Source organism: Nuphar pumila, chromosome 11 (assembly GCF_984573655.1).
Source record: "Nuphar pumila chromosome 11, dmNupPumi1.hap1.1, whole genome shotgun sequence".
Classification (NCBI taxonomy): Eukaryota; Viridiplantae; Streptophyta; class Magnoliopsida; order Nymphaeales; family Nymphaeaceae; genus Nuphar; species Nuphar pumila.
In genome coordinates this window covers 113,202,616-113,263,563 of record NC_143259.1, presented here as the reverse complement: position 1 = coordinate 113,263,563, position 60,948 = coordinate 113,202,616, and the positions used below count along the sequence as shown (strand labels likewise).

General features: G+C 38.7%; 1 protein-coding gene across 1 annotated transcript; it reads right to left on the bottom strand.

The window, feature by feature from the left end:
• Window positions 1-18,713: 18,713 nt before the first annotated feature.
• LOC149822900 (NAC transcription factor 56-like) lies at window positions 18,714-20,308 on the bottom strand. The gene is made up of 3 exons (XM_089981310.1): window positions 20,066-20,308; window positions 19,657-19,958; window positions 18,714-19,423 (listed from the first exon to the last, which is right to left on the bottom strand). The coding sequence occupies exons 1-3, from the start codon at window positions 20,277-20,279 to the stop codon at window positions 18,845-18,847; spliced, it is 1,095 nt and encodes a 364-aa protein (XP_089837436.1). The 5' UTR covers window positions 20,280-20,308; the 3' UTR covers window positions 18,714-18,844.
• Window positions 20,309-60,948: the final 40,640 nt, after the last annotated feature.

Below are 60,948 nucleotides of genomic sequence, written 5' to 3'. Positions count from 1 at the left end.
TTTGTCATTATATCTCTTTCAATAGATAGCATAGCTAATCCACTTAATCTTTCTTGTGACATAATTGTTCTTAGATATGACTTAATTAATTTTAATTTTAAAAAATATTTTGCTTCTTTAATTTTTAAAATAATAATATTTTTAACATTATTAGCTAACAATAATATCAATTCATTTTTTATGTTATGTCCAAGATAATGATTTTATATTTCATTATTTTTAATATGCCTCGTATGTTTTTTATTGTTGGATCAAATTTTTCTATCATTTCAATTAAACTTAAATTTTTTTATTGTTTTCTTGATATATCTTCTTATTACGTTCACAAAATGTTAGGTTATTTTTTTAACAACGGCAATAAACCTTATCAAAACTTTTTTTCAATGTTCTTTTTTCTATTAATTTTTTTTAAATACTTTTGTCAATTGTCTTTTTTTATAATAATCTTTTATCTAATTTAACCCAAGCATTCATGTTAGTAATGTGTTCACTTGTTGTTTCATAACTTTTTAATATTACTAAAGGTTCTTCCAATATTTACTTTCTTTATTAGCTAATTAAATTTTATTAGGTTTCAATGTGAATAACTGAGGTCCTGTGACAAGTCAACTAATAAATTTTGTAATTTTATATGTATTGTTGCCAATGTCCTGGGTCTTAAACATTGATAGAATCATCAGCTATTATTTGTGGTACCCCTTCTAAATATTTTTTTAAGTTTCTTATTTACTTTTTAATGTTCTTCCTTTATATTTTCATGAATTCACTTTTAAATTATTAACAATTTATTCACTTTTTTCATTTCAATATCTTCAAAAAAATTCTCGTTATGGGTAATAGTATCATCATTCAAGTAATTTTATATATTTTTTATTAATAATAAACTTATCAAGAGCACCCCTTTGATAAGTAACTAAATTTATTATTATGTTTAGATAATTATCTTGTTAAAATTGCCTAAATTATAACTTTTAAATTATAATTTAATAATTACTTAAATATCCTTATTCACACTATTTGGACTTCAAATTTTAGAGGCCCTCAGCATGTGCCATATACCCATCCTACATGGAGTACTCCAAAATTTGAAAAATAGGAAGCCCTAAGGGATGGCCTCAAATCTCAAAGAAGCCCGCCAACCTTGAGCAAACCCCTACCAGTTATACAATGATACCATTGGGTTTTAAACCTGCAACATCCCAACACGAGGTGAAGTGTGCTAGCTACTCCTACCAGACATGCAGAGCAATCACAAGTATGGCGGGCCAAATTGGAGGTGGCCTCTAACATTGGCTACAATAAACATTTTTTTTTTCTCCGTTGTTGCAGCCAATAACATTGGGTTGGCTAACACAAAAAAAAGGGAAGTGCATCCTCACCAACCATAGTTGACATCACCAAAATTTGTGAGCGGATGATCTGTGAAATCACTTTAAGAATGTGAACTGACATCTTCACCGTCCATTGCTTTCAACCCTCGATCCTTGTACGTTGATGGACAGTGAGGATGCCAAATCACTTTCCCAAAGTGATTTGGTGGGGACACAGAGCCACACATTTTGCTCACTCCTCTTGACCGAATTGCCTCCTTCAATTCAGGTAGGGACCACAATAGAGAACACGCAATGTGGTGCATATTCAATATCACCAATTTTTAGTGATATTCAATACTAACTTGGTCCCTTCCCCAGCTCTGAATGCGATCCCAAGAAGCATAGGTTTTGAGAAGCTCTCTTTATAAAATATTGATGCCTCACTTGTAGGGGTGTCAACGGGTCGGGTTTGGTTCAAACCCACGTAATATCAGACTTGGACCCAATTTTTGGGTATGATATTAGGTATGGATCTGGGTCTAATCAGGTCCACTATAAGAAAAACCATACCCAGACCTGGACTATACCCGGTAAAACAATATTTTGTATCATTTTTACATTGAAAATTTGTGGTTCTTAATGGAAACTCGGGTGAGGTCCTGGTCTGCTATAAAATTTTACAAACTATACCTGGGTCCATGTATTAATCGGACCTTTGCATCCAGACTCAGGTCTTATTATTTATCAACATTAGGGATGGCATTGGACCGGGGGAAAGCGGGGCCCCGCCCCGCCTTACCCCGTTTGGACCGGGGATGAAGGGTATGAAACGGGGATGGAGGCGGGGAGGAAGGTTAAAATCCATCCCCGTCCGGGGGTGGAGGCGGGGATGGACGTGCACTTTTCCCTGTCCCCGCCACGATCCCCGCCCCGACCACTTTTCCCCGCAATATCCCCATCCCGCCTCGCCTCATCCCCGTTTGAACTGGGGATGGAGGACATGAAACGAGGATGAAGGCGGGGATGGAGGATAAAATCCATTCCCCCGCCGGGGATAGAGGCGGGGGTCGAGGATAAAATCTTGAGGCGGAGCGGGGGTGAAAACCTTGTCCCCCGCCCCAGTGCCATCCCTAATCAACATACTCGGACCCTATAGAGTTTGGTTCGGGTCGGGTATGGGTAAACCCGACCAATTGACACCCCTTCTCACTTGTAAATATGTATATGCATCATGCCATTTTTTTTGGTTTTTTAACGAAATCAGTCAGCATGATATGACATTTAACAAAAAAAAATCATTTGATCATCGGAAGACATGCCACTTATTTAAGAAAAAAGAAAATTGAAAAATTTACAGAAAAATACTTCACTTTTGGTTTATTTATAAACACATGCCTGACTTTTGAAATATTACAAACACACGCCTAACTTTGGAGAATTTTTTTGTTAACAAGCTATGTATTATTAACATCTCAAACGTTAGGTGTGTAATTGTAAATAGACTAAAAGTTGGGCTTGTTTTTTAAATTTTTCAAAGAAAATTCATGTATGCGACAATATCATTGAGGGCATGTTTGGCACTTAGAGAAATGCAGCCAAGTTCATGAACTTGAACTAGTATTCTTAGAAATTGCAACTAAAGTTAAGAACTTGAACTAATAGTAGTGCAAACATTTGAAGCTCATGATCAACAGAAGAAATGGCAGGGTGCACGAGGATGATCATATTTGTTCTGAAACCAACATAGCTTCAAAAACAGTTTTCAGGTTTTAGTGTTAAGCCAAAACCTCTCTCTCACCAAAGGAGGGCTCCGCTTGCTTGATAGGAGCAGCTAGTGCACGTCACCTTGTATTGGGATGTTGAAAGTTCAAATCCCAAAGGTACCGTTGTATAACTGGTAGGGATTTGCCCAACCTCAGCTTGCCTTTCAAATCTCCATCTCTTTTTCTTGATTTATTACACAAAGATATTGCACTCAAGATCTATGCATAGGAGCAGGGATTGACTATTTAGCGACGAAAATTTGTGATGGATTATTTTTGTCGCAAAGTTACAACGGATTAACAAGAGAAAACTATTCGTTCCTAAAATTGAAATTATTGTCGTTAATCCGACGTTAAATTTCTCGTAAAACCCTAATGTGAGCCTTCTTTCTTTTCCCTTTCTCTTTCATTCATTCATTTCTCTCGCCACGTTGCTCGCCCTTCCTTCTTCCCCTTCCGGCTATCGCCTCCCTCTCCGACGACCTCCTCCCCCCTTTCGACAACCGCCTCCCTCTCCGACCATACTGACCGACACTCATCCTCTCCGAGGTACACTCTTTCCCCTCTTCTCTTCTTCTTCTTCTGTTGCCGAAAGGCCGACAGGATACCGTTCGCCCCCTGTCGCGGCTCTCCCTTCTCCTCATCTCCCCCATATTTTGGTTCTTCTTCCCCTCTTCCCTCTCTCTGTTGTCTCGACGAGAGGCCGGTAGGAGGTCGATGGCCCCTATCGTGCCCCGCCCCCCTCCCTCTTTTTTTTTGTTGGCTCGCCAGGAGGCTCACGACCCCTGTCGCACCATCCCTCATTCCCCTATCTTTTTGGGCTCATCGGGAGGCCGACAGTTCCCTGTCGTGTCCTGCCTCTCCCTCTGTTTTTTCGCTGAGAGGTCAGCAGGAGGCCGACGACCCCCTGTCACACCCTTCTGCTCCCTCTGTTATGTTGCTTGGAAGACGGTAGGAGGCCGACAGCCCCTGTCGCACCCTCCTCTTCCTCTGTGTCGGCCGGAGGGCCGACAAGTGGCCGAACCTCCCCGTCGTCTCCCTCTCTCTATTATGGTTTTTCGAATAGCCGGCAAGGGGCCGGTGGCCCTTGCGACACCCTCTCCCTTTTGTTGGTTATCGAAGGGCCGGTGGAAGGTCGACAGTCCCCCTGTCGTGTCTTCCTCCCTCTCTTTGTATGCGGGAAGGGTCTAGCAGGTGGCCCCATGCCGCTCCTCCCCGTCTCCTTTGGGCCCTCCCTGCTCTCTCTCTCTCTCTCTCTCTCTCTCTCTCTCTCTCTCTCTCTCTCTCTCTCTCTGTTCCGATGGAGTCAGGCTCAACCAGGTAGCCGAGCCCACCTCCCTCTCAGTCAAGGTTGGGGTTGAACTCGGCCTGACAACTGACCCATGCCGCTGACCTTGTTGTCCTCCTGTTCCAGTAGCCTCGCTCTGTAGTCGACTCACAATCGTATATAAATGTGCTTTACAGGTACGTAGTTGAGCTAATTGTGCGATGCTTAGTGCTAAGCATCACATGCAGCTAAAAATGCAATGAAAAAAAAATGCAAAGGCAATAACATGCAAATCGGGTAAATACTCGTGATGAGTAAGTGATACAAACGCATTACAGGTTATTTATTTTCTTGGATGCAACATTTTTCTGTTCACACACTCACTTAGTTGTGGATATCTAGAACTACTTTGATGGATTTCAGAGATCATGCTGAGCATGATTTTAATGTATGAAAATAGAAGTGCTCTTATTTTTTGAGTTCGGATTTCATGCTAGTCATGGTAGTAGTTAGCGGGATATTGGAGTGTGTTTGCTGCAAGTACATGTCTGACATTGTTTTAATATGAATAATTTGAATGTATTGCAATGTTTGATGTGACTGTATCTATGCTTGCATGAAGTTATTTTCAATTTGATTATGCCTTCCATGCAAAATTGTATCATAAAAATATACTTTAAATGAATATATCATGTCATAAATGGGTTTGCACATGAAAATGAATGATAAGTTATCAATGCTTCAAATGAATAGTTTTGCACATGAAAATATTAAGTTATCAATGCATGCATCATAATTCTTGTAATTAAATGACATTATATATATATATATCAAATCATTATATTCACCATGAATGCATGATAAATTAGATATTTTTTTCATCATAGCATTCTTATGATTCTCTTTTAACTGGTTAGGATAGTATTTGTAACATCTATGGCCCCAAATAACTGTAAACTGTGAATGGATGTACGATAGGATAGTTGACAATGAAGTATCCTTGAATATATAGATGATGTTGATAGTTTTATTGAATTTGCACTGGCAAGTGTTAGTATAGTGGATCCCACAGGTCAGATCAGGTTCCCCTACACGATGTGTAAGAATAATTGATTTGTAGAACCTCATGGTATTATACATCACCTATACATGAAGGATTTGTGAGTGATTATCAGAATTGGACGCTTCATGGTGAAGATTTTTAGAATAATTTTAATGCACGGGTGGATGTGGTGCACGATAATTCATATGTAGATTTGATATTTGATGCCATAGGACCAAAACTGAGTTCTGCTATGGGTCCTAGTGATGTATGAACTCGGGTAGAGGAAGCAGCAGCTAGTAAATTTTATGATTTACTTAGAGATGCTGATGAACCACTTTGGAATGGTTGCGAGAGTCACACTATCTTGTATGTAATTATTCAACTAATGAATTTGAAGTCCAAGTATAATTTGAGTCAATCATATTTTGACTGTCTATGCTCTATTATGAAGAGTATGTTGCCCAAAGATGAGAAATTGCCATAAAATTTCTATCGTGCAAAGGTTGTGGTCAACACTTTAGGTATGGGGTATCAAAAGATAGATGATTATCCAAATCACTGTATGTTGTATTTCAAAGATCAAGAAAATAACCGATCATATTCGTCTTGTTGGCATCCTCGATTCAAGCCAAAGACAAGAGGCAATGGTAGCACGAGGTCAAAAGAAATGTCATACAAGTCGCTCTGCTACTTCCCTCTCACCCTTAGATTGCAATTATTGTATATGTCTTCGAGGACAGTTAAACACATGAGATGACATGCAAATAAAGTTCGACATGATGAAGACAAAATCACGCATCCTGTTAACGTGGAAGCTTGAAAGCACTTTAATCGTACTTATCAGACCTTTGCAATGGAAGTGAGAAATGTTAGGCTAGGTTTATGTAGAGATGAATTTAATCTATTTGGGGGTAGATCAATTTTATACTCGTGTTGGCCAGTATTTGTCACCCTATACAACCTTCCTCCAAGCTTGTGTATGAAGCGTCAAAATCTTTTCTTGTCTCTATTGATCCCTGGTCCGACCTCTCCAAACTAAAATCTTGATGTATATTTAAGGTCATTGATTGATGAACTGAAAATATTGTGGGATGACGGTGTTCTCACGTACGATGCTCACAAAAAACAAAACTTTAATATGAAGGTTGTTGTTCTATGAACAATCAGTGACATTCCTACATATAGTATGTTATCTGGTTAGAGCACGCATGAGAGGTTGGCATGTTCGTACTGCATTGATGATACAAAATCTTTTAGATTGATGCATGGAATGAAGTCGTGCTGGTTTGATTATCACCATAGATTTCTACCCAGCGACCATCCATTCCGACGACAAAGGAATGTGTTCCGAGCATGCACAACTGAAATGAAAGGTTCACCTACAAGGTTGTCTGGCATAGAGATTTTAAGCTAATTGTGATACTTTCCATATGGACTAACATATGCCCGTAGTCCAACACCCTTTCTTAGATTTAGGAAGGATCATAATTGGACAACGAAATCTATATTTTGAAAACTACCATATTGGCTAACTTTATTAATACAACATAATTTGGATGTGATACATGTGGAGAAAAATATGTTTGATAACATGTTCAATACGACAATGAATGTCAAAAGGAAAATAAAGGATAATTCGAAAGCCCGTACGGATTTAAAAGTAATATGAAAAACATCAAAATTGAAAGTCAAAGAGTACAATGGCAAAGTAATGAAACCAAAGGCAATATGTGTGCTTGAACCAGATCAAGTAAAGCAGGTATGTCAATGGTTGAGACAATTGAGATTTTCAGATGGATACGTCTCTAACATTGCTCGGGCTGTAAAGACAGACGATAAACAATTATATGGGTTGAAGAGTCATGTCATTATGCAATGGTTGATTCTCCTAGCATTTCATGATATATTAGACAAACCTATATGGGGGGTATTATCCGAGTTAAGTAGATTTTTTAGAACATTATGCACGTCGGAAGTTGTAGTAACTGAGGTAAAGAACCTCAAGGATTCTGTCGTCACTACTATTTGTCAGCTAGAGAATATATTTCTGCCAACATTTTTCGATGTTATGAAACATGTGATCATACATTTTTTATATGAACTTAGGGTTGGTGGTCCTGTGCAATATTGGTAGATGTACCCATTTGAAAGGTATATATTTTTTTATATTTTTCTCTTCAATACTATTGGAAAATTATTGTATTATGAGATGTATATTGTTGACAGATGCATGTTTGACCTAAAAAAAAAGGTTCAGAATAAAGCAAGAATGGAGGGTTCTATTTGTGAGGCGTATACTTTAAAAGAGATTTCAAATTTCTCATCTATGTACTTTGAACCTCATATTCCAACACATTGCACTTATCCACCTCATAATGATGATGGAGAATAATTTATTGTAGCTGACAAACTGTCGATATTTCAACCACTTGGGTATGCCTTTGGTAGTTGTCAGTCAAGACTCTTGAAAGATCAAGAGCAAGACACAACATAAATCTATATCCTTTTTAATTGCTCAACGATCGACCCCTAAATCGAGTAAGTATACTTAAAATGTAACACTAAGTTCTATACATGCCTACATGGTTCGGTAATATAAATATTTGTTAAGTGCACACGATTTGATAAAGAGTTGCGAAGAAAACTTTCATACCTCAGTGATTCAGAAGTAAAGAAAGAACGTGAAAATAAGTTTATGGCATGATTGAAAGAGTTGGTAAGGAGGATGACATACATTCTTTTCGTGTAAACAATAATAAGTTACTTAATTGGTCGTGATCACAATCATTGTTTATGCTTGTAGGTTCGCCATGGTGATGTTAATGATCAAGAAATATGTGATTTATAAAAAGGTTTGACCAAAGTTGTGCAATGTTACAATGGGTACATCGTAAATGGTTATCAATTTCATACAAAAGACCGGTGTAAACAAGTCAATGATGAATAGTGGCGTGTGTGTCAAGGATATCAGTTGCGGTAAAAATAAACATGACTACTACGGTGTTATAGAACAAATAATGAAGTTGACTTACATAGGCATAAATAATAGAGTAACTTTATTCAAGTGTCATTGGTTTGGTCTCACAGCAACAAGAGTGGACAAAGCCTCATGCATTGTAGAGGTGAATCATAAATCAAAGTTTGAAACATATGAACCATTCATATTAGCCTCGCAAGCTCAACAAGTTTATTATACTTTATATCCGAATACAAGGAAGTCAAATAAAAATGAATGGTGGGCAGTTTGTAAGGTGAAGTCTAAACTATACCTCGAGTATAATCAGTTACAGGAAGACAAGATTGTTGAAGAGGGTGATTACTATCAATCAGATGATATGTATGACTTTTCTTATGGTCACGATGTCGCACATGGTATGAATGTCATATCTTTATTGTTTGATTGCACGCGTATGGAAGAATGTGATCCAAATGATATATCAAGTGGATGGACGCCCAATGAAGAAGAAGAAGAGAACGAAGAGGAGGAGAAAGAAGAAGAATATGAAAGTCAAATAAGTGATGAAGAATCATACTCAAGCTAGTAAAACACATCTTGTAATACATACCTTATGTTTGAATGTATTGCAATCTTTTAGAGTTGTGTAACTGATCCAATTGTATTGCAAGTTAAGGATAAATTATCCATGATTAGCAAGTGATGTCATATCTTATATTTTAATGTATTGCAATGTTTGTTATGAATGATTTGAATATATTATAATGATTTGAATGTATTACAATGTTTGAATGTATTGCATGGAGTTATTTTTTATTTGATTATGTATCCATAAAGATATAGAGTTGTGTAACTAATCCAAATAAAATTTTTATTTGTTAGAATATGGTTCATGGAGGTTACAGTGGTCGAGTACTCAGTGGTAGCCAGCATCAGCCTTCATATTCACGGGCTGCTTTGATAGGTATATCATTTAACTAATTGTATACTTGATTAGTTTAAATGCGCATTGTGTGAATTTTTAACTCATTTTTCTTTAGATGATGTTTTGCCTGCACATGACCCACCTATACTGGCTATTCATACATGTCACGAGACAACGTTGGATGCAGAGTCTTCTCACTCTGACACACGATGACTTATTCAAATAATGTATATCGATAATCGACCATAAGTATTTCATTTTCACTTATCCAATACTTATCTTATAAATAATATATATCGATAGTTAATGTGTACCAATTTATGTGTAGCACAAGGTTCGAGCCATAAAAAGTAATATAAGAGATTAGGCAGTCACTAGTTCAACATCTATTAGGACTGGTTGCTTAATGAAAAGAGTACTCGAATGAGGTGTTGGACGGATTATGGTTCTCATTCATGGTATACAATCGTTTATCATAGCTAATGTGTTTCATATTTAATTTTTTGTTATAGTCATGTCTACTAACTTTCTGAAATTATTTGTAGGCTTTGAAATTATTTATAGGCTTCGAATCATTTCGCGTTAGTCGATTTGTAGACATGCTGCACAATATGAAGACTGCAGTAATAAAAGCATCTGGTGGGATAGATGATCCACTATAGTGGAAGGGCCATGACCCTCCTACTATCAGATCAGCTTTTTGAGATGCAATGTGAGACAAGTGGGCGATGCATGAATTTCAAAATCGCTCCACAAAGGCTGCACAAAATCGAGCGAAGATGTTTGATGCCCATCTATACACAGATGGATCTAGGACTTTTGGGAGACACCTGAAGAAAATGGTAACTCATCAATATATATTATCAAATTTATAAGTATTATTGTATACTTTTTAAATGATTTTTTTTATCATTTAACCTCACAAAAAGCAGGAAAAAGGAGGCATTGTGCCTTACAAGGATGTGTTTGTTGAAACACATAAACATAAGAGCACGAGAGAGTTTGTATCAGAGAAGGCAAGAACGACAACGGTATGCATTTATTGTATTAATAAACATTGTAATATACAAGTCACCATAAACATTGTAATTCTTAATTATTAATCCATACTGTAATCATTACTTTGTAGAAGTCATACGAGCAACAGATGGTAGAGCAATATGATGATGACTCCACTCAGCATTCGCCTTTTGATCCTACAACATGGGTGACTACAACCGGTGAACCCAAAAAGGGTCGTGTGTTCGGGTTTGAGAGTAATATGAACACCACGCCAGTCATTGCCTCCTCCAGTCAGGGCTCTCAGAGTTCTCCCACCAGCATCAACTCCAGGTGTCGGATTGACACGACTAATTCTTGGGATGGTGTTCGCTAGCTTGTTAAGGATACAATGCATGATTATTTACATGAAACAATTTTCGACATTGTCCGTAATGAGTTGTACAACTTTTTTTGGAACAGAGAAACTTTGTCTGCAGCTATCTGTCAGGTATAAAAGTTTCATGTCATTTGTTTCATGTTGTTAGATTTCAAGCTAGTATATGCATGATTTCATCACTATGAAAGTTTTTGACTGCCTTATAACACATATATGCATGATTGAATCACTATGAAAGTTTTTTGACAATATTAGAACGCATATATGCATGATTGAAACACTATGAAAGTTTTTTGACAACCTTTGAACACATATATGCATGATTGAATCACTATATGAGTTTTTTGACAACATTAGAACACATATAAGCATGATTTCATCACTATGAAAGTTTTTGACAACCATTGAACACATATATGCATGCTTGAAGCACTATGAGAGTTTTTTGACAACATTAGAACACATATATGAGCATGATTTCATCACTATGAAATTGTTTGTCTACCTTAGAACACATATATGCATGCTTAAATCACTATGAAAGTTTTTTGACAACCTTAAAAAAAATATATGCATAATTGGATCACTATGAGAGTTTTTTTACAACATTAGAACACATATAAGCATGATTGTGATACATAAGAAATTTATTTGTCAACCTTATAACATATATATGCATGCTTGAATCACTATGATATTTTTTTGACAACCTTAGAATACATATCTGCATGATTGAATCACTACAATTTTTTTTCTGTCAGCCTTACAACACATATCTAAATTTTGTTAATGTCCTTCACTTTATTGCTAGCTAGTCTATGTGTAATTCATTCATGTTACTTTGATTGCTTTAGATTAGGTGCATTGCATATAATTTATTTTATTATATTTTGTTTATCAATACTAACATTTCTTTTCTCTTGTAGGATGCTGAAGATAATCAGCGTAGAGAAGCTGATGGAGGCATGAATGAAGGGGCAGATCGAGACAATGAAGAAGATAATGCTCAGAATCTTGGCGATGATTAGATTCATGTGTTGAATTTGTTGTACCTTTTTATTATTTCAAAAGAAACTCTTTATAAATATTCACTTGTAAATAACTAAAACTTGACGAGGATTATAGTGGATCGATAAATTGTTTCATTTGCTTTGTATATTTAATTTTTATGTGTACTTTATTTTTTATACACAGGATATAAATTGTATAACGAAAAAAAAATTCTTGATAATTATATTTCAAACAATTATTTTTTTTGCGATGGATATTATCCATCGCTAATTAGTATCGGCCTCCAATTTAGCAACGGATTAGGGACAAATATTTATCCGTCGAAAAATTGAATCGGCCAATGTTTTGCGATGAATTGTAATCCGTCACAATTCTATTGTTACATTAGCGATAGAATTACCGACAGATGTGTATCTGTCGCAAAACCAAATCTCTGCGGATTAACGATGGTCTTGTGATGAATCATGGCATTTGCTAATTCATATCACAAATTAACGATGAAAGTAGCGACATATATTTTCCATCACTAATTAGCGACTAGGAAATTGCGATGAAAGTTATCCGTCGCTAAACTGTTCAACAACAGATTTACAACGGATTAGCGACGGATTACAACCGTCGCTAATCCACAGATTTCTTGTAGTGTTTGTCATGGATAAATGTCATAGTCTGCCCACATTTCATGAGGGGCCTGCACTCTGTAACTGGGAAGCATATCAGGTCATGCTGAACATGAGCATTTTGCTCATGCCGATATCGTGGCCATCTGTTTGCATTTTGGATGAATGACATGTGGTTTTGTTGACTTTTGAGCTTTTTAAAATGCAAATCGGATGGCCACGATGTTGGCATGAGCAAAAACGCTCTTGTTCAGCATGACCTGATCTGCTCCCTGTAACTGTGGGACCCATACAATGCTATCATGTGATTGGCTATGACACTTAGTCATGTCACTTAACCGCTCTTTTGATCTCAGATGCGGTGCCTAGGTCTTAGACTGTGATACACCCCGATCGCTGTCCTGACAGTGTAAAACTCCATGAGCACCCCGCCTCTACCCTTACTTGCTTCACCTTGCAGAAGTGGGACCCACCATGGAGACTCAAACTAGAAACAGATGGAGACCTTCCTATCCGCAAACTCGAGCACATGTGAGCGACCCGTTGGGTTCTAAGCCAAAAATCTGGATTTTCTAACACAAATTTTGATGGCACCAGTTTATTGCACTTGCACACACATCTACTTATCCAAATAAATGCAAGTTTTAAAAGGCTACGCTGGCTCTATGCAATATAAGGAAACTAAGAAGATAGCCGAGCATTTAAGTTCTGTGGATCCCAACTCGAAGGGAAAGGGGATCCAGTGAGCGCTAAAGTGCTCGGCTATGAGACAGCCCATCACATGACTGCATTTCATGCAAGGCTTGCAATATATTGCTGTAGGTCCCATGCAATGCTGTCATGTAATTGGCCAGTGTCACACTGATCTGGCATGCATGTGACATGCCAACGTCCTAGGAGGGCATCGTAATGGTGAATCATTATGACCGTCTGGTCCATTAAGGTCTTCATCAGTGACAGCTAAACACATCCTCAAAAAAGACAACTAAATACACCTTTCACTTATGCACTATCACACGTTTAGTCTCCATTCACATACCTAGCACATGCATCCTAGCATGTGCATGTTCTAGAATGAAAGAAATTAATGCTATATAAAAAGTTAATAATAAGAACATGGTGAACACTAGGGGTGTCAACAGGTCGGGTTCGGTTGGGACTCAGGTAGAACCAGACTTGAACCCGATTTTCAGGTATGGTATCGGGTCCGAATCCGGGTCTAATCAAGTCCATTATAAGAAAAATCATACCCAGACCTTATAAGAATTACATGAACCAGACCCGGTAATTAAAACCATATTTTTTTATCATTTTTACATTAAAAATTTGTGGGTCTTAATCGGAACTCGGGTTGGGTCTGGGTCTGGTATAAAATTTCACAAATTATACCAGGGTCCATGTATTAATCAGACCTTTGGATCCGGACCCGGGTTTTATTATTATCAGCATACCCAGACCCTATAGGGTTTGGTTCAGGTCAGGTCCGGGTAAACCAGGTCCATTGACACCCCTAGCGAACACAGAGCAAGAGGTGAATGTTCAAACGCCATTGAGAAAAGAAACTATGAAGTACAAGCCTAAAACATGGGTGATCGGTCATCGAACCCCTTATACCCAGTCTAAGGTATGTCTTGACCAGGCCAAGTAGTCCTTGTGTTCACATGTTATGTCATAGGGACACACCATTTTGGCTGCATGTCCTTAGTGACACGACTGGACACGCAGGCACGAACATTGTACACGTACTGATATTACTTTAACATCCTTTAACAATTGTTTAATAACTTTTAGTAACAATTTAATAAATATGTAGTTTGTTGATATTTTAATTTTAAAAAATAGTTTCTTATTAATTAAAAATGTTCATGTCCTTCTATCCTATTTTTTTTTCAAAATTTTAGGTCGAACCCCCATCATACACGTATCTTTGTGACATAGCTCACATGCCTAGCATTGAAGCAACTAATTGCTTGGGACTGATGATAAACACCTCGTAAAGAGTTTGTTAAAATTCGTGAAATAGGTTCGGCAAGCCCGAACATGAACAACCAATGTTCAGCTCGGTTTGACTCGTATAGATTTGTTAAGTTAATAGTAAATTTATTTTACATATATTTTATGTCATGTAGTGACGATGGAGAATAGTTCAAATCCTATGTTTACAAGTTGAAAACAATTATTGATTGTAATATGAGCTAGTCGAGGTTTAGTAGCATTAGGGTTCAAAGTTTATTATTTATAACTCTAAAAAATATATATATTTTATAAATGAGCTAACCTCACACTCAGCTCCATTTAGCTCAGGCTTTTCATGCGCTCAAGCTCTGCTTAGATCGACACAAGAAATGAGCTGAGCGTGAACACCCTCTGTTCGGTTCATTGAGCTTGTTTATGAAACCTAATCTTATTATCCAAAACCCATTTCTACATATCTATAAGGTCAGATCCACTACGAAAAATATGTCATATATATATATGTAGAGAGAGAGAGAGAGAGATGGGTAGGTGCGAAAATGATACGTGCTAAATGGGTTTTTCTGTCAGTATTTTTTTTGCAGTTGTGACCCCATAAATGTGTTGGGCATGGTCAATTTATGAGAAATCCACGCCTGGATCATGTGTTTTCTATGAAAAAAATGATATTTTGAGCCTTGGAATTTTACAGAGATTTTAGACTGTTAATTTTTTTAACCTTATAAAAACCCACCCATGATTTGGAATCGAAACTTCAAAAGCTGATCCCTATAAAATCAAGTACATATATCACATCTGTACCATTAGAATTTAAAAATTAAACAAAAAAACCCTGAAAATTCATTTAGCACATATCATTTCACACCTACCCATTACTCTCTCTCTCTCTCTCTCTCTCTCTCTATATATATATATATATATATATATATATATATATATATATATATATATATATATATATATATATATATATATATATATAAAGTAGCTTCCTATGCTGACCCATGCCTATCGTTGCCTACATGGTTTTTTAAGGGTTATTTCTCATGTTTTTCTTGAATCTGACTATACATGTGTTCAACGTATTTGATTTTGTAAGAATGAACTCTTGCATCATTTGATTCGGATACACAAGTAGGTTTTTTTGTAAAGTTTGAAATTTGACAGTGTAATTTTTTTAAAATAAATATTTAAAGCTTAAAAAATCATATATATATATATATATATTTAAAAGCATGATCCAAGTGTCATTTTTTAGCAAATTGACCGTACCAAACACATCTTTGTGGTCAATCCCTCCTTGGCTCGCATTAGGTTGCCTTAAGCGCTCTCTCTCTCTCTCTTGGTCTGGGAATGCGTCTCACAAAAAGTACCCGCTTGTTTCTTGGCAGCAGATCGTTCTCCCGAAGCAGCGAGGCGGCTTGGAGATTCCGGCTATATGAGAAAGAGGAGCATCGTTTTAGTCTTGAAGTGGGCTTGGGTTGCTTCCACATCTCCATCTTCTTGGGCTACATTTGTTAGGGAAAAATATGGTAGTTTACCTAACTCCCTTCTTTCAACGCCCAGTTCAGTGTGTCATTCGTCCCTCTGGTTGGAGTGGCGGAAAACACTTCGCTCCTTCAGTGACAGGGATCTTAGGCCTGGCCATGGCTGCCCGTGGCTTCACTGGGCCATGGCAAGCAGAGATAGGTTCTCCATTAAGCAAGTTTACTATTTCTTATTGCCATCCGGGATGGATTGGTTTTCCATTGATTGTATATGGGGTAATGGGCCCTCTCTAAGGGCAAAGGTGTTGGCGTGGTTAGTGGCGCTGAATCGTGTTCAAACCCAGATTAATGTCAATAAACGGGGGCTTCAGTTTCCAAGCATGTGTTCTTTGCGAGAAGGCGGTAGAGGACACAACTCACCTATTTTGGTTTTGTCCGGTAGTTTTAGACCTATTCTTTCAAACTTGAGGTGCACCGCCGGTTCAAACGCGTTCGAGTTCTGTTATTCGGGACCTCTTGTTTGGTCTCATGAGTTTACGAAACAAAAAAAAAAGGGAGATTATTGTGGCGGGTATGGTTGTTTTCAGCATGGTGGGTGATATGGACTGAAAGAAACGATATCTTTTTCAGGGGCATCAAATTCAATTTTGGAAGGCTACGTCAGCGGGTTATGTTTGATGTGTATTTGACTCTTAAATTACATAGTAGAGACGGGGGTTTGGATCTACTTGTACTCTGAACTGTGCAGTCACCATCTAGATGGTGGCTGTCTTACTCTTATGTTCCTCTCTCATCCAATATTCGGTTGGATGTATTTTGGTAATGTTGAATGATAAATGTTCTCTCTCTCTCTCTTTATATATATATATATATATATATATATATATATATATATATATATATATATATATATATATTACACACTTTCCTTCATCATGTGGCACACGTTACTGGCCATGCATGCGTACACAAAAAGGCAAAAGGTTAGATGATGATGATGATGATAATAATACAAGTAATGACATATAATTTAAGAAGTGGCCATGATACTAAAGATGATGTGAGGCCCATTTTTTCATTGTAGCATGACAACGACTATGAGATTATCTCATTATGTCATAATCAAGATTAACACAATTCACCGTTAAAGGAAAATAGAAGTACTCGTGTGGGGTTCCTGTGATCGATATTGTCCATGATAAAGTTATGAAACTAACTCCAACTATATCAATTGATTGCACCATCATCATATCGTCATCTAAAGAAAAGCAAAAAATAAAAAGAAGGAAAAAAAAATGCACATAAAAAAGACAAAGCAGAAAAAATAACCGATGATAAAAAGGATGATGAAGGTGGAAACTGACTATTGGGGGACATGTATTACCTAACGAATGGACCAGGGAGAGGTAAAAGTTTTTGGAAGCATCTCGAATTGGGGATGAGGATAACCATGATTTACATGGTTTTTGATAGCTATTCCCAAACTAGAATAAGTGATTTGAAGTCGAGGAAAGTTCCCTTGTACTCTAATCATAAAGGAAAGGATATTCTTTGATTTTACTTTTAATAATTTAGGGTTTGATTCCTTTTGATGGCGAAGTTGGCCTCATGGTCAACACGAGACACAAATATGAGGTGTGCTTCCTTGTGAACTAGGGTTCTATGTAAATATAGGTAACATCTTAACATTATCACCATAAAATTGCGATATTTCCAATACTTCAACCATTCTTTAAAAAAATAATATTTTTAAAAATTTGCTTATTTTTAAATATCACACTTTTATCGTGATATTAACACAATAAAACCACTACTTTATGTTCACCATGATTTTATACCATTCTTTATAGTTTTATATAATTTTATTTATCTTAATACTTTCTTGAGCTTTTTCCTCAAAGTGAAAAATTGTAATTTATCGCAAGATTTTCCAGAGAAGCAGGTGGATCATGGGGTACGAGACTTGGGAAAAAAGGAATCAAGAAAAAGGAAAAGGAGGGTCGCATCATATTCCCCATTAAATAGTGATCTCTACAAATATCCAAGTGAACGCAAGGGATGATAATGAGGGTTCCTATAATGGAAGATTAGGAAAACCACAATCCTGAACGACCCACAACCCCTCTCTAGAAGCACATGACCTTAACATCACCCACCTTGCATATTTTCCAAAAGGAGAAGTGGGGAAAAGGAAATAACTAAAGCAAACCAAAGCTCATCTCAATTTTATCAACAGGTTCGGTTCCTCTGGCCAAAAAGACAAACTTTCTTGATGCTCTTTCCATGCTTGCCACCATCAACCTATCATTATCATCATACTTAGGGCAGAAGAAAAGAAATAGAAACGGACCACAGTTGAAACAAATTAAAACACAAAGAAGAGGAAATTTAAAAAGAAAAGTCATAAAGACTACTGCAAAATTGGCCACAAGGGTTCCTGTCTTCTTCGTTAAGGGTGACTCTAGTTTGTCACCTGATATGGGACGACTATAGTTCGAAACCCATGATGAGCATCTCTTGACACTGTACTATCCGATGTGCAGGGATCACCCCAAAGATTTTACCCAATGGAGGCCTACTAACTCGTAGGCCTAGGTGCCAAAAAAAAATACTGCAAAACTGAGAAGGAACACCCTGTTATCTGCAACATGCAATCAAAGGTTTTTTTTTCACAAATTATAAGCTCAAATTCTTCAATACAATCTTGATAATATCCATATATAGAGGTCTCCTTTACCGAAGGAAAAACAGTAATAATTTAGCAATATTTACCAATCTAAACAAATTTGACAGGGCTATGTTTCTCTTTATCTTGCATATCTCTGGTTTTCTTTCTTTTTTTTTTGTCCATTGTTCCTATTTGGTAATCAATTACTCAGAGATCTTCTGACACCAGAATCTTTGCAATCCAGTCAGACCAATTTACGGTCACGTATATGCAACCCTTTGTATCCTGTGAACACGTGTCAAGCTATTTTTGGTCCTAGTTTTTGTACCTTTAGTACCATGAGTTTCCAAGTATTCTTTCTCCTCTAAACCAGAATTGGGGACTCAATAGAGATTTATCAATTTCCTCCAAGTCCAAGATTATCCTGGAAGTTGCAATCAGGAGTTCCAATTCATCCCCGAAAGATGGTACTGTTGCCGGAAAACACCATCACCAAGAGCACCCACAAGGCCATGGTGGTGCTGGAAAGGAGCAGCGGCACCAGTTGGTAGCTGGTTCAGCAAAGCTGCAATTGAGCTTCCCCCTTCACTGCTGCTAGAGTTGGTGGCCTGGAACTTCTTTGTTGGGGGCAGCCCTTCATTCCAATATGGGGAGGGAAAGGTCCTCTTCAATGATAGGCTTGACATCGGTCCCCCACCGCCTCCGGCCGCCACCGGCAGCATGGAATTTTCTGACTTGTCGCTGCCGTTCTGTGGCATGCTCGACGAGGGAAATTGAGAGAGCGACCTGTTGAAATTCGCACTGTCGTCAGATAACAAGCCGTCGAAGAAAGTCTCTTCATTTTCGAGCAGTGCTCCAAAGCTGGTAGGCTTCTGAGCTTGGAATTTGGAGTTGTGTCCATCCATGTTGGGCAAGGAAGCCAACATATCATCCACAGAATCATCCCTATCACGAACCATCAATCTCTGAGTTTGGTTGTTCTTCTTGTATATTCGACACAACACCCAATCATCAAGCTAAAACCCAAAAAAAAAAAACACCATGATCAGAATTATAATCTAAAACCCAGTAATTATCTCTTTAACCAACCAATAAGTAATGAAGAATCAACACCAACATAAAAATGATCATCTATAACCCAGAGACAATCAAAGTAATCAATCATCAACAAAAAAAAGAATCAGCACCAACATCATAATTATGACTTCAAAATCTGATAACTATCCAATTATCCGAACAATTATTATACCCTTGACGAACTCTTCTTATTCCCAAAATTCAAATTTGGCTTCGAGTGCCCGCTATCCGCAAGCCGGTATTCATGCATGATCCAGTTGGTCTTCACTCCCTTTGGAGGACGGCCGCCATAGAACACGAGCGCCTTCTTCACCCCAACCTTATGTGTCCCGCCGGACGTCAGGATCGGCTTGTCCGTGCCGGTGGCCTTCCAGTACCCCGACGTAGCTGCCCGGTTAGGCCGCGCCCCGTTGGGATACTTCCGGTCCCTTGGGCTGAAGAAGTACCACTCATTCTCACCAAACGTAGCCTTCCCTGCACCACCAACATCAGGAACCGAATTCAAAAGAGAGAGAGAGAGAGAGGAAATAAGTTTCAAGCACAATGCCAAGAAATTGCATGGTGAGAGAGAGAGGTTGTACCGGGGAGCTCCCAAGGATCGAACTTATAGAGATCGACTTCGGCTATGATTGCAACAGGGAGGGGAGCAGAGGAGGCCTTCTTCTTGAGGTAGTGAACAACGAGCTCCTCATCTGTTGGGTGGAAACGAAATCCTGGGGGAAGATGTGGCTGCTGTTGCTGTGGGGTCTTCGAATTAGGAGGCCCCGACGAATCCGTGCTCTCCATGATGACCATCACTTCACCGTTTCATGCAGAGATCTCTAGAGAGAGAGAGACATTTAGAGATAGAGAGAGGGAGTTGGAAATGTAAGGGAGGAGGGTTGGGAGGGGCCTTATAAGATGGGTTTTAAATAAAATGATGATTATGGGGCTTAATTGGATCATTAGAAGGGTTGATCTATTTGGTGATGGCGTCATCACTTGGCTTCCACCATCGCAAGTGCGACACGCGTCATCTATCTCCCTTGTCTTCTAGCGACACGTGCCCGTTGCACTAGCGAATAGAAGGGGGACGGGTAGTCCATGAACGGCCTGACTGCTTTTGATGTCACACTTTCCTTATGCCCTAGCCAACCCTAATTTCATTAAACTGATCTCTCTCTCTCTCTCTCTCTCTCTCTCTCTCTCTCTATATATATATATATATATATATATATATATAAAAGAAAGAGATGGGTGTATCTTCAAAGACTCATCTTGTCCGACGTTAATTCGGACCAAGGCACTCTGCTGCTCGCAACCAATTAACGGCACATTTTTTTTCACGTTTTTATGACTTTCATGGACCCGCTAAAAGTCGTAAAACAAAATTACATTCGGCATATCATTCTTAAAAGAGTAATTGTTTTAAGGGTGTTTTTAGTTATTTTTACAAGGTTGAATTTACCTAATGTTAAATCTAACTAGTTTAATAAATAGATTAACTCATATATATATATATATATATATATATATATATATATATATATATATATATATATATATATATATATATATATATATATATATATATATAGTGAGTGGTAGATGCTTAATCCATAGCTACTTAACAAAAACACAAGAACGATGATGCTCAGCAAACAAAAAAGAGCTTTTAGCGGTGCTTTTGAAGGAAAAACATGCCTGAATCATCCATCACGCGCCAGCGGTAAACTTTCTGTGTGCCTGTGTTTTGTTTAGGCAGCTATGAATTAAGCAGGTTTCACTCTTCCTATATATATATATATATATATATAAAAGAAAAATGGTAGCTGCTAATCACTTTTCTAGCTAACTATTGTGCTAATTAAGAGTTTTAAGAGTTTTTTTATGTATTAAATTTGACAGATGTGTTCGGCACAGTTGATATACTAGGAAACAACACTTGGATTTTGCTTTTTCGATAAAAAATAATTTTTAAAGATTTAAATATTAAGAAAAATCTTATAATGTTATTTTTTTAAACTTTCTAAAAACCTATTTGTGTATCGGAATTGGATGATTAAAGAGTCGATTCATATAAAATCAAGCATGTAGAATGCATCTCTATGGTCAAATTAAAGAAAAACATGAAAACCCATTCAAAAGACTTTAGTTGCTCACAAGTTAGCTAGTCAATCGAAGGTCACTCACACTGAGCATCCATCACGGATGCTCAACATCTGTTTTTGAGCAAAAAAAGACCTTTAGCGGTGCACTAAAGCGCCACTAAATGCCACACACATGGTATTTTTGAAAAACTTTTTCAACGTCACTTTTAGTGCACCACTAAAGGTCTTTTTGCGCAAAAAAGGCGCTGAGCATCCATCACGCAATGAAGCGCTCAACATGAGTGACGAGTGAGCAGCTACACACACGATATATATATATATATATATATATATATATATATAGAGAGAGAGAGAGAGAGAGAGAGAGAGAGAGAGAGTTGGTAGTAAACCTCGATACCATACTATACGGTGGTACGCACTTGATTGATATAGACTTGATATCCGAAGGTGAAAACTAACCTTGTGATCATGCATAATGTGTTCTGTTTTATAGTTATTATTTTCATGTGTTAATTGTGCCATTTATTTTTCACTATCTTAGACATTGAATTTGATCATTTTATTAGTAAAACCCTGTTAAACATATCTGTATAGTTAGATCTATCATTTAATGCAAACCATATTTTAGTTGTTGTTTTAGAATATTTTCATTTGAAGTTCCAGCTTTTACATTATATTCTTAAAGAATCTCATGTTTTTTGGAAAAAGATAACAGGATCCAACTTTTCATTGAAACTGTCAAATGGAGAACTCAATGAGTGCAACTCAAGTTAACTTTGAGTTATTTGCAATAAAATTAATAAGCAACTTCTATTGAATAGTGCAATTGGACAAAGACACCTCTTCAAAACCAAATGTTAAAAAAATGGTACTTAATATGATGTTAAACTTCATGATTTTCCTGACAATTTCAATAAAAACGATGGTCCTCAAATGACCTTTTAGAAAACATAGGATTCTTTTTGTAACATCAGGCAAAAGGTGTTCGGTAAATGAAAATGTTCCTAATTTTCAGTGAAGTGCATGAATTAAAACAAGAATTTTTTTATGGTTGGACTTTCAAAAGATCTAAAAATCAATTACCCATAATGCATCAAAATTGATCTAATTTCACATCAAACCAAGTAGATGTCAAGAGATAACAAATATTACCTACTAGGGTCTAGTATATATATATATATATATATATATATATATATATATATATATATATATATATATATATATATATATATATATTAATGTGTTTCTTAGCCCTTCTTTTTTCGCATTAGGTCTCTTTAAAAATCGTAGTTTTAAGTATTTTTTCTTACATCTAACACCGTAGATGTGATCTATATGTCTTTTTTAGTGGGAACAAGCTTTTGGATCGTCGAAATCTGACCTATACACAGATTTTTTTGGTGATTTAAAATCAATGGATATAAAGGTATCAATTTTTCCTGGCTCATAAAATCATATTTTTCCTTGAAACACATGATCTAAGAGTCTTTTTCTACTAAAATGATCATGCTGAACACATTTAATAGTTCAGATCCGTCATAAAACACTTAAAACCTATAGAGTCTAATATGTTCAATTCTAACACACACACACACACACATATACATATAGGAGAGTGAAAACCTACTCAATAGAAAACCTCCCAAACCTACCCAATAAGATTTATCATATTTTCAATATTTATGTCACTACAAGAAAAACACTATTTAGCGACAGAAACTTGAGACAGAAATAACCCGTCGCAAAGTTGCGGCGGATTAGCGAGAGAAAACTATCCATCCCTAAATTTAGAATTAGTTGCAGAATTAGCCACAAAAAAAGTTCATCGTAAACGCCATCACAAATTTGTGACGGAAAAATTCTATCTCAAACTCCGTCGCAACCTCGCGATGGATGAGTGACAATATTTTTCCGTCGCTACTCTGTCAGAAATTTGTGATGGCGTTTGCGATAGAATTTTTTTGTCGCTAATCCGTCACTAAATTTCCCATAAAATCCTAATGTGAGCCCCTTTCTGTTTCATCCTATCTCCCGTCACCTGCTGCCCGTCGTCCGTCACATGTCGCCCATCGCCCGCCACCCTCTCCTTCACCTCCTCCTTCTTCCCTCACTCCATCTCTCTCGCCACTATGTGCTGCTACCGCCAACCCCCGAGCACTCTCCCTCTCATCGCATTTCCTGACCCACCGTCGTCGGCGAGCACCGCCGCCTGGCGACAGTGCCATCACCACTGCTTCCCGCTCATTCGTCCTCTTCTTCTGTTTACCAGGATTTCTCCTTGTCTCCCTTATGTGCTCTCACCAGTGAACCTTGACGGGTAACCAGCAACGCCAGCCGCCTCCGCAGGTAACCTCTTTTCCCTTTGCGTATATATATATATATATATATATATATATATATATATATATATATATATATATATATATATATATATATATATAGAGAGAGAGAGAGAGAGAGAGAGAGAGAGATAAGAAAATGTGTAGTTTTAGATGAACACTCCTTTAACGGTAGTTGCATCCAACACTAAAGACCATTTTTGCAGGTTTTTTTCACCATTGGATCATTGTGATACAATGGTGCCAGTGCATTCACCCACTGTTTATAGCTAAGGTGTGTGTATATATATATATATATATATATATATATATATATATATAAGGGGGACTGTCCAACCAAAGGAAGGTCCAAAATCTACAATCAAGGATAATCGATGACATTCTCTCATGATCAAGTTTTTCATTGATTGGACTTTACATATTAAAATTTTAAATAATTTAGTGAACGAGATGTTTTGGATTATGAATTTTTTATGTTTAAATGCATTTTTGAAGGCACTAAACATCAATGGCACACAACACTTTCTATTGGAAAGTTTTAAATGCATTGAGACCTTATTTTTTCATATTTTAAAGAAAAACATGTATATATGTCATAAAGTCTTTGTGTAAAATATATTTCTTAGTAAATAAATTATTAACAACAAATATATGAGGTTCAATCAATGAGATGCTCAAGCATTGGAGAAAGGGAGCCATTCAATTGTTGTCGGTTGTAAATTTTGGACCATCTTTTAGTTTGACGGTCTACTTTATATATATATATATAATATTTTTTAATCTTACATATTTACAAAAATTTTAAATTGTTGATTTTCAAGCATTAAAAGTGTTTTTTATAGATCATAATGGGATGATCCAAGAGTCTATTTCTATAAAACCATGCATCTACACATTGGTACGGTGAAATTTTAGAAAAAATAAAAAAAACTATAAAAATTTTGGTTCATACTAGTTTACATATTTGAGTTACCATATATATATATATATATATATATATATATATATATATATATATAGAGAGAGAGAGAGAGAGAGAGAGAGGGTGGGGGCGAATTGGTACCCTAATACATTTAATCTCCAACCCATCCTAACTTGTTCTAAAAAGCATAATTCTGGTTTTTTGCTTATTCTGAAAATGTCACGGGCCTATTTCTTCAATAAGCTAGTGCGGTGTGACGGTTCTTTCTTATCGCCGCAAGCATTTTGATCGCTCGCTTGCTCTTGCGGAAGCTTTGATCATTGAGAGTGCAAGAGAGCAAGAGAGAATAGAGAAGGAGAGCAATTGTATTCACTTGAAAGCAATCACAACGAGGGTGAACAAAAGAAAGCTCAACGCATTTGCATTCATTCATAATTTTGCCCAAGGGCACATTATAGTTCAGATCTACAGGCTAACCCTTAAGGGTATTGATCAACCTGAACTAAAGTACGGTGGCCCGAAGAAAGTTCTAAGTGACTCGACACTTTACATCAAGACTCAACCAAAGCAAAACAGACTCTAGATACAACTGTACAAAGTAGGTCGTTGGAGAACAAGCTCCCCCCTTCAAATCATATATTGCCCTCGGTGCCATCTATTTCGTGGTATGCTCTAGCTTCGGTCGGGTAGTAGGTCTTCATCCGAAATGTTGGCTCTCACGTCGGCTTCGCTGTCTTCTCCCACTGCACAAAATACTTCTTTGCTTCGCTCAAGTAATTGACCTTGTGGCAAAGGATCTTGCTGAGATGCTTCTCTGCTTGTTCTGTTGTCGGGGTCCTCTGCAGAATAGTAGTGTGTTGTGGCACGCTACGTTCCGGATCTCCCTCGTTCGCATAGAACGGTTTCAGGTTACACACATGAAACACCGGGTGCACCTTAAAGTCTGGGGGCAAGTCCAGCTTGTACGCTAGGGTTCTCACTTTCTTGGTGATGGTGAATGGTCACTCACACTTCTTGATCAATCCATGGTGCAGTCCATGAAAGATGCATGTGCGATCCAAGTAAAGTTTCACCAACACATGGTCCCCAATACGGAACCCAGTAGAACAATGATGTTTATCCACCCACTTCTTCATCCTCGTGGCCGCTTTATGCATAAACGCCTTCGCCAGCTCGGTCTGCTCATGCCAATCTTGAACAAACTACTAGGCAAGAGATGGCATTCGCTTCTCATTATGTTGCCTATGCAGCTCCTTCAATTAAGCCAATCTCATGCGATAAGAGACCATGGTAGAGGGCTTTGCTCGAAGGGTCAACTCTAACTTCTTGTTGACCTCACGTCTCGGTAACAAATGATTCAACAGTTTGGGGGGCATCACTTCCCGAAACTCAGCCAATAGTAGGGCAAGGGTCGGCGACACTGTTGCTTCCACCTTTCCTTCTTCGGTGCGCATGGCGACTAGGGATGTCTGATCTCCTCGCTTGACACCCTTCTTCAATTACATAATAGATAGCATTGAAGACTTAACTCCAAGAGTTATAAGGCATTGCATTATGTGTGAAGAGTTTGGCCCTATGATTGTCAACAAGTTAAACTTTGACAACATCATCATATTTTGGCTACGAAGAAAGTTTATGCCCCAAATCATCTGAAAGTCGTTGAGAGATACCACTGAGAAGTTGGCTTTGTTGACCCAACTCCCAATTTGGACAGCCACATCCCTTGCTTCACCAAGGATTAGCTTGGTCTCAGAGTTCACCGTCTTGATAGTCATCTACTTTAGCCCAGGCTTCAAATCTAACCATTCCGCCTCTTCCCACGAGACAAAGTTATGTGTGACCCCAGAGTCTATCATTGTCATGTCAGACTTTTCATTCGCAATGACTTCTAGATACATGAGTTCTTTTCTAACCGGGATGCTCTCGGCTACATAGCTTCTAACTGCGTTTATGGTCTGCATGGCTTTCATCTTTGGTTGCATGACCTCGATGTCACTAATCTCTACCTCCACTGCATTGTCCTACCCGTCGTCCCTCATGAAGCACTTTAAACATTGCCTTGTGATATATCTATTGCCACAGAACCAACAAGTCACAACCGGCTCTTTTTTGTTGTTATTGTTGTACTTTTTATAATTCTGCCTCTTGTTAGAATGGTGTTGGGTCGATGCCTCACCTTTATTATCGCGTCAATCCTCCTTGTCCTCGTGATCCAACTTTTTTCCAACCTTAGTCGATAAAGTGAAGGATTTGCATTGTGTATACACTAGTCGCTCGGCTGTCACATACATATCTTTCAAAGTCTCAGGATTACTCCTTTTCACTTTGAATTGTACCCAAGGTTGTAGTCTCACAATAAACCAGTTGAGTCTGTCTTCATTAAGCATATTGGGTACATCTAGCATGAGCTTCGGAAACATCCTGATATAGTCTATCAAGGCTATAGTATGCTTATGGTCTGACACCATCCGATAAGCTTGAAGTTGTACATTTTGTGCCATAAAGTATTTTTGTAGCTCAATTTTGAAGGCTTCAAAAGTATCAATTACAAGTGCCCTCTTTTCATATCGCTATGTTTCTATCTCCACCAGGCTATAGCATCTTCGTCAAGTAGAGTTGTTGTTGCCTTCACCCTGAGGTCTTTCACCTGGAACAAAAAAAATTGTATTGCCTTGTTATCCCTAAAACCATTGAACGTAGCTGACCTCGACACTTCTATCTTTGATGACCTATCATCATTTCTGCCATTGAGGGTTACTGTTCTCTGCAGAGTGTGGTTCTTTAACTAAAGTTCCCCAACTTGAGTCTGCAGGGTGGTCACTGTCGTAATTAGTGAAGTAACTTGTCCCATCAACAAGTTTACCTTCTCTCGTAGGCTTGTCACCTTGTCGTTCAGTCCTCCAAATGACTCAATTATGCATGAAATTGCTTTCTCATATGAAATCACATCAGCCACTAATCTGTTGACAATCTCGGCCATCTACTAATGACCCTGAGATGAACCTATCTCCTCGGCTTCGGCAACTGCCTTACCTTTATTATTACACAAGTTATATTGGGGCGCCACGATGTCTTGCTCGCAAATCGTGGCTTATTGATGCGTCTCTCAACATTGACTCTTGAGTCCCTTCTCCAGCTTAAGAATGGGCTCTTGTACCGCTTGTCATGGGTCTATTTCTTTAATATGCCAGTGTTGCACGATGATCCTTTCTTACCGCTGCAAGCCTTCCAGTCGTTGTGAAAGCTTTGATCATTGAGAGTGCAAGAGAGCGAGAAAGAATAGAGAGGAAGAGAAATCATAATCACTTGAAAGCAATCACAACGAGGGTGAACAAAAGAAAGTTCAACGCATTTGCATTCATTCATAATTTTGCTTGAGGGCACATTACAGTTCAGATCTACGGTTTAACCCTTCAGGGTATTGATCAACTTGAACCAAAGTACAAGGGTGGCTCGGAGAAAGTTACAAGTGACTCAATACTTTACATCAAGACTCAACCAAAGCAATACAGACTCTAGACACAACTGTAGAAAGTAGGTCACGGGAACATAAAATATGTATTACATTAAGTATTTTTTCATGGTGAGGTATTTTTTTTAATTGTGGCGACTGGATAGGCATGAGATGAAGGAATGTGGTGGGTCATTCATCTTTGCTTTTTACATTTTTTTCTCTGTATAAAATAGAAAGCCATGAAGTGTGTGCTGCAATCTCCTATAATTAATCTCAAATTAACTTCACATATCTTTTTTTTTTAGAGAAACGGTGAACTCATATTTTATTAATTTGAAAAATGGGCAGAATTAGGATGATGAGATATCGACCCTCATCCTAGTCAAAACAGTCGGACAAGCAATGAAGATAGGTCGGGTCCAAGAGACATCCATCCTAGGCCATTTCAGTATGATCATATGCAGTACATCATTGAAAATGTGCAGTAACAAAGTTGATGTCGGGGTTGAGCGACCCTCAAAAGTCCTATGATTTCGCTCCCTCCAAGCCACCCACCATGTAGTGAACAACCAGCACCTCCAACCACCTGTTGCATATAGGCGAAAGTGTAGGGTTGATAAACAAGTCCCTCGCAAAGGACTCTACTCGGACATGATGGCGCAAGTGCTGCCAGGATTGCCTCAAACATAGACTGGAAGTAATGCAGAACCAGAGTAAATACAATAAAGACTCTGCATTAGATCCACATAATCAACATACACTGACCATGTGGAAGCCCCTTCTTGACAAGTTGTCACGGGTCAATATCCTTGTCTCAATGACCAGCCAACCAAAAAGTCTTGATCCAGGAGAAGGCCCACTCGCCCATACCACATATACCACATCCATGGGCATAGGGTCCACTCCCACCTTGCCGAAGACTATACAAAAGACCTGGTCAATCAAAGTCGCAGAAGGTAGTGGGGTTAATGAGACCGATTGACGTTGCTTGTCTGAATAGGGATGCCAATCCATCAGCAATGATGTAAAAATGAAGTGGGGATAGGGGTAAGCCTGGATTAAGACCCTGGTGCAAGTTGAAGGCTCGAGATCAATGTCTCCATTGAAGGACAAGACTGATGTTGACTGAATCAACTCCTTCACTCAATTGCACCACCGAGCTCTAAAGCCCATGTTTGCCAGAGATTGCATGAGGAAAGGCCAAAGAAATAAAATCAAAAGCTTGGATATGTCTAACCGGAGCACGAAGAATGACTTACGTGAGGAGGAAATATTATGGATGGCCTCGTAGGAGAGCACAACACAATTATGCACTGATCTCCCTTTGATGAAGGCCTTCTGCAACATACTGATGATGTCAGAGATGATGGACTGCATTCTATTGGCCAATACTTTAGCAAGAATATTATAAGAGACGCCCAAGATAGAGATTGGCCTAAACGAGGAGATGTCCTTCACGTTGGCTACTTTGAGAAGGAAGATAATTTTTGAACGGCCGAACACCGTTAGGAGGCTCCCATAATTGAAAAAATCCATAAACATGGAATATATATCAGCACTAATAGTGTCACGGGCTTAGAAGAAAAGGCCCCCTTGACGTAGCTTCGGGCAATCACAAACACCGAAGGCAGGCCTTTTGAGTGCATAAGCAACGCACAACACACGAGCGAAAGCAAGAGTACGCATATGCACAAACACAAAGAGAGCAAAGAGACAGGGATGCAAAAAGCTTCTTTATAAATACTTGAAAGCAAAGTACATCAAGAGGGGAAGAGAGGGTCCAAATACACAGGGTTCTTAGGCCATAAGGCCTTGTGGGGTACTCTAGAGTGCCAAAAAGGTATATACATCAGAGCAAAAATATGAAAAATATGGCGGTCTGGAACACGCTCCCCCGCCTAAGTTGGCGCCATCCTCGATGTCAATTGTTCATGGTAGCCTTCTACAAGTTGTCGATGCTGAAACATGTTGTTGGCCTTCTCCCAGGTGGCTTCACATTCTGGCAATCCCTTCCACTGCACTAAGTACTTTTTGACTTCCCCTAGATAGTTTTTGGAATGGTTGAGGATGACATCTGGCTCTCTGCCTAGTACACTGACTGTTGAAGGAGCCCGCTGCGGGATCGGAGCACGTTGATGCATGCTCCGTTGAGGATCTCCTTCATCTTCATGAAACGACTTTAGGTTGCATATGTGAAATACCGGATGCACTTGAAAGTTTGTTGGCAAGTCCAGTCGGTACACCAAGTTTCCCACATGTTTGATAATAGTGAAGGGACCATCATACTTGCGAATAAGGCCTCGGTGGTGGCCCTGAAAGATAGTTGTGCCATCAGGAAAGAGCTTGGCCAACACTTTGTCTCCAACATGAAATTTTGATGGATGACGCTTCTCATCTGCCTATTTCTTCATGCGCTTGGTTGCCTTCTTTAGATATGCCTTTGCCAACTCTGTCTGATCTTGCCAGTTCCTGACAAACTGGTATGCATAAAATGCTTTGCCACGTCCTTGCGCAGCAAGGTAGTGTGGAGTCTGTGGTTGTTGTTCTGTTGTGACTTCAAATGGACTATGGCCGGATGACTCACTCTTTTGAAGGTTGTAGCAGAATTGAGCTGCATCAAGTAAATCAACTCAATCCCTTTGGTTAGCACTGATAAAGTGCCGCATGTTTTCCTCTAGCATGCCATTTATTCTCTTTGTATGTCCGTCGGTTTGGGGTTGGAAACTTATGGTGAAATGCAAGTTTGTCCCCATTAAGCAAAACACTTCTCGCCAAAACTTGCCAGTGAAGCGTGCATCACGATCACTGACGATGCTCTCTAGAATTCCTCAATGCTTGATTACGTTCCACATGAATAACTTTGCAGTATCTGCAACTGAGCAGGGGCAGGCACGAAGACAACATACTTCAAGAACCTATCCACAACCACATAAATCGAACTACAACATTGTGCTCTTGGCAAGCTCACAATGAAGTCCATGGTTATGCACTCCCACGGACGACTTGGCACAGGTAGGGGATCCAGTAGTCCACCGGGTCTCTGATTGATGGGATTGTCTTGTTGGCAAATCAAGAAAGTCCGCACATAAGCATCTACGTCATCGCACATCTGCGGCCAGTAGAATGCACGCTCGAACAATGTCAAGGTCCTATGTTGCTCTGGGTGACCCGCCCAAGTAGTATTGTGGCACTCATGCATCAAGCACCTCCTCAAGGTATCTTGTTGCAGCATATATAGATGATTGCCCGCAGCGCGGAGCAAACCATCCTCTAGCCAGAATCTCTGTGTGTTTCATTCCTTCACCAATGCGATCAATTGTTGAACCATTGGGTCACTTTTTGAAACTTCTCGCACTTGTTTAAGAAGATCGCTCGTCGGTTGGCTCACACTGTCGTCCCAGGCGAGAAAAGCTGCAAGTTCTGCCTATCGACTCAAGGCATCGGCCACAACATTGGTCCTACCTGGCTTATAATCGAAGGGCATATAAAATTCTGCCAACACGCTTGCCTTGGACTCAACTTCTTCTGAGTTTGGAAGTAGCTTATCACAATATTGTCAGTGCGCGCAATGAACTGCAACCCCAAGAGATAGTGTCTTCATGTGCGAAGACAATGCACGACTGCCAACATCTCACGCTCGTGCACAGTGTATCGATGTTCAGCATCGTTCAACTTCCTACTTTCAAATACGATGGGATGTCCTTCTTGTAGTAACACCCCACCAATAGCAAAGTCAGACGCATCGGTCTGCACTTCAAATAGTTGTCGACAGTCAGACAACTTCAGCACTGGCACCTTCGTCAAGGCATGCTTCAACCCATCAAAAGCCTTCTAGCAGGCATCAGACCATAGCCATGGTCTGTCTTTTTTCAACAGATCTGTGAGTGCGGCCGCAATCTGAGAGTATGCCTTGATGAAACACCAATAATAATTTGCAAGCCCCAAGAAGGAGCGCAACTCAGGAACCTTAGAGGGCAGCTCTCATGCTTGAATAGCTTCAATCTTCTTATGGTCCATTTTGAGAGTGCCTCCTCCCATAATATGCCCCAAAAAATGGACTTCCTTATGACCAAATAGGCACTTCTCTCGCTTGACATACAACTCATGGTCCTTCAGAGTTTGAAACATAATCTGAAGGTGTTGTCAAGGTGCGAGTAGAACATCTTATTTATTAGGGTCAAAAAGGTAGTGGGCGCATTCATCAAGCCAAAGGGCATGACAAGGAATTCGAATGCCCCATATCGAGTTACACAAGTAGTTTTTCGCTCATTCCCTTCTGCAACTCTGACTTGCCAGTAGCTAGATCTCAAATCCAACTTAGAGAAGGCCTTTGCCTTCCCAAGTTGATCAAACAATTCTGTGGTCAAAGGAAGCGGGTACTTGTTCTTCACCGTCATTTTGTTCAGTGCCCTATAGTTGATGCACAGTCGCTTCGACCCATCATGTTTTGCTTGAAACAACACAGGCACTCCAAAGGAAGCTTTAGATGGTTGGATGATCCCCACTTCAAGCATATTATCAAGTTGTTTACGTAATTCCTGCAACTCAGGAATTGCCATGTGATAAGGAGCCATTGCAAGTGGTCGTGCACCCGGTACTAATTCAATCTGATGATTTACCTCACGTCTCAGAGGTAGCTTCTTTGACATCTCGACGGGCATAACATCGCCAAACTCCTTCAATACTGGTGCTAAGGCCTCTGGGATATCCACGGCTTTTTCTACCTCATTCGTAGCGCAGATTGTGACAAGAAAAGTCTCGTCACCGCATTTTATGCCTCTCTTCAACTAGAGCGCAGACACCAAGCGCTCACAGGGCTTCCTTGCCATCGCAGTAACCATGTAGGGCTGACTCTCACTCTTGAAGCTGACAATGTTGAGGTGGGGAATCGACACTGCCTTGTTGCTTCTCAAAAATTCCATCCCGAGGATGACTTCAAAATCATCCATAGATGCAACTGATAACGTGATCATTCCTGACCAGTTATGGGTCTGCATTGGTACATCACGAGCGACACCGTAGATGGCCTTAGCCTCCGAATTAACTGCTTTCATGCCGCTCTCTTTCTGTTCCCATTGTAATCCCAACTGTTCGGCTTCTTCGTGCGAGATAAAGTTGTGTGTAGCACTAGTGTCTATCAATGCCTTGGTAAGTCTTCCGTTGAGCAGAAGTTCCAAGTACATCAACTCTTTGCATATTGTTAGTTCAGCAACAGTTGTGACCTTTACTGCGTTCATTATCTGTATTGCGCCAACTGTTGGCGCCTCTATAGGTTGATCCACTTTCTCACTCTGAACAACATTCACAGCTCGGGGTGCACAGTTATCTCTATTCCCTTGACCCTGGTTTCTATTGGGACAAGTATCTTGCCAATGATCCCCATGGCAGATGTGACAGTCACGACGACGATAATTGTTGCCCTGAAAGTTATTCCAATTTTGGTTATTGTTTTGGCCATCTTGTCGACCATGATTTTGCTGGTTTCCCCGACCAGCATTTTGTCTTTGGTCGTTCCTTCGGTTGTCCCTTCGATTGTTGCGATCATTTTCCTGTTGTCTGCCTTGAAATGCAGGGTCATTCCTATCAAGCTCGGCAAGTTTCTCTGGAACCACAAGCGTCTCAGCTAGCGTTGCAGGGTCATGCCAAATGAGTTCTTGGTTTGCCCATCCTTGCAACCTGTTGCCAAAGTAGAACAACTGATCCTGATCATCCATTCTCTCCACTTCCAGCATTAACAAAGAGAATGCCTTGACATAGTCATGCACTAACCCTATCTGTTTCAATGCCAGCAACCTTTTGCGGGTCATTTTCTCTTGATTTTTGGGTAGAAAGTAGTCTCGCATTTTCTTCTGGAGGTCCTCCCATAAGACTATAGCAACTAATCCCCGTCAAACATCACCCAAGCGACGTCTCCACCAGAAGGTCGCTTCATCCGCAAAGTACATTGTTGTGATCCGCAGCCTATCTGTGCCCTCCTCTATCCTCGCAGCTTCTAAAAACTGGTCTATCTCGTAGATAAAATTTTCGAGATCCTTTGAGTCTCACATGCCTTTATACTTTGCGGGCTCAGGTAGCCTGTAACGTGGTCTATCCACGTATGTCGCAATACCGCCAATCGGGGCAGTTTTCAACTACCGCTCCAACTGTTCATTCTTTCGTCGAACAACATCCAATTCGGCAACCATGATGTTAAAACGACCCAACAAATTATCAAATCTGGTGGAAAAGTCCTCCACAGAGTAGTTAAGTTTAGTGGCAAGACTTTCCATCGAGTCTTCCACTCCCTCTACTATTGTATTGATCTCTACATTGAGATCATTAAAAGTGACACAAGTTCCTTTAACCAACTTTTCTATGTTGGTCACTGACCCAGTCAGTTCTGCAACATCGCGTGAGATGGCTGACACCCGATCATCAGCCATGAAGTCCTCTTCAGCAGGAACCATACTACCTGAAGGGGTCATGGCAATCTTCTTTGGTGTCATTTTCACTCCCAATGTCGACAAGGCTCTGATACCAACTTGTCACGGGCTTAGAAGCGAAGGCCCCCGTGACGTAGCTTCGGGCAATCACAAACACTGAAGGCAGGCCTTTTGAGCGCACAAGCAACGCACAACACACATGCACTAACAAAAGCAAGAGTACGCGTATGCACAAACACAAAGAGAGCAAAGAGACAAGGATGCAAAAAGCTTCTTTATTGATACTTGAAAGCAAAGTACATCAAGAGGGCAAAAGAGGGTCCAAATACACAGGGTTCTTAGGTCGTAAGGCCTTGTGGGGCACTCTAGAGTGCCAAAGAGGTATATACATCAGAGCAAAAAGGTGAAAAACATGGCGGTTCAGAACAAATAGTGTCCCCGAATCACATGAAAAAGTCCACAGAGAACCCATCAAAACTTGAAGAGCTGAGTCTGGACAGGATCTTGATAACGAGAAGCACCTCCTCAAGCCTGAATGGGTCATCTAGTAGTGCAACCCACTCTAAGGTAACTGCAGGTAAAGCTATGCATCGATGGAACCCCCAGGTAGTTGTCCCCTTGAAGGAGCATGCCAAAGTACTCAGAAATAGCTGGAATAAAATCCGGGTCCACCATGGCACCATCTATCATCGTGAAATCATGTCTTTAGTGTGCTTCCTGTTGAAAGCATAATTGTGAAAGAATTTAGTATTGTCATTACCATCTTTTAGCCAGTGTACCCTTGACCGCTGGTGCCACTTCATCTCATCCCTGACCTTCTAAGCTCCTTTACCCGATATACAAGCAACTCTCTACCAAAATCAGATCCCCCACTATCAAATAATGAACGATTGGACAAGGACAATATCTCGATCTCACGGTCTTTGATCATGTGAAATTTAGATGCATTGTCTTCTTTTAACCATTGTCTCACCTCGATGCGAAAGCGACACATCTCCTTTATAGGCAAAAAGTAGCCCACATCCCGCCAATATGAGCCTTCCATGAGTAGGGATGGCAGTGAACTATGGGGGAAATGAGGCCCCACCCCACCTCGCCCCATTTTGGATAGGAGATGGAAGACATGAACTGGGGATGGAGGTTAAAATCAAAACTCGTGCCAGGATGGACTTACATTTTTCCCGGACTCACCCCCCCCCTCTCATTAGTAAACCTTTCTCTCCTTCTTTAGGGATGGCTGTGTACCAAGGAGAAATGGAGCTCCGCCCTGCCTTGTCCCGTTTGGACCTGGGATGGAGGTTAAAATCAAAACCCATGCGAGGATGAAAGCGAGAATAGAGGGTAGAATTTTGAGATGGGTGGGGGTGGAGACCTTCACTGCAACAAAGAAGTAGATTAGCGACGACCACATTCTGTCGCTATCCCTCTTAGCGACGGATTAGCGACGACGAGGCGACGGTATGCTTACGTCGCGAATTTTTCGACGCTAACTGGAGACGAATTTATTCCGTCGCCAGGTCCGTCGCTAATTGCGACGGACTAACGAGCGTTGTATTCCGTCGCCAATCCGCCGGTACTAAACGACGACCACGGCTTGGCGACGGATTTACGTCCGTCGCTAGCTTTATATGAATAGCGACGGATGGTTCCGTCACAAACACGAAAAAAATAAAAAAAAAATTATTTGAAAATTAAATACTGAGAACGGTACAATTTATATTTCCTGTACAATTTATATTTCCTGTAAATAAAAAACAAACCACACAAAAAATTCTATATAAAAAGAATCTACAACAATTAATCGTTTCACCTTAAAATTAACAATTTTAATTATTTACAATTCAACAATTACAATTAGGAAACATAAAAAAATAGAACTTCTTCAACATAGTTCTCTAATCATCGCCAAGATTTTGTGTGTCTTCTTGTTCATTACCTTTATCTGTTCCTTCAGCTCCGCTACACTGATTATCGCTATCAGCCTACACAAGAAAACAACAGTCAGTATTGATAAACAAAATATAATGAAATAAATTACACATTATATGTGATTCTATCATGTGCTCATGTGTGTTCTAAGGCAATAAAAAAACTCTATATGTGATTCTATCATGCTCACATGTGCTCTAAGGCAGGCAAGAAGTTATATATGTGATTCTATCATGCTCATATGTGTGCTAAGGCAGTCAAAAAATTGAATATGTGATTATAGCATGTTCATATGTGTTCTAAGGCAGCTAGAAAAACTCTATATGTGATTCTATCATGCTCAGATGTGCTTTAAGGCAAGCAAAAAACTATATATGTGATTCGATCATGCTCGTATGTGTGCTAAGGCAGTCAAAAAATTGAATATGTGATTATAGCATGCTCATATGTGCTCTAAGGCAGGCAAAGGAAAAAAAATTATATGTGATTCTATCATAAAGGATATATGTTATAAGGCAGTAAAAAAACTCTATATGTGATTTTTGCATGCTCATATGTGTTTTAAGATAGTCAAAAAACTGAATATGTGATTATAACATGCTCATATGTGTTCTTAGGCAGTCAAAAAACTGAATATGAGATTATAGCATGCTCATATGTGCTCTAAGGCAGGCAAAAAAACTTTATATGTGATTATAGCATGCTCATATGTGCTCTAAGGCAATAAAAAAACTCTATATGTGATTCTATCATGCTCATATGTGTGCTAAGGCAGTCAAAAAACTGAATATGTGATTATAACATGCTCATATGTGTTCTTAGGCAGTCAAAAAACTGAATATGTGATTATAGCATGCTCATGTGTGTTTTAATGCAGTAAAAAAAACTTTATATGTGATTCTATCATGCTCATATGTGTTCTTAGGCAGTCAAAAAACTGAATATGTGATTATAGCATGCTCATATGTGCTCTAAGGCAGGCAAAAAAATTTATATGTGATTATAGCATGCTCATATATGCTCTAAGGCAATAAAAAAACTCTATATGTTATTATAGCATGCTCATATGTGCTCTAAGGCAAGCAAAAAACTCTATATCTGATTCTATCATGCTCATATGTGCTCTAAGGCAGGCAAAAATTTATATATGTGATTCAATTATGCTCATATGTGTTCTAAGGCAGGCAAAAAAACTTTATATGTGATTATAGCATGCTCATATGTGCTCTAAGGCAATAAAAAAGTCTATATGTTATTATAGCATGCTCATATGTGCTCTAAGGCAATAAAAAAACTTTATATGTGATTATAGCATGCTCATATGTGCTCTAAGGCAATAAAAAAACTTTATATGTGATTATAGCATGCTCATATGTGCTCTAAGGCAATAAAAAAACTCTATATGTGATTCTATCATGCTCATATGTGTGCTAAGGCAGTCAAAAAACTGAATATGTGATTATAACATGTTCATATGTGTTCTTAGGCAGTCAAAAAACTGAATATGTGATTATAGCATGCTCATATGTGTTCTAATGTAGTAAAAAAAACTTTATATGTGATTCTATCATACTCATATGTGTTCTTAGGCAGACAAAAAAACTTTATATGTGATTATAGCATGCTCATATGTGCTCTAAGGCAATAAAAAAACTCTATATGTTATTATAGCATGCTCATATGTGCTCTAAGGCAATAAAAAAGCTCTATATGTGATTCTATCATGCTCATATGTGTGCTAAGGCAGTCAAAAACTGAATATGTGATTATAATATGCTCATATGTGTTCTTAGGCAGTCAAAAAACTGAATATGTGATTATAGCATGCTCATATGTGTTCTAATGCAGTCAAAAAAATTTATATGTGATTCTATCATGCTCATATGTGTTCTTAGGCAGGCAAAAAAACTTTGTATGTGATTATAGCATGCTCATATGTGCTCTAAGGCAATAAAAAAACTCTATATGTGATTCTATCATGCTCATATGTGTGCTAAGGCAGTCAAAAAACTGAATATGTGATTATAACATGCTCATATGTGTTCTTAGGCAGTAAAAAAACTGAATATGTGATTATAGCATGCTCATATGTGTTCTAATGCAGTCAAAAAAACTTTATATGTGATTCTATCATGCTCATATGTGTTCTTAGGCTGGCAAAAAACTGAATATGTGATTATAACATGCTCATATGTGTTCTTAGGCAGTCAAAAAACTGAATATGTGATTATAGCATGCTCATGTGTGTTTTAATGCAGTCAAAAAAACTTTATATGTGATTCTATCATGCTCATATGTGTTCTTAGGCAGTCAAAAAACTGAATATGTGATTATAGCATGCTCATATGTGCTCTAAGGCAGGCAAAAAAATTTATATGTGATTATAGCATGCTCATATATGCTCTAAGGCAATAAAAAAACTCTATATGTTATTATAGCATGCTCATATGTGCTCTAAGGCAAGCAAAAAACTCTATATCTGATTCTATCATGCTCATATGTGCTCTAAGGCAGGCAAAAATTTATATATGTGATTCAATTATGCTCATATGTGTTCTAAGGCAGGCAAAAAAACTTTATATGTGATTATAGCATGCTCATATGTGCTCTAAGGCAATAAAAAAGTCTATATGTTATTATAGCATGCTCATATGTGCTCTAAGGCAATAAAAAAACTTTATATGTGATTATAGCATGCTCATATGTGCTCTAAGGCAATAAAAAAACTTTATATGTGATTATAGCATGCTCATATGTGCTCTAAGGCAATAAAAAAACTCTATATGTGATTCTATCATGCTCATATGTGTGCTAAGGCAGTCAAAAAACTGAATATGTGATTATAACATGTTCATATGTGTTCTTAGGCAGTCAAAAAACTGAATATGTGATTATAGCATGCTCATATGTGTTCTAATGTAGTCAAAAAAACTTTATATGTGATTCTATCATACTCATATGTGTTCTTAGGCAGACAAAAAAACTTTATATGTGATTATAGCATGCTCATATGTGTTCTAAGGCAATAAAAAAACTCTATATGTTATTATAGCATGCTCATATGTGCTCTAAGGCAATAAAAAAGCTCTATATGTGATTCTATCATGCTCATATGTGTGCTAAGGCAGTCAAAAACTGAATATGTGATTATAATATGCTCATATGTGTTCTTAGGCAGTCAAAAAACTGAATATGTGATTATAGCATGCTCATATGTGTTCTAATGCAGTCAAAAAAATTTATATGTGATTCTATCATGCTCATATGTGTTCTTAGGCAGGCAAAAAAACTTTGTATGTGATTATAGCATGCTCATATGTGCTCTAAGGCAATAAAAAAACTCTATATGTGATTCTATCATGCTCATATGTGTGCTAAGGCAGTCAAAAAACTGAATATGTGATTATAACATGCTCATATGTGTTCTTAGGCAGTAAAAAAACTGAATATGTGATTATAGCATGCTCATATGTGTTCTAATGCAGTCAAAAAAACTTTATATGTGATTCTATCATGCTCATATGTGTTCTTAGGCTGGCAAAAAAACTTTATATGTGATTATAGCATGCTCATATGTGCTCTAAGACAATAAAAAAACTCTATATGTTATTATAGCATGCTCATATGTGCTCTAAGGCAATCAAAAAACTGAATATGTGATTATAACATGCTCATATGTGTTCTTAGGGAGGCAAAAAGTTATATATGTGATTTGATTATGCTCATATGTGTTCTAAGGCAGACAAAAAACTGAATATGTGATTATACCTGAGAGGGACCTGGAATCGAAGATCCCCTTTCCAGAAAAGCAGCCTTGATCTCATTTCGGAGAAAGGGGGCGACAGTGTCATGGAAGTAGTTATTCAGTGATTCCGTAACGATCTGGCGTACATCATCACCGGAAATAATAGTGTGCTACTTGGAGCTTATGTCAGCGCAAGAAGTCGGTGAGCCGTAACTGGAAGAAGCAATAACTGGTGAAGTGTTCATATTACTCTCAAACCCGAACACGCGACCTTTTTGGGGTTCACCTGCTGCAGTCACTCATGCTGTAGGATCAAATGATGGATGCTGAGTAGCGTCATCACCATATCGCTCTACCATCTGTTGCTCATATGCCTCCTACAATATAATGTTTAAAGTATTAATTAATAATTAATGATAACATTATGATAACTTGCATATATATTACAATGATTATTAATAGAATAAATACATATCGTTGTCGTTCTCGCCTTCTCTGATACGAAGACTCCCGTGGTCTTCCGTTTATGTGTTTCAACAAACACATCCTTATATGGTACACTGCTTCCTGTGAAGTTAAATGACAAAAGATTTAGTACACAAGTTTGCAACAATACTTATAAAATTAATATTATATATTGATGAGTTACCATTTTCTTCAGGTGGCTCCCAAATGTCTTAGATCCACCTGTGTGTAGATGGGCTTCGGGCATCTTCGATCGATTTTGTGCAGCCTTCGCAGAGCGATTTCTAAATGCATCTCCCGCCCACTTATCGCACATTTCATCCCAGTAATCTCTCCTGATAGTAATGGATCATCTACTACGCCAGATGTTTTTTTTGCTGCAGTCTTTATAGTGTGCAGCATGTCTGCAAATCGATTGGCAGCCACATTCTGCCACACCTTCCTTGCATCATTTTCTTCCACCGTAGTTGCGAAGCGATTCGAAGCCTACAAATATTTTCAGAAAGTTAGTAGACATTACTTAAATAAATTAAATATGAAACACATTAACTATGAGGAACAACTGTATACCATGAATGAGGACCACAATCTGTCTAACACCTCCTTTGGGTACTCTTTCCATTGAGCAACCGGTACTGGTAGATATTGAAGAAGTGAATTCCTAATCTCCCATACTACTTTTTGTGGCTCAAACCTTATGCTGCACATGAATTGTTACACAGTAAATATCAATATAAAATATTTATAAGATATGCAATAATTGAAAACAAAATACTTACGGTCGATTATCGATATACACTATTCGAATGAGTCTTCTTGTGTCAGCCTGAGAAGACCCTGTTTTCTGTATTTGCTATTGACTTGTGTGATCAACTGGTGTAGGTGGGTCGTGTACAGGCGCAACATCATCTGTAAAAAAATACATTAGAAATTCTCAGAATGCGCATTTGAACTAATCAAGCATCCAATTAGTTATATGATATACCTATCATAGGAGCCCGTGAAGATGAAGGCTGAGCCTGACTACTACTGGATGAGTGACCACTATAACCTCCACGAACCATATTCTAACAAATAACATATGTCATACAATACATTCAAATAATTCACATCAAGTATTACAATGCATTCAAGTCATTCACATCAAGCATTGCAATGCATTCAAATCATTCGCATTAAGTATTACAATGCATTCAAGTCATTCACATCAAGCATTGTAATGCATTCAAATCATTCGCATCAAGTATTACAATGCATTCAAATAATTCAAATCATTCACATCAAGTATTGCAATAATTCAAATCATTCGTTGCATAAATTATAATACATTCAAATAATTTAAATCATTCACATCAAGTATTGCAATGCATTCGAATCATTCGTATCATGTATTCAAATAATTCAAATCATTCACATCAAGTATTACAATGCATTCAAATAATTCGTATCAAGTATCACAATACATTCAAATAAAATTTTTAATCATTCACATCAAGTGTTGTACTACAATTCATGCATTCGCATCAAGTATTACAATACATTCAAATAATTCAAATCATTCACATCAAGTATTGCAATGCATTCGAATCATTCGTATCGAGTATTATAATACATTCAAATAAAATTTTTAATCATTCACACCAAGTATTACAATACAACTCACTTCAAGTACTGCAATGCATTTAAATAGAGGTTTGTAGTATAAGATTTTGCTCACTAGCTTGAGAATTCTTCCTCGTCACTAGTTTGACTTTCTTCTTCTTCTTCTTCTTCTTCTTCTTCTTCATTGTTTGCTCATCCACTTGGTACATCATTTGGATCACATTCCTCTATGAATGTTTCATCGGCCAATGGAGATATGACATGCATATCATGCGCAACATCGTGACCATAAGCGAAGTCATAAACATCATCTGATTGATAGTAATCTTCCTGTAACTGATAATACTCGGGGTATAGTTTGGACTTCATCTTGTAAACTGCCCACCATTCATTTCTATCTGACTTTTTTATACTCGGATATGAAGTATAATAAACTTGTTGAGCTTGCGAGGCTAATATGAATGGTTCATATGTTCCAAACCTGGATTTATGATTCACCTCCACAATGCCCGAAGCTTTGTCGAGTCTTGTTGCAGTTGGATCAAACCAATGACACTTGAATAAAGTTACCCTGTTATTCATGCCTAAGTAAGTCAACTCCATTATTTCCTCTATAACACCGTTGTAATCATGTTCATTTTCACCGTAGCTACTACCCTTGACACACACGCCACTATTTATCATTGATTTGTTTATACCGTAATCTTTTGTATGGAATCGATAACCATTTACGATATACCCGTTGTAGCATTGCACAACTTTGGTCGGACCATTTTCTAAATCACATATTTTTTTATCTTTAACATCACCATGGCGAACCTACGCACAGACATAAACAATGATTGTGATCACGATCAATTAAGTAACTTAGTGTTGTTTATAAGTACAAAATTTATGTTAGCTTCTTTACCAACTGTTTCAACCACTCTACAAACTTAGTTTCACGTTCTTTTTGTACTTCTGCATCAGTGAGATGTGAAACTTCGCTTTGCAACTTCAGATCAAATCGTCTGCAAACCACAAATACTTATATTACCGAGCCATGTATCCACATATAGAACATAAAAGGATTTATAATTGAGTTGCATATACATATACTTACTCGATGTATGGGTCGATCGCTAAGCAATTAAAAAGAATATAGATGTGTGCTGCATCTTGCTCTCGATCTATCAATAGCCTTGATCGGCAACTACCAAATGCATGCCCAAGTGGTTGAAATATCAACAGCTTGTCAGCTACAGTTACTTGTTCTCTATCATCGTTACGAGGCGGGCATGTGTAACATGTTGGAATATGAGGTTCGAAGTACATAGATGAGAAATTTGAAATCTCTTCTAAAGTGTACGCCTCACAAATAGAGCCTTCTACTCTTGCTTTATTACGAACCTTTTTTTAGGTCGAACATGCATCTGACAAGAATATACATTTCAAATTTTAAATATCTGTCATTAAAGAGACAAATATAAAAAAACATATACCTTTCAAATGGGTACATCCATCGATATTGCACAGGGCCACCAACCCTTAGTTCATATGGCAAATGTATGATCAAATGTTTCATAACATCGAAAAATGCTGGCGGAAATATCTTTTCTAGCAGACAAACAGTGGTGATGACAGAGTCATCGAGATTCTTTACATCTGATATTACGACCTCTGATGCACACAATGTTCTGAAAAATCCGCTCAACTCAGACAATACCCCCCATATAGGTTTGTCTAACATATCATGGAATGCTAGAGGTATCAATCGTTACATAAAGATATGACAATCATGGCTCTTCAACCCATATAATTGTTCATCGTCAATTTTCACAGCCCGAGCAATGTTAGAAACATATCCTTCTGGAAATCTCAGTTGTTTCAACCATTGACATACATGTTTTATTTGATCAGGTTCAAGCACGTACTTTGCCTTTGGTTTCAGTACTTTGCCATTATACTCTTTGAGTTCCAATTCTGGTCTTTTACATATTAATTTTAAATTCATACGGGCCTCCGGATTATCCTTCGTTTTTCCTTTAATATTCATTACTGTATTGAACACATTATCAAACACATTTTTCTCTGCATGCATCACATCCAAATTATGTCGCATCAATAGGGTCGGCTTCCCAAAAAATAGATTTCTTCATCCAATTATGATCCTTCCCAAATCCACGGAAGGATATAGGACTGCGGGCATCTGTTAATACATCTGAAAAGTATCGCAATCTTCTTAGAATCTCTATGCCAGACAATCTTGAGGATGAACCTTCCGTTTCAGTTGTGCCTGCTTTAAATGCATTCTTTTGTCGTCGGAACGGATGATCGCTGGGTAGAAATCGACGATGACACTCAAACCAGCAAGGCTTCCTTCCATGCCTCAATCTAAAAGCTTTGGAATCCTCCATGCAGTACAGACAAGCCAACCTCCCATGTGTGCTCCAACCAGATAGCATACCATATGCAGGAAAGTCACTGATTGTCCATAGAACAACGGCCTTCATGTTGAAATTTTGTTTTTTGTGGGCATCATACATGATAACACCGTCATCCCACAATACTATTAGTTCATCGATCAATGGCCTTAAATATACATCAAGATTTTGGCCAGGTGAGGTCGGACCAGGGATCAACAGAGACAAGAAAAGATTTGGACGTTTCATACACAAGCTTGGTAGAAGGTTGTATGGAGTTACAAATACTGGCCAGCATGAGTATGGAGTTGATCTACCCCCAAATGGATTAAATCCATCTGTACATAGACCAAGTCTAGCATTTCGTACTTCCATTGCAAAGTTCTGATGAGTACGATCAAAGTGCTTCCAAGCTTCAGCGTCAACAGGATGTGTGATCTTGTTTTCATCGTGTCGAACTTTATTTGCATGTCATCTCATGTGTTTAGTTGTCCTTGAAGACATATACAATCGCTGCAATCTAGGAGTGATAGGAAAGTAGCGGAGCGACTTGTATGAAACTTCCTTTGATCTCGTGCTACCATTGCCTCTTGTCTTTGTCTTGAACCGAGGATGCCCACATGACGGGCATGATATGTTATTTTCCTGATCCTTGAAATACAACATGCAGTGATTTGGACAAGCATCAATCTTTTTGTAACTCATACCTAAAGCGTTGACCATAACTTTCGCACGATAGAAATTTTGTGGCAATTTCTCATCTTTGGGCAACATACTCTTTACAATCATGCACAAACGGTCAAAACATGATTGACTCAAATTATACTCGGACTTCAAATTCATTAGTTGAAGAACTGCAGACAAGATAGTGTGACTCTCACAACCGTTCCAAAGTGGCTCATCAGCATCTCTAAGTAAATCATAAAATCTACTAGTTGCATCGTTTGGTGATTCTTCATCTACGGCAGTTCTTACATCACTAGAACTCATAGCAGAACCCAGTTCTGTTCCTGCGGCATCAAATATCAAATCCGTATATGGATTATCGTGCACCACATTCACCCGTGCATCAAAATCGTTTCTAAATTCTTCTCCATGAAACATCCAGTTCTGATAATCACTCACAAAACCCTTCCTGTATAGGTGATGTCTAACGCTATGAGGTTCTATAAATCGATTATTCTTACAAATCTTGCATTGACACCTAATCTGACCTGTAGGATCCACTGTACTGACACTTGTCGTTGCAAATTCAATAAAACTGTCAACACCATCCATATATTCATGTGATAACTCATTGTCCACTATCCTACGGTACATCCATTCACGGTTTGCAGTCATTCTGTCGTATGATGTTACGAATATTATCCTAACGAATTAAAAAAAAACAATCAGAATGCTACTATGAAGAAAATATCAAATTTATCATGCAATATACTATGTCAAACAATAACAAGAATTTTGATGCATGCATTGATAACTTAATATTTTCATGTGCAAACTATTAATGACACGATACAATCATTTGAAGCATGCTTTTATTATAAAATTTCACATGGAAGTCAAAATCAAATTGAAAGTAACTACATGCAAGCATGGATACAATTACATCAAACATTGCAATACATCGTAATCATTCATATCATACAAATGGCAAACATGTACCTGCAGCAAACACACTTCAATATCTCACTAACTACTACCATGCTTAGCATGGACTCCGTACTCCAAAAATAAGAACACTTCCATATTCATACATTAAAATCATGCTCAGCATGATCTCCGAACTCCAACAAAGCAACTCTAAATATCAACAACTAAGTGAGTGTGTGAACAATAAAGTGTTACATCTAATAAATTAAATAACATGTGATACGCTTGCATCACTTACTCACCATGGGTATTTACCCGATTTGCATTGTTTTTGTCACTTACTTACCACAGGTGGCTGAGCACGAGCTGGTTCCGTTGAAAAATCTGCAAAAAAATGCAGTTTAAAAAAAAAAATTGCCACAAAAAAGGAAGTTGTTCCGGCAAGGGGTCGACTCCCCTGCTGTTCCAGTAGAGGGTCGACCCCCTTACGGAACATAGGGAGTTAACTGACCCCCAGCCTTTCCGCCAGTGATTCGACCCCCTGTTGGGGTCGACCTGCCGGAAAGGCAGGGGGGTCGACCCCCTGCCGGAAACGCAAGGGGTTAACCCTCTGCCTATTCTGACATGGGGTTAACCTCCTGCCGGAAAGGCAGGGGGGTCGACCCCCTGCCGGAAACGCAAGGGGTTAACCCCCTGCCTGTTCCGGCATGGGGTTAACCCCCTGCCGGAAAGGCAGGGGGTCGACCCCCCATGCCGGAAACGCAGGGGTTAAACCCCTGCGTTTCCGGCACGGCAGAGGGTTAAACCCCTGTTGGAAACGCAGGGGTTAAACCACTGGCGTTTCCGGCAGGGGGTCGACCCCCTGCCGTAAAGGCAGGGGGTCGACCCCCCCTGCCGGAAATGCAGAGGGTCAACCCCCCCTGCCATAAAGGCAGGGGTTAAACCCCCTGCCATAAAGGCAGGGGGTCAGAGGGGGGCGACCCCCTGCCTTTCTGGCAGGGGGTTTAACCCCTGCTGGAAACGTAGGGGTTAAACCCCCTGCCGGAAACGACGAACGGCGGGCGAACCAATCTCCGGGCCGGGGAATGCGTCGGTCGGCGGGGCGACGGCTCGAGCGGAACGCGGGGCGACAGGCGGCGGAGGAAGGCGTCGGGCTGCGTAGGGAGGGCGGGAGAGAGGAAACAGGAAAAGAGGGAAAAGGGCTTCTGATCAGATTTACGCAAAAATTAGCGACGGATTGGGCGACAGAATAATTCCGTCGCTAAGCCGACGTAAATATATACAACTCCTTAGCGACGGAATATGTCCTTCGCTAACGGCGTCGCTACGTAGCGACAGAAAAATGCCGTCGCCCAATCCGTCGCTAACCGCAGCATGTTGTTGCGACAAAAATGGTCCGTCGCTAAGCCGTCGCAACGTAGCGACGGCTTAGCGTCGAAATATTTTCCATCACTACATCTGTGAATATCACGAAACTTCGCCACAGATTAGTGACACTCGCTAAGCCATCGCTAATTGGCGATGGAAAAATGCCGTCGCTACTATCCGTCGCTAATTGACATTTTTCTTGTGGTGCTTGTCTCCCGCCCTCGCCCGGTCCACTGCTATCCCCATCCATGAGTGCTTGCTGAAGTCTTGAAAACCCTCCTCAAGTAACCACCAACACTCAAATCTATACATTGGACCATTTCGTTAGCCTGTCCCCTAAGATACAATAAGGTGATCGTGATCTGAGATCGATCTAGGACGAATGCACCTGTGAAAATCGATTTAAGAGTGCTTCGGTAGAGGCCATCAATTTTTATGTTGGTAAGACTGAATGAATCGACTATAGAAGTCGATGAAACCTATGGCAGCTAACTAGCTGCCAAACACGCACTGTGATGGCTGCGACCAGCAAAAACAAACAACACAATATGATCTGCAGGTACCGATAACCACTTCAACCTAGCAGAGAATCTCGATAACAGAGGGTCACAACAACAATGATGAAAAAAACAGCACGACAATGATCTCTGTAACCGTAGCTCTGAGACCATGAGAAAAGAGAAAGTCCGAGAAACTAGATGGACAAAGCCAAAAATCATTTATAATATTGACCCTTCACGAGGGAATTTATAGTTTTTACAAACAACAGAAAGAAAATATTGACCCTTCACGTTGGGGAGGGAGGCCGGATGGGACAGACATAACCACACGAACAATCAGGACAGGTTGGAAGGGGAACCAGGATGGGCCGAGACAGGTAAGGGTGGGAGGAGGGGGGGAACATGATATGCGGGTATATCAACATGGCTTGTAGATTGACGTATTTTATTTATTCTTCTTCCAAATGTAAAATTTCATCTCATATAGTAAGAATAACCGAAAATAACGTAGATGGTACTCACTTTTGACACCATTCATTGTTTTGGCTAAGACTTAAAAAATATGTCAAACATGACCAACTCACTACTCAAAATATGTTAAACATGGCCACTTGAATTTTTGTACAATTTTATCTCTTTGTCTCTTAACAAATTAGACACCTTGACCATGTAATTATCGTTTGAAAAAACTAAGCACCATGTAATTGTCGCCTGAAAAAATCAGGTATCATGTCAGTTGAGAAAAATCAGACGCTATGTAAGTTGTCACCTAAAAAATTGGAAGATTAAATTTCTATGGGGTAAAGGGCAAAAATGTTAAGTAAACAGTAATTTGACCATGTTGATTATATTTTCTAACTTGCGGTTAGCAATGGTATTTCTAATAAAAGCAAGGGTCATCTACCTCATTGTCTGGATTACTATGTTTTGGACCCATTTATTTCAAAAATGATTTATGTAAAAATTAAAACCTTTTCCCTTTATATGTTTATTGATTTCGTTATATTATATAACTGGAAGAAACTGCACCCGGCACAAGCTGTCATACCTACGGCCCCGCTTATGGGGACATGCTTGGCATTGGCTTGCATAGAGGAGAGAGACACCCATAAGAATCAAACCCTGAAAGGCCAAGGCCCCCACCCCATTATGCCAACCCGCTTGAGAAATGATAAGATAATATAATATTTACAAACTTGAAAGGAATGAAGTTGATAAGATTGATTTTATTCCAACCAAACCACTTTTTTTATTGGCCTAGGCTAAGTACAGCTATGGTAGACCTGATGCAAGACCATGGAAATTAGGCTAATTAATGGAGGCTAGACCCACTTGGCCCTTGTCCCTAACCCAACCATAATAACAAGTGATAACCCATAGGGCCACAACTGAAACCTTTCACACCATTTCAACAATTATGTCACTTGATAATGTGACCCTTGGCACTCTGGACAAAAAGGATCCCATCCTTTGACATAGGATACAAAATATCTTATGTTGATCCTAGCCATCCAGATGATGCATCTGAACGGTTCGGATCATTTTTACATCTAAGTGAGAATGTAGACCAATCACAGCCGTTGGTTGAACAGCTAGGAAAAAATAGAAATTTATTGTTTTCATGGTTTGCCCCTTAACCGTTGTCCCCCTCACTTTGGTTGCCAGCATCACCCCTCTCTCTCTCTCTCTCTCTCTCTCTCTCTCTCTCTCTCATGCATGTGTGCGTGCACACGTATGAACACATACTCGGTTACGTGCACACACAAACACATTGCAATGAAAAGTGAACCAAGGTCGATCTGACCATTTAAGCTCATAGAACCTGGTCTTGTGGATGGTGTACTGGACCAGGACTCCGATCCAAAATACCACATCAGAATTGCGTAAAACATTCAATTCTAAAAACTCTGGGTTGGATCCCTGTGGGCCCAAAGTTCAAGTGCCCTATGCTGGAGGTTAGTAGTGGTGCAAATGGATCAGGTTTTGACGTTGAACATCTTATCAATATCTTACACAATTTCCGGATAAGGATACTTGAATAAGATCCCACTGAATATTCAATGGAGTTCAGATTTGGTTGTTGAGATTGTTCTCGGATTCAAATCAATATTTTATGTCAGATGATTGGATTGGTTCAAATCCCTATCCATCTACATATTTTGTGTGAAAATGCTTGTCTTCAGCGTTTATCACTGCATGCATCTAGTATTCTGGACCGTTTAGTGGGACTCCATGCAGTTAGAAAGAGTTCTTGTCTGTTCTGTTTCTAAAGGTTATAATGGGTCAGCCCGCACTCTTGCTAGACTAGCAAGCTTGGAAGAATCCAAGGAATGGTCAAATATGAATCCCTTCTTTGTATTATGTTTTTCTTTTATGTTGCATTAATAAACTGGTTGGGGTCTGCCTAACCCCAGCTTTCTCATTCCAAAAAAAAAAATGCATCTAGTATGATTATATACATTTCTACCATGACTGTTATTCATGTAGCCAGCAGGGTCCTGAGTCAAGCTGATGTCCCAGGATCGAATCCCGCTCACCCATGAAGAAAAAGAAAGAAAAAAAATGAAACAAAATAGGACAAATGAGATAGTATGAGTTGGATTTGGGGCAAGATCCACCTGGAACCAACCTATCCCTTCTGTGAGTGGTCGCTTTCACATGCTCACATTATGGTGTGAGCCCCATTTGGAGCTAAATCCAAGGGGGTTGTTTCACTACACCAATTTAATGTATGGGTGTTGCCCAACAAAAAAAAATGCAAATTTTCTCTCTCTAAAATCTCTGCACAGTAAATGGAGCACATGGTGGTACAATCAAAACAAAAAAACTGGAAATTGGTGGGAAAACATCCCATTCAGAGTGCTACAACCTGCTTACCACTGAACCAAACAGTTGAAAACTACAGGGCCCAATCGATGGCAAAAGTTGGTGGTCTTGATAACCCAATGCTTGGCCTCAGAACTCCCAACCCTTTGACAGCTCCACACCACAACTGCAACTGCTTTAATTTGTCATTGTGTGAGACACTAACAGTTAAGGAATAGAGAACCCTTTTTTTATTGTGCTTTACTAGCTATCACCATATTCATATCACAAGTGGTGTATCCTCCCCACAAGATGTAGCTCTTCACCTACTTTGCCTTATTGAGCATATATATGCTTTTAATTCTTTCCTCCTTGTCCTTTAATGGGATTAAGGTGTGGTTTATATATCCTGGTTTTGGTTTTGCAATGTGATTACCACAAAATTCAAAAGTTTAGAAATGGCCAAATTGTGGGTGGGTGGTTTATGACATTGCACTAGAGAATTAATGATGCCAAGACAGAATCTTCTTAGTTAATTCCAGTCGTTCAGCTCTCATACTTTTTGACTTGCACTTTCACAGTCACAGGCACACGTGCGGGCACGCATGCACACACATGAAGTACATGAATGCATACGTGTGTGAGTTGCATAGTGGGTATGATTAGGGGTGCGCACGAGCCGAGCTCGAGCCGAGCTCGAGCCGAGCTCGAGCCGAGCTTAGGCTTAAAAAGCTTGGCTCATTCAGAAGAAGACATGTTCAAGCTCAGCTCGAGCTCGAGCTCAAGCTCAAGCTCAAGCTGAGTTGATTTTTTGAAAAAAAAAAACTTTTTCAATGAAAGTGCAGAGGGTGGGATTCAAAACACCCACCTCTAGCACAAACGTCAAATACACTACCCACTTGGATGAAACCTTTGTTTGTGCCTTTCATCTAAAAAATATACATATGCTAAAACTAGCGACTGTATAACTATTAATCGAGCTTAACCGAGCTCTAATGCTGACAACATTGCTTTGATCTTCATGGTTTGTTTTGTAAGAATCAGCTTTTGGATTGATCCATTATGACATGTGAGCAGGTTTCTTAAGACTATCAGTCAACCATGCTGAATACATCTATGGGGTCGGATTTGCAGAATGCTTGTCAAAAAGGCCCAATCTATGGTATAGTTGTATAACTGGTAGGGGTCTGCCTAACCCAGCTTTCCGAAAAAGAAAAAGAAAAACCAATCTTGCCAAGTTCTTACATATAATTGTTTCTGCCCCCTTCTCTCTCTCTCTCTCTCTCTCTCTCTCTCTCTCTCTCTATATATATATATATATATATATATATATATATATATATATAAACTTTGGTGAAGAACATTAACCCATAAGGGCCTCACACACGCAGCTAGGTGTGTCAGCTTAAGGCTTTCAAGTTAAAAGGGGTCAAGAGTTCGATATCCAAGATGTGCATCTTCTGCCGCAAGGCCAAAGCTATATGAAAAACTATTCCTAATGTTTAACAGGATTACTCCAGCTGACATCTCTCAGCTTCTGGCTGCACATTATACATACACTGACTGACAGGTGAATCTTGGATGTGTCCAACTCCTCGCACTCAAGCAGGCAAGTTTTGTTGAGCGTGGATGGTAGGAGATGTCAGTGCGCGTCTCTTTGTGGTGGTACGTTGCTAGTTCAAAACCCAGTGGTACGTTGAATAATTACTGGTGGGGGTCTGCTTAACACCAGCTTACCTTTCCCAAAAAAACAAAAAAATGAGCAAGCTAGTTTTGTTGATTTTTTCAATTTGTATCACCCGACAAAGTTAAAGACCACGCGTCATCTATTTTGTTGCATATGTGATGCTAGTGATGCTTCTTTCTAAGCCACTTTATTTCGATTACTTGCTCGGTTTTATTCTAGCTTTATAGAGAGCATAGTGACAAAAATTAAAAACGGCAAAATATCGCCAGTCAAAAACTTGGGAGATTTTGAAAATTTTCATAAATCTAGTGTTTTTTGGCAAAATATCGGCAATAAAAAAATAAATTTAAAAAATATAAAATATTTTTTATAAGAAAATATAAATAAAATACTTTTAAAATAAAAATCTCAAGGGTTTTCATGATAAGTATCTGTTAAAAATGTAAATATCATGATATTTGTCATGATTTGAAAATCTTGCAAGAAATTACCGTTTTAAATTTTCAAGCAATTTCTCATGATTTTATCGCAAGATTTTTTTTTATAAATCTCACGATATTTGTCACGGAGATAGAGAGTCCCCCTCAGCACTGGGGTTTGAACCTGAAACGTCCCAACTGACAGCTCCTACCAACCACATGGAGCGCCCTTTGGTATAAGTATATATTTTTAACTCAAGAAATTAAGGTGTTGGTACCTTGGTTTCAGGTTCTACTCTCACTAAACGTGAGAAGCAGATCAGGTCATGCTGAACATGAGCGTTTTTTGTCATGCTGACATCGTGGTCGTCTGTTTGCATTTTGGATGAATGCCACGTGGTTTTGTTGACTTTTGAGCATTTTAAAATGCAAATCGGATGACCACGATGTCGGCATTAGCAAAAACGCTCATGTTCAGCATGACCTGATCTGCTTCCCTAAATGTGTGGGTGCCCTTAACTGGTGGGCTCCACAAGCGCTTGGGTGTGGGTGATCCCATTGAAAGATTACCCATTGGTAGGGGTGTCAACAGGTCGGGTTTACCCAAACCCAACCCGAACCAAACACTATAAGGTCCCCAGTATGGTGATAAATAATAAGACCTGATTAATATATGGACCCGGGTATAGTTTGTGAACTTTTATATCAGACCCAAACCCAACCCAAGTTTTGATTAAGACCCGCAAATTTTTAATGTAAAAATAATAAAAAATATGGTTTTACAGGGTATGGTCCGGGTATGGTTCATGTAGTTTTTATCAGGTCCGGCAATGATTTCTCTTATAGTGGACTCGATTAGACCTGGCTCCGGACCTAGGTCTGGACATAATACTATACCCGAAAATCAGGTCCAAGTCTGGTTCCACCTGGGTCCGAACCAAACCCGACCCATTGACGCTGCCCACTGGGTAGGGAACTTTGTCACAAAAAAAAAAAAGATAAAAAAAAAACTCGAAAGATTAAGAGCACTTCTGCATGCTATGAAAGAGTTTTTGTGGGGAACACTGTAGCAATACAAACGGCGAAGCTTCTTTCTCAGGAAAAGAGGGCCCTGAAAATCGGAGCAGATCCAGTGATCAACACAGAAAATCGCTGTGCATGTAGTGATTTTCGCCATCGCACACAGCGATTTTCTACACAGAAAATCCCCGGATGTGCAGCAATTTTCTGCATTTTGTATGGCTTGAGCGTTTTGTAAAGTACTTGAGCCCGATCACCTAACCATGACTCCCAAAAATCCTTTTCATGGTAATGTTTTCCGTCTGAGGGTGGTGTTTGGGATGAAGAGGAGGGAGTCAGCGTTTAGCCTGAAAAGTGGCACCAAGTTCTCTTTCACAAACACACCCCTAAAAAGCAGATGATTCAAACATTTAGAATTTGCTTGTGGAAGTGTGTCCACAATATCAAGTACATAAACAAACGCTACCTCTTTCTTTCCTTCATGGAGTGTGGGTGTGTTTGCATTAGGGCTTATATTTCCATGGAAACATTTACCAAGCACCTCCATCTCTACCAAAAACTGCCCAACATTACAAGATTTGCAAAACGCAATGTAAAGTGTACATCAAACCCCATGCACCTTCAATGACAATGAATAAGTATCATGAGCTCTTTCAAGTTGTTTTGATGTGCACTATACATTGCGTACATCATTGGGGAAGGGTTTTATGAAAACCCTCCCACTAAAAAACACGGGCTCCTTCAAGCCAAATGGGGTGGCCTATTTTTCCAGTCATTTGTTTCAACACCACAAGAAAACCCATTTTCATATGAAAAATGGATCATTTTTTCATGAATCAAACGGACTCCTAGAGGGACATGTGTCACTAATTAAAGAGACCATCCCCTATGTCATCCTTATTTTCATACCCTAGTTAAGATTTAATTGTTGCAAGTTGTTTTGATCAAATGGGACTCCTCAGATGTGATCTACATCATTCATTTAGTGAAGATTGACATTTAAATAGCTGGAATCCAACCTGTATGCAGAATTTGGTATTTCAAAAATCAACTGTTGATAAAATACAAAATTTTATGATTTAAAAAACATATTTTTAATTGAAAAAAATATGATCCAATGGTCCATTCTTACTAAATCGACCATGTAGAATCCATCTATAAGATTATATTTGATCAAAGCTACTTGAATCATAAGATTTAAGAGAGGTAGAACACGAAGAAAAGTATTTAATCTATAATTTCCTTTCTTGATATTTTGCTATATGCAAACACAGTTTTTATTGAAATATTAATAAAAACTATTAAAAAATACTAAAAAAATATCCTGTGTTGTATTCTGACTCGTGTCACTCATAGCACAAACTCTAAATGGTGTGTCAATGTGACATAGATTAAGGGGGCATTTGCATGTCACGGAATGCATCTTCCATGGATTCCACTGCCGCAGAAATGGAATCGAACCCCTCACGGAAACCGTTTTCGCAAAAAACCCACCTCCAGCATGCAAAATGACACGCCTGTCGAGGGTTTTTTTTGCAGAAACACACGAGTTTATGTTGTCACTATCGGCCTCGCAGAAATGCATGCCCGTCGATGCATTTTCACGGAAAACATCCCAGTTTTAGTGACACAAATGCGCCCTCATGGTGATAGCAATGTGGTGCATGGCACGGAAAAGGGAGAAATTTCTGGGAAATTAGTCAAGATAAATTTGTCCCTTTGATCATGGGCTTAGGTTGCCAACAGATGCCGAGCCAATAGCCAACGCAACTCCCTCAGGAGTAAATATCAAGATGGACGGTTCCCAAGATGGCTGCCCTATCATGCTGCATTCAGCTGCGCTGCATGAGAGAAGAGTGTAGAACATGCAGCAGTGATGCATACATGCATAAAAGATGACCTCATTGAGACAACGGATTGGACGAATCACAGAGTGCGTGAGCATCTTGTGGGCCGGTTCTCCCCCCCCCCCCCCCCCCCCCCCCCCCCCCCCCCCCTTCGGTTGGTTGGACGTTGCTTTCCATTATGTGTACGCAATGATCCAATCCGGTGCACCAAACAAACGCACTCTTTCCTATCATTCCAACCAGTCAAATTGGCAGCATTTCCACAGATGTGGGGCCCACACCAAATCCTTGTTTTTTCGCAAACAAAAGATCTCAGATTCAGGCAAAAATTGCAAAACCTCCATCCTGGATCCGACCCATTTTGCACCCCTAGTCAGAATCATCCCCAAATATGTCAAATGCTAGCCCCTTTTTTTTTCTTTTGGGGCGGTGGGGGGCGGCGCGGCGGTGGGGGGGTTGGGTCGAAAAAGGTTGGCCCAGTTCACAATTTAGCATAACTCTCACTCTATCTATTTCCCTCGCTCCCTTTTTTTCTCCATGATATATCAAACAATGAATCTGAGATACATTCCCAGATCTTATGTTTGCATACCCTATGATTTTGAAATAGGTTGTAGTGCTCATACCATTCACAAGAAAAACATTGATTGGCCAAGATTGATGGGAGCTCCTTCACATGAACTTTTGATGAGAGCACAATTTATTAGGGTTTTGAGTTTGGAAAATCCACAGGCCTAGCTAGAATTCCCCAACGTAAATTACCCATGCTGTCAAGGACATCATGGCTTCAGATGCACGACTCTTTCATTAGAAAAAATGTGATATAGGCTTGACAAACATAATATGGTTTGCGACTGCCGCTAAAGGGTGTTTTTCTGCCCAGAACATTAGCAGCAGCGGTCAAAGATCACCACTAATTCATGTAGATTGATGTCGGACGTGCATTTGACATTTTTCCCGTTCACTGTTACAGGATTTCATATATATATATATATATATATATATATATATATATATATATATATATATATATATATATATATATATATATAAAGGGCTAACATTTGAGGCTACTGAAGGAACAAAATTATATGAAACTATTGACATGAAGATAGATTAAATCTATATATATATATATATATAGGAACACCCATATTATAGGGGTAGATCTTCGAACAATGATCTGACGCACCTTGCGCATCGATTTTGTGCAAAAGGGCAAAAAAGATACATTAGTGGTGGTCATGACTGCTGCTAATGTGCTGGGAGGAAAATGCACATTTAGCATAGGTCAAGACAGTCACTAAAAGTGCATTTTACAACAAAAAGCACCTGCCACTAAAAGTGCATTTTACAAAAAAAAACATGTTCCGCCACTGATCTTTGAGCGATCAACTGTGAAAATCATTTGCTCATCCACTGTTGCGGCGTGTGGCTTAGTAGTAACTGGTCCTTGGATCATATGTTTTTTATGGCTATGTTGATTTTCTTAATATTGAAATCAACAACCTAAAATGTACTGAATTTTCAACACTTAAAACAATCATATTGTTACGTCGAAAAAAAAAATGATGCAATCTGTGCTAAAGTTTACTACAATTTTTGTATGTGCAAACAATTTAATCAAACTCTTATTTATTTATTTTATGTTTTTTTGTCAAAACAACCATGTGGATGTGATTTACCTATTATTTTTAGTGGGAATTGACTTTCATTAATCATGAGAAACCAACCTGTGTACATGTTTTTTTAGCAATGCAAAAATATGGTTATAAAGGGTTCGATTTTTTCAATCTGAAAGAACATGAACAAGGGTTCTATTTCCAGTGAATCGGACATGCTGAACACATCTATCAAGTTAGATTGAGTCAAAATAATTTCCACCTTGATTATATATAAGGTAATACATCCGCCCTAAATGAAATATGCTAAATGAAACATGATGAATAGGCTTTTCAGTTGTTTTTTTATGGTTCCTGCCCCATAAATGTGTTGGGCATTGTTGATTTACTAGGAACCTACACTTTGATCATGTGTTTTCAATGAAAAAAAATTGATATATATTTGGAGCCTAAAAAATTTACAAATATTTTGGATCATTGATGTTTCTAACCTTATAAAAACCCATCCATGTGTCGGAATAGAATGATTCAAGAGTTGATCCCTATAAAATCAAGTACATAGATCACAACTGGCAGAATTTAAAAATAAAATAAGAAAAGCCTGAAAAATTCATTTATCATTTAGCGTTCGCACATACACATATTTGGATCATTGATGTTTCGAGGCTTATAAAAACCCATCCATGTGTCGGAATCCAATGATTCAAGAGTTGATCTCTATAAAATCAAGTACATAGATCACATATGTACTGGCAGAATTTAAAAATGAAATAAGAAAAGCCTGAAAAACTCATTTATCATTTAGCATGCATGTGCACACACACACACACACACACACATATATATATATATATATAGCCACTAGAATATGAGAATTGAAAATATGATAATTAGAGTGTGAATTAGGCATTTTTTATACTTTTAATTTGCAAATATGACTCTTTAGATGCACTCTTCTTGGTCCGTTTGGTAGGAATCAATCATTGGATCATACTTTATTGACAAAAAAACATATGATATTTAGATGATTGAATATTTACAAAAATTTTGAGCGATTGATTTTCAAGCCTTAAAAAAATCATGCTTATGCAACACAATTGGATATTCAAGAGTTGGTCCCTTTAAAACAAAGCATATAGATCACATCCATCTGGTCACATTTATGGAAAAAAACAAAAGCCCAAAGGCGATTGGTTTGGTAAGATATTACAGTATTAATTACCTTTCAATTTGTCGGAACATTGATATGCCTTAAATCCTAAATCGAAACTCTAATGTTCTACTAATTGGAAGAGACTCTGCAATGGATTGTCAAAGGAAACCCAAGAACAACACAAACTCAAATAAAATCCTAAACCAAGGCATACAACCCAACTTGACACCAAACCAACACTTGATTAAGATATTGAATCATTATTTCTCAAATTAAAATGAAGAAGCTGCTACTATACAGCCACACCAATAGTTCAATTAGTATTTGAGCATTATAAGAGGAGGAGGAGAGGAGAACTCTTTTGTTAAGTAATTGTGTGATTTATAAACCAACTCTTCTTTATTTCTTAAAAAAAAATTCCATATCTTGCATAGTGATCATCATCATTGTTGTTGTTATTGTTATTTAAACATGTTTTACAAGTGCACCCAATAGGATTAAGTTGAGGACGAGTTGCCACAATTTCCTTCCAAACAATGCTGCTGCTTGTTCTATATGGGCATTATCTTTAAGAAATATCCAAATCCCAAAATGTTTAAACGGTAAGTAAATGGCACGATGAGCCATGTTTCGACACGTATGTTGGTTTTGATGAAGTTAATGTCAAAATGTTTCTAAGTGCATTCCCTAGTAGAGTTAAACATGGATTAGACAAAGTACCCTTTCATGCTAATGTTGGCTGCCTTTATGCATTAATAGTGGCTTCTTTCTTGGGTATTGTTGAAGATGATAGGATGCATATCTCTAATAATATGTGTGGTTGGAAAGCGTAGATCAAAAGGAAAATTGTGTGGTTAAGGAATATGGCCAATGAAACCAACAAAAAAGTTTTTTTTAATTATTATATACATGCACTACAAGAAATGTTTTTCAAAAAAACATTTTTTTAATTATTATGCTAAATGCCTTTCAAAAAAAAGTTCATTATGCTAAACAAGTTAGAATTTCACTCTTAACATAGTTTGTGTGTATGTGTGTGTGCGCACACATATTTTTAGGCATGTGTACATGTGCATGCCTATAGAATTAGACTTACAAATATGAAAGTAGGTTAAGGATTCAAAACCAATCTTTTATTGTTGTTTATTAGAAAATAAGATAGAAAAAGTTGATGAACATTTTCAAGCCAAACTTGGGCTTGGCTATTGGCTTGAACAAAAATTTCAGCCGTTTGTTACACACCACCTAGGGAAGACACTTTCCTATGAAAGTGTAAGACAAGTGGAAAAGTGCATCCCCAAGGGGAAGGTGTGATCCCATTTTCATAGGAAAACATAGATTTTGCATTTAATGAAGCGGGCCCCACCACTTGTTTCTCATGGGGCATTTGTTTCACCCTCATTCAGAGAGAGAGAGAGCATGTTTCATAAGAAAGATGCTGAAACAAACTCTCCCTTAGGGCATGTTTGATGGCTTGTCCAGGTTTGGACAAAATAAACAAAAAGGATGGAACAGAACATTGGTTCTGTTTGTTTTGTAACAACTGTTCCAAGTCTAATGTTTGTTTGGATCGTACTCAAATGCTATGTTTCAAAACGTTCGTTGTTTGGTGACGATGTGGACTGCCGATCCGTTCACCATTTTACATGTTTTAACAAGTTTATTATGGTTTTTTGCCCGAATATGAATCCAATTAGGAAATTATATCTAAAATCATGAATTTTTGCCCTAATATGGATTTGGAATTGGATTTTTGCTCCGAATATGGATCTCGAGTGAGATTTTTTCTCTGAATATGCATCGCAAATTGGATTTTTGCCTCAAATATGGATTTCAAATTGGATTTTTGCCCTGAATATGGATCTCGAATGACAATACAACAACACTGCACTGATTCATCCTCTATTTTTAACTGCTGCAATGGAATTTTCCCAATCAATTTTTAAATACCCATCAATCATGGTGTTCCAAGAAATCAAACTTCAGTGGGGAATTCTATCAAATAGTTGGTGCACATTGTCCCAACAACCACAAGTGCAATACAAATGCAGCAAACCATTATGGACGAAGAGTTTTT

Coding starts and splice junctions, on each gene's coding strand:
- LOC149822900 (XM_089981310.1), bottom strand. CDS start 20,279: ATGGTCATCATGGAGAGCACGGATTCGTCGGGGCCTCCTAATTCGAAG. Junction 19,959..20,065: donor CGATCCTTGGGAGCTCCCCG/GTACAACCTCTC, acceptor TTGGTGGTGCAG/GGAAGGCTACGTTTGGTGAG. Junction 19,424..19,656: donor ATAAGAAGAGTTCGTCAAGG/GTATAATAATTG, acceptor TTTGGGTTTTAG/CTTGATGATTGGGTGTTGTG.